Raw genomic sequence first — 72,089 nt, 5'->3', positions numbered from 1 at the left:
TTCCTTCTTTTCTGCGTCCCTTGTTCCCTCACACTCGCGAATTAACACAGAAATTGCGTCGCCATCAAATACTATGTCTTCTATGACATCTCCTTTTAAATCGAGTAACGTTGCTATGGAAACGACAGGATTTTCTTTTGGGATACGAGTATCTCCTTTCCGATGCACTATTCCTTCTTTTCGGCGTCCCTTGTTCCCTCACACTCGCGAATTAACACATAAATTGCGTCGCCATGAAATACTATGTCTTCTACGACATCTCCTTTTAAATCGAGTAACGTTTCTATGGAAACGGCAGTATCTTCTTTTGGGATACGAGTATCTCCTTTCCGTTCCACTATTCCTTCTTTAATGCATCCCCTGATCTTTCACACTGGCGAATTAACACAGAAATTGCGTCGCCATGAAATACTATGTCTTCAATGACATCTCCTTTTAAATCGTGTAACGTTTCTATGGAAACGACAGGATTTTCTTTTGGGATACGAGTATCTCCTTTCCGATGCACTATTCCTTCTTTTCTGCGTCCCTTGTTCCCTCACACTCGCGAATTAACACAGAAATTGCGTCGCCATCAAATACTATGTCTTCTATGACATCTCCTTCTACACCGAGTAACGTTTCTATGGAAACAACTGGATTTTCTTTTGGGATACGAATATCTCCTTTCCGATGCACTATTCCTTCTGTAATGCATCCCCTGATCCCTCACAGTGGCGAATTAACACAGAAATTGCGTCGCTATGAAATACTATGTCTTCTATGACATCTCCTTTTCAATCGAGTAACGTTTCTATGGAAACGACAGAATTTTCTTTTGGGATACGAGTATCTCCTTTCCGATGCACTATTCCTTCTGTAATGCATCCCCTGATCCCTCACACTGGCGAATTAACACAGAAAATGCGTCGCTATGAAATACTATGTCTTCTATGACATCTCCCTTTAAATCGAGTAACGTTTCTATGGAAACGACAGGATTTTCTTTTGGGATACGAGTATCTCCTTTCCGATGCACTATTCCTTCTTTATTGCAACCTGTGATCCCTCAGACTGGCGAATTAACACAGAAATTGCGTCGCCATGAAATACTATGTCTTCTATGACATCTCCTTTTAAATCGAGTAACGTTTCTATGGAAACGACAGGATTTTCTTTTGGGATACGAGTATCTCCTTTCCGATGCACTATTTCTTCTTTAATGCATCCCCTGATCCCTCACACTGGCGAATTAACACAGAAATTGCGTCGCCATGAAATACTATGTCTTCTATGACATCTCCTTTTAAATCGAGTGACGTTTCTATGGAAACGACAGGATTTTCTTTTGGGATACGAGTATTTCCTTTCCGATGCACTATTCCTTCTTTACTGCGTCCCTTGTTCCCTCACACTCGCGAATTAACACAGAAATTCCGTCGCCATGAATTACTATGTCTTCTATGACATCTCCTTTTAAATCGAGTAACGTTTCTATGTAAACGACAGGATTTTCTTTTCGGATACGAATATCTCCTTTCCGATGCACTATTCCTTCTTTAATGCATCCCCTGATCCCTCACACTGGCGAATTAACAAAGAAATTGCGTCGCCATGAAATACTACGTCTTCTATGACATCTCCTTTTAAATCGAGTAACGTTTCTCTGGAAACGACAGGATTTTCTTTTGGGATACGAGTATCTCCTTTCCGATGCACTATTCCTTCTGTAATGCATCTCTGATCCCTCACACTGGCGAATTAACAGAGAAATTGCGTCGCTATTAAATACTATGTCTTCTATGACATCTCCTTTTAAATCGAGTAACGTTTCTATGGAAACGACAGGATTTTCTTTTGTGTTACGAATATCTCCTTTTCGATGCACTATTCCTTCTGTAATGCATCCCCTGATCCATCACACTGGCGAATTAACACAGAAATTGCCTCGCTATGAAATACTATGCCTTCTATGACATCTCCTTCTACATCGAGTAACGTTTCTATGGAAACAACTGGATTTTCTTTTGGGATACGAGTATCTCCTTTCCGATCCACTATTCCTTCTTTAATGCATCCCCTGATCCCTCACACTGGCGAATTAACACAGAAATTCCGTCGCCATGAAATACTATGTCTTCTATGACATCTCCTTTTAAATCGAGTAACGTTTCTATGGAAACAACTGGATTTTCTTTTGGGATACGAGTATCTCTTTTCTGATGCACTATTCTTCTGTAATGCTTCCCCTGATCCCTCACACTGGCGAATTAACACAGAAATTGCGTCGCCATGAAATACTATGTCTTCTATGACATCTCCTTCTACATCGAGTAACGTTTCTATGGAAACAACTGGATTTTCTTTTGGGATACGAGTATCTCCTTTCCGATGCACTATTCCTTCTGTAATGCATCTCTGATCCCTCACACTGGCGAATTAACAGAGAAATTGCGTCGCTATTAAATACTATGTCTTCTATGACATCTCCTTTTAAATCGAGTAACGTTTCTATGGAAACAACTGGATTTTCTTTTGGGATACGAGTATCTCCTTTCCGATGCACTATTCCTTCTTTAATGCATCCCCTGATCCCTCACACTGGCGAATTAACACAGAAATTGCGTCGCCATTAAATACTATGTCTTATATGACATCTCCTTTTAAATCGAGCAACGTTTCTATGGAAACAACTGGATTTTCTTTTGGGATACGAGTATCTCCTTTCCGATGCACTATTCCTCCTTTTCTGCGTCCCTTGTTCCCTCACACTCGCGAATTAACACAGAAATTGCGTCGCCATGAAATGCTATGTCTTCTATGACATCTCCTTTTAAACCGAGTAACGTTTCTATGGAAACGACAGGATTTTCTTTTGGGATATGAGTATCTCCTTTCCGATGCACTATTCCTTCTTTTCTGCGTCCCTTGTTCGCTCACACTGGCGAATTAACACAGAAATTGCGTCGCCATGAATTACTATGTCTTCTATGACATCTCCTTTTAAATCGAGAAACGTTTCTATGGAAACGAAAGGATTTTCTTTTGGGATACGAGTACCTCCTTTCCGATGCACTATTCCTTCTTTAATGCATCCCCTGATCCCTCACACTGCCGAATTAACACAGAAATTGCGTTGCCATGAAATACTATGTCTTCTATGACATCTCCTTTTAAATCGAGTAACGTTTCTATGGAAACGACAGGATTTTCTTTTGGGACACGAGTATCTCCTTTCCGATGCTCTATTCCTTCTTTAATGCATCCCTTGATCCCTCACACTGGCGAATTAACACAGAAATTCCGTCACCATGAAATACTATGTCTTCTATGACATCTCCTTTTAAATCGAGTAACGTTTCTATGGAAACAACTGGATTTTCTTTTGGGATACGAGTATCTCCTTTCCGATGCACTATTCCTTCTTTAATGCATCCCCTGATCCCTCACACTGGCGAATTAACACAGAAATTGCGTCGCCATGAAATACTATGTCTTCTATGACATCTCCTTTTAAATCGAGTAACGTTTCTATGGAAACGACAGGATTTTCTTTTGGGATACGAGTATTTCCTTTCCGATGCACTATTCCTTCTTTACTGCGTCCCTTGTTCCCTCACACTCGCGAATTAACACAGAAATTCCGTCGCCATGAATTACTATGTCTTCTATGACATCTCCTTTTAAATCGAGTAACGTTTCTATGTAAACGACAGGATTTTCTTTTCGGATACGAGTATCTCCTTTCCGATGCACTATTCCTTCTTTAATGCATCCCCTGATCCCTCACACTGGCGAATTAACAAAGAAATTGCGTCGCCATGAAATACTACGTCTTCTATGACATCTCCTTTTAAATCGACTAACGTTTCTATGCAAACGACAGGATTTTCTTTTGGGATACGAGTATCTCCTTTCCGATGCACTATTCCTTCTGTAATGCATCTCTGATCCCTCACACTGGCGAATTAACAGAGAAATTGCGTCGCTATTAAATACTATGTCTTCTATGACATCTCCTTTTAAATCGAGTAACGTTTCTATGGAAACGACAGGATTTTCTTTTGTGTTACGAATATCTCCTTTTCGATGCACTATTCCTTCTGTAATGCATCCCCTGATCCATCACACTGGCGAATTAACACAGAAATTGCCTCGCTATGAAATACTATGCCTTCTATGACATCTCCTTCTACATCGAGTAACGTTTCTATGGAAACAACTGGATTTTCTTTTGGGATACGAGTATCTCCTTTCCGATGCACTATTCCTTCTTTAATGCATCCCCTGATCCCTCACACTGGCGAATTAACACAGAAATTCCGTCGCCATGAAATACTATGTCTTCTATGACATCTCCTTTTAAATCGAGTAACGTTTCTATGGAAACAACTGGATTTTCTTTTGGGATACGAGTATCTCTTTTCTGATGCACTATTCTTCTGTAATGCTTCCCCTGATCCCTCACACTGGCGAATTAACACAGAAATTGCGTCGCCATGAAATACTATGTCTTCTATGACATCTCCTTCTACATCGAGTAACGTTTCTATGGAAACAACTGGATTTTCTTTCGGGATACGAGTATCTCCTTTCCGATGCACTATTCCTTCTGTAATGCATCTCTGATCCCTCACACTGGCGAATTAACAGAGAAATTGCGTCGCTATTAAATACTATGTCTTCTATGACATCTCCTTTTAAATCGAGTAACGTTTCTATGGAAATAACTGGATTTTCTTTTGGGATACGAGTATCTCCTTTCCGATGCACTATTCCTTCTTTAATGCATCCCCTGATCCCTCACACTGGCGAATTAACACAGAAATTGCGTCGCCATTAAATACTATGTCTTATATGACATCTCCTTTTAAATCGAGCAACGTTTCTATGGAAACAACTGGATTTTCTTTTGGGATACGAGTATCTCCTTTCCGATGCACTATTCCTCCTTTTCTGCGTCCCTTGTTCCCTCACACTCGCGAATTAACACAGAAATTGCGTCGCCATGAAATGCTATGTCTTCTATGACATCTCCTTTTAAACCGAGTAACGTTTCTATGGAAACGACAGGATTTTCTTTTGGGATATGAGTATCTCCTTTCCGATGCACTATTCCTTCTTTTCTGCGTCCCTTGTTCGCTCACACTGGCGAATTAACACAGAAATTGCGGCGCCATGAATTACTATGTCTTCTATGACATCTCCTTTTAAATCGAGAATCGTTTCTATGGAAACGAAAGGATTTTCTTTTGGGATACGAGTACCTCCTTTCCGATGCACTATTCCTTCTTTAATGCATCCCCTGATCCCTCACACTGCCGAATTAACACAGAAATTGCGTTGCCATGAAATACTATGTCTTCTATGACATCTCCTTTTAAATCGAGTAACGTTTCTATGGAAACGACAGGATTTTCTTTTGGGACACGAGTATCTCCTTTCCGATGCTCTATTCCTTCTTTAATGCATCCCTTGATCCCTCACACTGGCGAATTAACACAGAAATTCCGTCACCATGAAATACTATGTCTTCTATGACATCTCCTTTTAAATCGAGTAACGTTTCTATGGAAACAACTGGATTTTCTTTTGGGATACGAGTATCTCCTTTCCGATGCACTATTCCTTCTGTAATGTATCCCCTGATCCCTCACACTGGCGAATTAACACAGAAATTGCGTCGCTATGAAATACTATGTCTTCTATGACATCCCCTTTTAAATCGAGTAACGTTTCTATGGAAACGACAGGATTTTCTTTTGGGATACGAGTATCTCCTTTCCGATGCCCTATTCCTTCTTTTCTGCGTCCTTGTTCCCTCACACTCGCGAATTAACACAGAAATTGCGTCGCTATGAAATACTATGTGTTCTATGACATCTCCTTCTTCTTCGAGTAACGTTTCTGTGGAAACGACAGGATTTTCTTTTGGGATACGAGTATCTCCTTTCTGATGCACTATTCCTTCTTTAATGCATCCCTTGATCCCTCACACTGGCGAATTAACACAGAAATTCCGTCACCATGAAATACTATGTCTTCTATGACATCTCCTTTTAAATCGAGTAACGTTTCTATGGAAACAACTGGATTTTCTTTTGGGATACGAGTATCTCCTTTCCGATGCACTATTCCTTCTGTAATGTATCCCCTGATCCCTCACACTGGCGAATTAACACAGAAATTGCGTCGCTATGAAATACTATGTCTTCTATGACATCCCCTTTTAAATCGAGTAACGTTTCTATGGAAACGACAGGATTTTCTTTTGGGATACGAGTATCTCCTTTCCGATGCACTATTCCTTCTTTTCTGCGTCCTTGTTCCCTCACACTCGCGAATTAACACAGAAATTGCGTCGCTATGAAATACTATGTGTTCTATGACATCTCCTTCTTCTTCGAGTAACGTTTCTGTGGAAACGACAGGATTTTCTTTTGGGATACGAGTATCTCCTTTCTGATGCACTATTCCTTCTTTAATGCATCCGTTGCTCCCTCACACTGGCGAATTAACACAGAAATTACGTCGCCATGAATTACTATGTCTTCTATGACATCTCCTTTTAAATCGAGTAACGTTTCTATGGAAACGACAGGATCTTCTTTTGGGATACGAGTATCTCCTTTCCGATGCAGTATTCCTTATTTAATGCGTCCCTCGATCCCTCACACTGGCGAATTAACACAGAAAATGCGTCGCCATGAATTACTATGTCTTCTATGACATCTCCTTTTAAATCGAGTAACGTTTCTATGGAAACGACAGGATCTTCTTTTGGGATACGAGTATCTCGTTTCCGATGCACTATTCCTTCTTTATTGCATCCCTTGCTCCCTCACACTGGCGAATTAACACAGAAATTACGTCGCCATTAATTACTATATCTTCTATGACATCTCCTTTTAAATCGAGTAAAGTTTCTATGGAAACGACAGGATTTTCTTTTGGGATACGAGTATCTCCTTTCCGATGCACTATTCCTTCTTTAATGCATCCCCTGATCCCTCACACTGGCGAATTAACACAGAAATTGCGTCGCCATGAATTACTATGTCTTCTGTGACATCTCCTTTTAAATCGAGTAACGTTTCTATGGAAACGACAGGATTTTCTTTTGGGATACGAGTATTCCATTCCGATGCACTATTCCTTCTTTAATGCATCCCCTGATCCCTCACACTGGCCAATTAACACAGAAATTACGTCGCCATGAAATACTATGTCTTCTATGACATCTCCTTTTAAATCGAGTGACGTTTCTATGGAAACGACAGGATTTTCTTTTGGGATACGAGTATCTCCTTTCCGATGCACTATTCCTTCTTTACTGCGTCCCTTGTTCCCTCACACTCGCGAATTAACACAGAAATTCCGTCGCCATGAATTACTATGTCTTCTATGACATCTCCTTTTAAATCGAGTAACGTTTCTATGTAAACGACAGGATTTTCTTTTCGGATACGAGTATCTCCTTTCCGATGCACTATTCCTTCTTTAATGCATCCCCTGATCCCTCACAGTGGCGAATTAACAAAGAAATTGCGTCGCCATGAAATACTACGTCTTCTATGACATCTCCTTTTAAATCGACTAACGTTTCTATGCAAACGACATTATTTTCTTTTGGGATACGAGTATCTCCTTTCCGATGCACTATTCCTTCTGTAATGCATCTCTGATCCCTCACACTGGCGAATTGACAGAGAAATTGCGTCGCTATTAAATACTATGTCTTCTATGACATCTCCTTTTAAATCGAGTAACGTTTCTATGGAAACGACAGGATTTTCTTTTGTGTTACGAATATCTCCTTTCCGATGCACTATTCCTTCTGTAATGCATCCCCTGATCCATCACACTGGCGAATTAACACAGAAATTGCGTCGCTATGAAATACTATGTCTTCTATGACATCTCCTTCTACATCGAGTAACGTTTCTATGGAAACAACTGGATTTTCTTTTGGGATACGAGTATCTCCTTTCCGATGCACTATTCCTTCTTTAATGCATCCCCTGATCCCTCACACTGGCGAATTAACACAGAAATTCCGTCGCCATGAAATACTATGTCTTCTATGACATCTCCTTTTAAATCGAGTAACGTTTCTATGGAAACAACTGGATTTTCTTTTGGGATATGAGTATCTCTTTTCTGATGCATTATTCTTCTGTAATGCTTCCACTGATCCCTCACACTGGCGAATTAACACAGAAATTGCGTCGCCATGAAATACTATGTCTTCTATGACATCTCCTTCTACATCGTGTAACGTTTCTATGGAAACAACTGGATTTTCTTTTGGGATACGAGTATCTCCTTTCCGATGCACTATTCCTTCTGTAATGCATCTCTGATCCCTCACACTGGCGAATTAACAGAGAAATTGCGTCGCTATTAAATACTATGTCTTCTATGACATCTCCTTTTAAATCGAGTAACGTTTCTATGGAAACAATTGGATTTTCTTTTGGGATACGAGTATCTCCTTTCCGATGCACTATTCCTTCTTTAATGCATCCCCTGATCCCTCACTCTGGCGAATTAACACAGAAATTGCGTCGCCATGAAATACTATGTCTTATATGACATCTCCTTTTAAATCGAGCAACGTTTCTATGGAAACAACTGGATTTTCTTTTGGGATACGAGTATCTCCTTTCCGATGCACTATTCCTTCTTTTCTGCGTCCCTTGTTCCATCACACTCGCGAATTAACACAGAAATTGCGTCGCCATGAAATGCTATGTCTTCTATGACATCTCCTTTTAAACCGAGTAACGTTTCTATGGAAACGACAGGATTTTCTTTTGGGGTACGAGTATCTCCTTTCCGATGCACTATTCCTTCTTTAATGCATCCCCTGATCCCTCACACTGGCGAATTAACACAGAAATTGCGTCGCCATGAAATACTACGTCTTCTATGACATCTCCTTTTAAATCGAGTAACGTTTCTATGGAAACGACAGGATTTTCTTTTGGGACACGAGTATCTCCTTTCCGATGCACTATTCCTTCTTTAATGCATCCCTTGCTCCCTCACACTAACGAATTAACACAGAAATTACGTCGCTATGAAATACTATGTCTTCTATGACATTTCCTTTTAATTCGAGTAACGTTTCTATGGAAACGACTGGATTTGCTTTTGGGATACGAGTATCTCCTTTCCGATGCACTATTCCTTCTTTAATGCATCCCCTGATCCCTCACACTGGCGAATTAACACAGAAATTGCGACGCCATGAAATACTATGTCTTCCATGACATCTCCTTTTAAATCGAGTAACGTTTCTATGGAAACGACAGGATCTTCTTTTGGGATACGAGTATCTCCTTTCCGATGCAGTATTCCTTATTTAATGCGTCCCTCGATCCCTCACACTGGCGAATTAACACAGAAAATGCGTCGCCATGAATTACTATGTCTTCTATGACATCTCCTTTTAAATCGAGTAACGTTTCTATGGAAACGGCAGGATCTTCTTTTGGGATACGAGTATCTCGTTTCCGATGCACTATTCCTTCTTTATTGCATCCCTTGCTCCCTCACACTGGCGAATTAACACAGAAATTACGTCGCCATTAATTACTATATCTTCTATGACATCTCCTTTTAAATCGAGTAAAGTTTCTATGGAAACGACAGGATTTTCTTTTGGGATACGAGTATCTCCTTTCCGATGCACTATTCCTTCTTTAATGCATCCCCTGATCCCTCACACTGGCGAATTAACACAGAAATTGCGTCGCCATGAAATACTATGTCTTCTATGACATCTCCTTTTAAATCGAGTAACGTTTCTATGGAAACAATTGGATTTCCTTTCCGATGCACTATTCCTTCTGTAATGCATCCCCTGATCCCTCACACTGGCGAATTAACACAGAAATTGCGTCGCTATGAAATACTATGTCTTCTATGACATCTCCTTTTAAATCGAGTGACGTTTCTATGGCAACGACAGGATTTTCTTTTGGGATACGAGTATCTCCTTTCCGATGCACTATTCCTTCTTTTCTGCGTCCCTTGTTCCCTCACACTCCCGAATTAACACAGAAATTGCGTCGCCATGAATTACTATGTCTTCTGTGACATCTCCTTTTAAATCGAGTAACGTTTCTATGGAAACGACAGGATTTTCTTTTGGGATACGGGTATTCCTTTCCGATGCACTATTCCTTCTTTGATGCATCCCCTGATCCCTCACACTGGCGAATTAACACAGAAATTACGTCGCCATGAAATACTATGTCTTCTATGACATCTCCTTTTAAATCGAGTAACGTTTCTATGGAAACTACAGGATTTTCTTTTGGGATACGAGTATCTCCTTTCCGATGCACTATTCCTTCTTTTCTGCGTTCTTGTTCCCTCACACTCGCGAATTAACACAGAAATTGCGTCGCTATGAAATACTATGTGTTCTATGACATCTCCTTCTTCATCGAGTAACGTTTCTGTGGAAACGAAAGGATTTTCTTTTGGGATACGAGTATCTCCTTTCCGATGCACTATTCCTTCTTTAATGCATCCCCTGATCCCTCACACTGGCGAATTAACAAAGAAATTGCGTCGCCATGAAATACTACGTCTTCTGTGACATCTCCTTTTAAATCGACTAACGTTTCTATGCAAACGACAGGATTTTCTTTTGGGATACGAGTATCTCCTTTCCGATGCACTATTCCTTCTGTAATGCATCTCTGATCCCTCACACTGGCGAATGAAAAGAGAAATTGCGTCGCTATTAAATACTATGTCTTCTATGACATCTCCTTTTAAATCGAGTAACGTTTCTATGGAAACGACAGGATTTTCTTTTGTGTTACGAATATCTCCTATCCGATGCACTATTCCTTCTGTAATGCATCCCCTGACCCATCACACTGGCGAATTAACACAAAAATTGCGTCGCTATGAAATACTATGTCTTCTATGACATCTCCTTCTACATCGCGTAACGTTTCTATGGAAACAACTGGATTTTCTTTTGGGATACGAGTATCTCCTTTCCGATGCACTATTCCTTCTTTAATGCATCCCCTGATCCCTCACACTGGCGAATTAACAAAGAAATTGCGTCGCCATGAAATACTACGTCTTCTGTGACATCTCCTTTTAAATCGACTAACGTTTCTATGCAAACGACAGGATTTTCTTTTGGGATACGAGTATCTCCTTTCCGATGCACTATTCCTTCTGTAATGCATCTCTGATCCCTCACACTGGCGAATGAAAAGAGAAATTGCGTCGCTATTAAATACTATGTCTTCTATGACATCTCCTTTTAAATCGAGTAACGTTTCTATGGAAACGACAGGATTTTCTTTTGTGTTACGAATATCTCCTATCCGATGCACTATTCCTTCTGTAATGCATCCCCTGATCCCTCACACTGGCGAATTAACACAGAAATTGCGTCGCCATGAAATACTATGTCTTCTATGACATCTCCTTCTACATCGTGTAACGTTTCTATGGAAACAACTGGATTTTCTTTTGGGATACGAGTATCTCCTTTCCGATGCACTATTCCTTCTGTAATGCATCTCTGATCCCTCACACTGGCGAATTAACAGAGAAATTGCGTCGCTATTAAATACTATGTCTTCTATGACATCTCCTTTTAAATCGAGTAACGTTTCTATGGAAACAACTGGATTTTCTTTTGGGATACGAGTATCTCCTTTCCGATGCACTATTCCTTCTTTAATGCATCCCCTGATCCCTCACTCTGGCGAATTAACACAGAAATTGCGTCGCCATGAAATACTATGTCTTATATGACATCTCCTTTTAAATCGAGCAACGTTTCTATGGAAACAACTGGATTTTCTTTTGGGATACGAGTATCTCCTTTCCGATGCACTATTCCTTCTTTTCTGCGTCCCTTGTTCCCTCACACTCGCGAATTAACACAGAAATTGCGTCGCCATGAAATGCTATGTCTTCTATGACATCTCCTTTTAAACCGAGTAACGTTTCTATGGAAACGACAGGATTTTCTTTTGGGGTACGAGTATCTCCTTTCCGATGCACTATTCCTTCTTTAATGCATCCCCTGATCCCTCACACTGGCGAATTAACACAGAAATTGCGTCGCCATGAAATACTACGTCTTCTATGACATCTCCTTTTAAATCGAGTAACGTTTCTATGGAAACGACAGGATTTTCTTTTGGGACACGAGTATCTCCTTTCCGATGCACTATTCCTTCTTTAATGCATCCCTTGCTCCCTCACACTAACGAATTAACACAGAAATTACGTCGCTATGAAATACTATGTCTTCTATGACATTTCCTTTTAATTCGAGTAACGTTTCTATGGAAACGACTGGATTTGCTTTTGGGATACGAGTATCTCCTTTCCGATGCACTATTCCTTCTTTAATGCATCCCCTGATCCCTCACACTGGCGAATTAACACAGAAATTGCGACGCCATGAAATACTATGTCTTCCATGACATCTCCTTTTAAATCGAGTAACGTTTCTATGGAAACGACAGGATCTTCTTTTGGGATACGAGTATCTCCTTTCCGATGCAGTATTCCTTATTTAATGCGTCCCTCGATCCCTCACACTGGCGAATTAACACAGAAAATGCGTCGCCATGAATTACTATGTCTTCTATGACATCTCCTTTTAAATCGAGTAACGTTTCTATGGAAACGGCAGGATCTTCTTTTGGGATACGAGTATCTCGTTTCCGATGCACTATTCCTTCTTTATTGCATCCCTTGCTCCCTCACACTGGCGAATTAACACAGAAATTACGTCGCCATTAATTACTATATCTTCTATGACATCTCCTTTTAAATCGAGTAAAGTTTCTATGGAAACGACAGGATTTTCTTTTGGGATACGAGTATCTCCTTTCCGATGCACTATTCCTTCTTTAATGCATCCCCTGATCCCTCACACTGGCGAATTAACACAGAAATTGCGTCGCCATGAAATACTATGTCTTCTATGACATCTCCTTTTAAATCGAGTAACGTTTCTATGGAAACAATTGGATTTCCTTTCCGATGCACTATTCCTTCTGTAATGCATCCCCTGATCCCTCACACTGGCGAATTAACACAGAAATTGCGTCGCTATGAAATACTATGTCTTCTATGACATCTCCTTTTAAATCGAGTGACGTTTCTATGGCAACGACAGGATTTTCTTTTGGGATACGAGTATCTCCTTTCCGATGCACTATTCCTTCTTTTCTGCGTCCCTTGTTCCCTCACACTCCCGAATTAACACAGAAATTGCGTCGCCATGAATTACTATGTCTTCTGTGACATCTCCTTTTAAATCGAGTAACGTTTCTATGGAAACGACAGGATTTTCTTTTGGGATACGGGTATTCCTTTCCGATGCACTATTCCTTCTTTGATGCATCCCCTGATCCCTCACACTGGCGAATTAACACAGAAATTACGTCGCCATGAAATACTATGTCTTCTATGACATCTCCTTTTAAATCGAGTAACGTTTCTATGGAAACTACAGGATTTTCTTTTGGGATACGAGTATCTCCTTTCCGATGCACTATTCCTTCTTTTCTGCGTTCTTGTTCCCTCACACTCGCGAATTAACACAGAAATTGCGTCGCTATGAAATACTATGTGTTCTATGACATCTCCTTCTTCATCGAGTAACGTTTCTGTGGAAACGAAAGGATTTTCTTTTGGGATACGAGTATCTCCTTTCCGATGCACTATTCCTTCTTTAATGCATCCCCTGATCCCTCACACTGGCGAATTAACAAAGAAATTGCGTCGCCATGAAATACTACGTCTTCTGTGACATCTCCTTTTAAATCGACTAACGTTTCTATGCAAACGACAGGATTTTCTTTTGGGATACGAGTATCTCCTTTCCGATGCACTATTCCTTCTGTAATGCATCTCTGATCCCTCACACTGGCGAATGAAAAGAGAAATTGCGTCGCTATTAAATACTATGTCTTCTATGACATCTCCTTTTAAATCGAGTAACGTTTCTATGGAAACGACAGGATTTTCTTTTGTGTTACGAATATCTCCTATCCGATGCACTATTCCTTCTGTAATGCATCCCCTGATCCATCACACTGGCGAATTAACACAAAAATTGCGTCGCTATGAAATACTATGTCTTCTATGACATCTCCTTCTACATCGCGTAACGTTTCTATGGAAACAACTGGATTTTCTTTTGGGATACGAGTATCTCCTTTCCGATGCACTATTCCTTCTTTAATGCATCCCCTGATCCCTCACACTGGCGAATTAACTCAGAAATTCCGTCGCCATGAAATACTATGTCTTCTATGACATCTCCTTTTAAATCGAGTAACGTTTCTATGGAAACAACTGGATTTTCTTTTGGGATACAAGTATCTCTTTTCTGATGCACTATTCTTCTGTAATGCTTCCCCTGATCCCTCACACTGGCGAATTAACACACAAATTGCGTCGCCATGAAATACTATGTCTTCTATGACATCTCCTTCTACATCGAGTAACGTTTCTATGGAAACAACTGGATTTTCTTTTGGGATACGAGTATCTCCTTTCCGATGCACTATTCCTTCTGTAATGCATCTCTGATCCCTCACACTGGCGAATTAACAGAGAAATTGCGTCGCTATGAAATACTATGTCTTCTATGACATCTCCTTTTACATCGAGTAACGTTTCTATGGAAACAACTGGATTTTCTTTTGGGATACGAGTATCTCCTTTCCGATGCACTATTCCTTCTTTAATGCATCCCCTGATCCCTCACACTGGCGAATTAGCACAGAAATTGCGTCGCCATGAAATACTATGTCTTATATGACATCTCCTTTTAAATCAAGCAACATTTCTATGGAAACAACTGGATTTTCTTTTGGGATACGAGTATCTCCTTTCCGATGCACTATTTTTTCTTTTCTGCGTCTGTTGTTCCCTCACACTCGCGAATTAACACAGAAATTGCGTCGCCATGAAATGCTATGTCTTCTATGACATCTCCTTTTAAACCGAGAAACGTTTCTATGGAAACGACAGGATTTTCTTTTGGGATACGAGTATCTCCTTTCCGATGCACTATTCCTTCTTTTCTGCGTCCCTTGTTCGCTCACACTGGCGAATTAACACAGAAATTGCGTCGCCATGAATTACTATGTCTTCTATGACATCTCCTTTTAAATCGAGAAACGTTTCTATGGAAACGAAAGGATTTTCTTTTGGGATACGAGTACCTCCTTTCCGATGCACTATTCCTTCTTTAATGCATCCCCTGATCCCTCACACTGGCGAATTAACACAGAAATTGCGTCGCCATGAAATACTATGTCTTCTATGACATCTCCTTTTAAATCGAGTAACGTTTCTATGGAAACGACAGGATTTTCTTTTGGGACACGAGTATCTCCTTTCCGATGCACTATTCCTTCTTTAATGCATCCCTTGATCCCTCACACTGGCGAATTAACACAGAAATTGCGTCACCATAAAATACTATGTCTTCTATGACATCTCCTTTTAAATCGAGTAACGTTTCTATGGAAACAACTGGATTTTCTTTTGGGATACGAGTATCTCCTTTCCGATGCACTATTCCTTCTGTAATGTATCCCCTGATCCCTCACACTGGCGAATTAACACAGAAATTGCGTCGCTATGAAATACTATGTCTTCTATGACATCTTATTTTAAATCGAGTAACGTTTCTATGGAAACGACAGGATTTTCTTTTGGGATACGAGTATCTCCTTTCCGATGCACTATTCCTTCTTTTCTGCGTCCTTGTTCCCTCACACTCGCGAATTAACACAGAAATTGCGTCGCTATGAAATACTATGTGTTCTATGACATCTCCTTCTCCATCGAGTAACGTTTCTGTGGAAACGACAGGATTTTCTTTTGGGATACGAGTATCTCCTTTCCGATGCACTATTCCTTCTTTAATGCATCCCTTGCTCCCTCACACTAACGAATTAACACAGAAATTACGTCGCTATGAAATACTATGTCTTGTATGACATTTCCTTTTAAATCGAGTAACGTTTCTATGGAAACGACTGGATTTTCTTTTGGGATACGAGTATCTCCTTTCCGATGCACTATTCCTTCTTTAATGCATCCCCTGATCCCTCACACTGGCGAATTAACACAGAAATTGCGTCGCCATGAAATACTATGTCTTCTATGACATCTCCTTTTAAATCGAGTAACGTTTCTATGGAAACGACAGGATTTTCTTTTGGGATACGGGTATCTCCTTTCCCATGCACTATTCCTTCTTTTCTGCGTCCTTGCTCCCTCACACTCGCGAATTAACACAGAAATTGCGTCGCTATGAAATACTATCTGTTCTATGACATCTCCTTCTTCTTCGAGTAACGTTTCTGTTTAAACGACAGGATTTTCTTTTGGGATACAAGTATCTCCTTTCTGATGCACTATTCCTTCTTTAATGCATCCGTTGCTCCCTCACACTGGCTAATTAACACAGAAATTACGTCACCATGAATTACTATGTCTTCTATGACATCTCCTTTTAAATCGAGTAACGTTTCTATGGAAACGACAGGATCTTCTTTTGGGATACGTGTATCTCCTTTCCGATGCAGTATTCCTTATTTAATGCGTCCCTCGATCACTCACACTGGCGAATTAACACAGAAAATGCGTCGCCATGAATTACTATGTCTTCTATGACATCTCCTTTTAAATCGAGTAACGTTTCTATGGAAACGACAGGATCTTCTTTTGGGATACGAGTATCTCGTTTCCGATGCACTATTCCTTCTTTATTGCATCCCTTGCTCCCTCACACTGGCGAATTAACACAGAAATTACGTCGCCATTAATTACTATATCTTCTATGACATCTCCTTTTAAATCGAGTAAAGTTTCTATGGAAACGACAGGATTTTCTTTTGGGATACGAGTATCTCCTTTCCGATGCACTATTCCTTCTTTAATGCATCCCCTGATCCCTCACACTGGCGAATTAACACAGAAATTGCGTCGCCATGAAATACTATGTCTTCTATGACATCTCCTTTTAAATCGAGTAACGTTTCTATGGAAACAATTGGATTTTCTTTTGGGATACGAGTATCTCCTTTCCGATGCACTATTCCTTCTGTAATGCATCCCCTGATCCCTCACACTGGCGAATTAACACAGAAATTGCGTCGCTATGAAATACTATGTCTTCTGTGACATCTCCTTTTAAATCGAGTAACGTTTCTATGGCAACGACAGGATTTTCTTTTGGGATACGAGTATCTCCTTTCCGATGCACTGTTCCTTCTTTTCTGCGTCCCTTGTTCCCTCACACTCCCGAATTAACACAGAAATTGCGTCGCCATGAATTACTATGTCCTCTGTGACATCTCCCTTTAAATCGAGTAACGTTTCTATGGAAACGACAGGATTTTCTTTTGGGATACGAGTATTCCTTTCCGATGCACTATTCCTTCTTTAATGCATCCCCTGATCCCTCACACTGGCGAATTAACACAGAAATTACTTCGCCATGAAATACTATGTCTTCTATGACATCTCCTTTTAAATCGAGTAACGTTTCTATGGAAACTACAAGATTTTCTTTTGGGATACGAGTATCTCCTTTCCGATGCACTATTCCTTCTTTTCTGCGTTCTTGTTCCCTCACACTCGCGAATTAACACAGAAATTGCGTCGCTATGAAATACTATGTGTTCTATGACATCTCCTTCTTCATCGAGTAACGTTTCTGTGGAAACGACAGGATTTTCCTTTGGGATACGAGTATCTCCTTTCCGATAAACTATTCCTTCTTTAATGCATCCGTTGCTCCCTCACATTGGCGATTTAACACAGAAAATACGTCGCCATGAATTACTATGTCTTCTATGACATCTCCTTTTAAATCGAGTAACGTTTCTATGGAAACCACAGGATTTTCTTTTGGGATACGAGTATCTCCTTTCCGATGCACTATTCCTTCTTTAATGCATCCCTCGATCCCTCACACTGGCGAATTAACACAGAAATTGCGTCGCAATGAAATACTACGTGTTGTATGACATCTCCTTCTACATTGAGTAACGTTTCTATGGAAACGACAGGATTTTCTTTTGGGATACGAGTATCTCCTTTCCGATGCACTATTCCTTCTTTAATGTATCCCTTGCTCCCTCACACTGGCGAATTAACACAGAAATTACGTCGCTATGAAATACTATGTCTTCTATGACATCTCCTTTTAAATCGAGTAACGTTTGTATGGAAACGACAGGATTTTGTTTTGGGATACGAGTATCTCCTTTCCGATGCACTATTCCTTCTTTAATGCATCCCCTGATCCCTTACACTGGCGAATTAACACAGAAAATGCGTCGCCATGAAATACTATGTCTTGTATGACATCTCCTTTTAAATCGAGTAACGTTTCTATGGAAACGACAGGATTCTCTTTTGGGATACGAGTATCTCCTTTCCGATGCACTATTCCTTCTTTTCTGCGTCCCTTGTTCCTTCACACTAGCGAATTAACACAGAAATTGCGTCGCCATGAATTACTATGTCTTCTATGACATCTCCTTTTAAATTGAGTAACGTTTCTATGGAAACGACAGGATTTTCTTTTGGGACACGAGTATCTCCTTTCCGATGCACTATTCCTTCTTTAATGCATCCCCTGATCCCTCACACTGGCGAATTAACACAGAAATTGCGCCGCTATGAAATACTATGTCTTCTATGACATCTCCTTCTACATCGAGTAACGTTTCTATGGAAACAACTGGATTTTCTTTTGGGATACGAGTATCTCCTTTCCGATGCACTATTCCTTCTGTAATGCATCCCCTGATCCCTCACACTGGCGAATTAACACAGAAATTGCGTCGCTATGAAATACTATGTCTTCTATGACATCTCCATCTACATCGAGTAACGTTTCTATGGAAATAACTGGATTTTCTTTTGGGATACGAGTATCTCCTTTCCGATGCACTATTCCTTCTGTAATGCATCCCCTGATCCCTCACACTGGCGAATTAACACAGAAAATGCGTCGCTATGAAATACTATGTCTTCTATGACATCTCCCTTTAAATCGAGTAACGTTTCTATGGAAACGACAGGATTTTCTTTTGGGATACGAGTATCTCCTTTCCGATGCACTATTCCTTCTTTAATGCATCCCCTGATCCCTCACACTGGCGAATTTACACAGTAATTGCGTCGCCATGAAATACTATGTCTTCTATGACATCTCCTTTTAAATCGAGTAACGTTTCTATGGAAACGACAGGATTTTCTTTTGGGATACGAGTATCTCCTTTCCGATACACTATTCCTTCTTTAATGCATCCCCTGATCCCTCACACTGGCGAATTAACACAGAAATTGCGTCGCCATGAAATACTATGTCTTCTATGACATCTCCTTTTAAATCGAGTAACGCTTATATGGAAACGACAGGATTTTCTTTTGGGATACGAGTATCTCCTTTCCGATGCACTATTCCTTCTTTTCTGCGCTCCTGTTCCCTCACACTCGCGAATTAACACAGAAATTCCGTCGCCATGAATTACTATGTCTTCTATGACATCTCGTTTTAAACCGAGTAACGTTTCTATGTAAACGACAGGATTTTCTTTTGGGATACGAGTATCTCCTTTCCGATGCACTATTCCTTCTTTAATGCATCCCCTGATCCCTCACACTGGCGAATTAACACAGAAATTGCGTCGCCATGAAATACTATGTCTTCTATGACATCTCCTTTCAAATCTAGTAACGTTTCTATGGAGACGACAGGATTTTCTTTTGGGATACGAGTATCTCCTTTCCGATGCACTATTCCTTCTTTTCTGCGTCCCTTGTTCCATCACACTCGCGAATTAACACAGAAATTCCGTCGCCATGAATTACTATGTCTTCTATGACATCTCCTTTTAAATCGAGTAACGTTTCTATGTAAACGACAGGATCTCCTTTTGGGATACGAGTATCTCCATTCCGATGCACTATTCCTTCTTTTCTGCGTCCCTTGTTCCCTCACAGTCGCGAATTAACACAGAAATTGCGTCGCCATGAAATACTATGTCTTCTATGACATCTCTTTTTAAATCGAGTAACGTTTCTATGGAAACGACAGGATTTCCTTTTGTGATACGAATATCTCCTTTCCGATGCACTATTCCTTCTGTAATGCATCCCCTGATCCCTCACACTGGCGAATTAACACAGAAATTTCGTCGCTATGAAATACTATGTCTTCTATGACATCTCCTTCTACATCGAGTAACGTTTCTATGGAAACAACTGGATTTTCTTTTGGGATACGAGTATCTCCTTTCCGATGCACTATTCCTTCTTTAATGCATCCCCTGATCCCTCACACTGGCGAATTAACACAGAAATTCCGTCGCCATGAAATACTATGTCTTTTATGACATCTCCTTTTAAATCGAGTAACGTTTCTATGGAAACAACTGGATTTTCTTTTGGGATACGAGTATCTCTCTTCTGATGCACTATTCCTTCTGTAATGCTTCCCCTGATCCCTCACACTGGCGAATTAACACAGAAATTGCGTCGCTATGAAATACTATGTCTTCTATGACATCTCCGTTCAAATCGAGTAACGTTTCTATGGAAACGAAAGGATTTTCTTTTGGGATACGAGTATCTCCTTTCCGATGAACTATTCCTTCTTTTCTGCGTCCCTTGTTCGTTCAAACTGGCGAATTAACACAGAAATTGCGTCGCCATGAATTACTATGTCTTCTATGACATCTCCTTTTAAATCGAGAAACGTTTCTATGGAAACGAAAGGATTTTCTTTTGGAATACGAGTACCTCCTTTCCGATGCACTATTCCTTCTTTAATGCATCCCCTGATCCCTCACACTGGCGAATTAACACAGAAATTGCGTCGCCATGAAATACTATGTCTTCTATGACATCTCCCTTTAAATCGAGTAACGTTTCTATGGAAACTACAGGATTTTCTTTTGGGATACGAGTATCTCCTTTCCGATGCACTATTCCTTCTTTTCTGCGTTCTTGTTCCCTCACACTCGCGAATTAACACAAAAATTGCGTCGCTATGAAATACTATGTGTTCTATGACATCTCCTTCTTCATCGAGTAACGTTTCTGTGGAAACGACAGGATTTTCTTTTGGGATACGAGTATCTCCTTTCCGATGCACTATTCCTTCTTTAATGCATCCGTTGCTCCCTCACATTGGCGAATTAACACAGAAATTACGTCGCCATTAATTACCATGTCTTCTATGACATCTCCTTTTAAATCGAGTAACGTTTCTATGGAAGCGACAGGATCTTCTTTTGGGATACGAGTATCTCGTTTCCGATGCACTATTCCTTCTTTAATGTATCCCTCGATCCCTCACACTGGCGAATTAACACAGAAATTGCGTCGCTATGAAATACTATATGTTCTATGACATCCTTTGCTACATCGAGTAACGTTTCTATAGAAACGACAGGATTTTCTTTTGGGATACGAGTATCTCCTTTCCGATGCACTATTCCTTCTTTAATGCATCCCTTGCTCCCTCACACTGGCGATTTAACACAGAAAATACGTCGCCATGAATTACTATGTCTTCTATGACATCTCCTTTTAAATCGAGTAACGTTTCTATGGAAACCACAGGATTTTCTTTTGGGATACGAGTATCTCCTTTCCGATGCACTATTCCTTCTTTAATGCATCCCTCGATCCCTCACACTGGCGAATTAACACAGAAATTGCGTCGCAATGAAATACTACGTGTTGTATGACATCTCCTTCTACATTGAATAACGTTTCTATGGAAACGACAGGATTTTCTTTTGGGATACGAGTATCTCCCTTCCGATGCACTATTCCTTCTTTAATGTATCCCTTACTCCCTCACACTGGCGAATTAACACAGAAATTACGTCGCTATGAAATACTATGTCTTCTATGACATCTCCATCTACATCGAGTAACGTTTCTATGGAAATAACTGGATTTTCTTTTGGGATACGAGTATCTCCTTTCCGATGCACTATTCCTTCTGTAATGCATCCCCTGATCCCTCACACTGGCGAATTAACACAGAAAATGCGTCGCTATGAAATACTATGTCTTCTATGACATCTCCCTTTAAATCGAGTAACGTTTCTATGGAAACGACAGGATTTTCTTTTGGGATACGAGTATCTCCTTTCCGATGCACTATTCCTTCTTTAATGCATCCCCTGATCCCTCACACTGGCGAATTTACACAGTAATTGCGTCGCCATGAAATACTATGTCTTCTATGACATCTCCTTTTAAATCGAGTAACGTTTCTATGGAAACGACAGGATTTTCTTTTGGGATACGAGTATCTCCTTTCCGATACACTATTCCTTCTTTAATGCATCCCCTGATCCCTCACACTGGCGAATTAACACAGAAATTGCGTCGCCATGAAATACTATGTCTTCTATGACATCTCCTTTTAAATCGAGTAACGCTTATATGGAAACGACAGGATTTTCTTTTGGGATACGAGTATCTCCTTTCCGATGCACTATTCCTTCTTTTCTGCGCTCCTGTTCCCTCACACTCGCGAATTAACACAGAAATTCCGTCGCCATGAATTACTATGTCTTCTATGACATCTCGTTTTAAACCGAGTAACGTTTCTATGTAAACGACAGGATTTTCTTTTGGGATACGAGTATCTCCTTTCCGATGCACTATTCCTTCTTTAATGCATCCCCTGATCCCTCACACTGGCGAATTAACACAGAAATTGCGTCGCCATGAAATACTATGTCTTCTATGACATCTCCTTTCAAATCTAGTAACGTTTCTATGGAGACGACAGGATTTTCTTTTGGGCTACGAGTATCTCCTTTCCGATGCACTATTCCTTCTTTTCTGCGTCCCTTGTTCCATCACACTCGCGAATTAACACAGAAATTCCGTCGCCATGAATTACTATGTCTTCTATGACATCTCCTTTTAAATCGAGTAACGTTTCTATGTAAACGACAGGATCTCCTTTTGGGATACGAGTATCTCCATTCCGATGCACTATTCCTTCTTTTCTGCGTCCCTTGTTCCCTCACAGTCGCGAATTAACACAGAAATTGCGTCGCCATGAAATACTATGTCTTCTATGACATCTCTTTTTAAATCGAGTAACGTTTCTATGGAAACGACAGGATTTCCTTTTGTGATACGAATATCTCCTTTCCGATGCACTATTCCTTCTGTAATGCATCCCCTGATCCCTCACACTGGCGAATTAACACAGAAATTGCGTCGCTATGAAATACTATGTCTTCTATGACATCTCCTTCTACATCGAGTAACGTTTCTATGGAAACAACTGGATTTTCTTTTGGGATACGAGTATCCCCTTTCCGATGCACTATTCCTTCTTTAATGCATCCCCTGATCCCTCACACTGGCGAATTAACACAGAAATTCCGTCGCCATGAAATACTATGTCTTTTATGACATCTCCTTTTAAATCGAGTAACGTTTCTATGGAAACAACTGGATTTTCTTTTGGGATACGAGTATCTCTCTTCTGATGCACTATTCCTTCTGTAATGCTTCCCCTGATCCCTCACACTGGCGAATTAACACAGAAATTGCGTCGCTATGAAATACTATGTCTTCTATGACATCTCCGTTCAAATCGAGTAACGTTTCTATGGAAACGAAAGGATTTTCTTTTGGGATACGAGTATCTCCTTTCCGATGCACTATTCCTTCTTTTCTGCATCCCTTGTTCGTTCAAACTGGCGAATTAACACAGAAATTGCGTCGCCATGAATTACTATGTCTTCTATGACATCTCCTTTTAAATCGAGAAACGTTTCTATGGAAACGAAAGGATTTTCTTTTGGAATACGAGTACCTCCTTTCCGATGCACTATTCCTTCTTTAATGCATCCCCTGATCCCTCACACTGGCGAATTAACACAGAAATTGCGTCGCCATGAAATACTATGTCTTCTATGACATCTCCCTTTAAATCGAGTAACGTTTCTATGGAAACTACAGGATTTTCTTTTGGGATACGAGTATCTCCTTTCCGATGCACTATTCCTTCTTTTCTGCGTTCTTGTTCCCTCACACTCTCGAATTAACACAAAAATTGCGTCGCTATGAAATACTATGTGTTCTATGACATCTCCTTCTTCATCGAGTAACGTTTCTGTGGAAACGACAGGATTTTCTTTTGGGATACGAGTATCTCCTTTCCGATGCACTATTCCTTCTTTAATGCATCCGTTGCTCCCTCACATTGGCGAATTAACACAGAAATTACGTCGCCATTAATTACTATGTCTTCTATGACATCTCCTTTTAAATCGAGTAACGTTTCTATGGAAGCGACAGGATCTTCTTTTGGGATACGAGTATCTCGTTTCCGATGCACTATTCCTTCTTTAATGTATCCCTCGATCCCTCACACTGGCGAATTAACACAGAAATTGCGTCGCTATGAAATACTATATGTTCTATGACATCCTTTGCTACATCGAGTAACGTTTCTATAGAAACGACAGGATTTTCTTTTGGGATACGAGTATCTCCTTTCCGATGCACTATTCCTTCTTTAATGCATCCCTTGCTCCCTCACACTGGCGATTTAACACAGAAAATGCGTCGCCATGAATTACTATGTCTTCTATGACATCTCCTTTTAAATCGAGTAACGTTTCTATGGAAACCACAGGATTTTCTTTTGGGATACGAGTATCTCCTTTCCGATGCACTATTCCTTCTTTAATGCATCCCTCGATCCCTCACACTGGCGAATTAACACAGAAATTGCGTCGCAATGAAATACTACGTGTTGTATGACATCTCCTTCTACATTGAATAACGTTTCTATGGAAACGACAGGATTTTCTTTTGGGATACGAGTATCTCCCTTCCGATGCACTATTCCTTCTTTAATGTATCCCTTGCTCCCTCACACTGGCGAATTAACACAGAAATTACGTCGCTATGAAATACTATGTCTTCTATGACATCTCCTTTTAAATCGAGTAACGTTTGTATGGAAACGACAGGATTTTGTTTTGGGATACGAGTATCTCCTTTCCGGTGCACTATTCCTTCTTTAATGCATCCCCTGATCCCTTACACTGGCGAATTAACACAGAAAATGCGTCGCCATGAAAAACTATGTCTTGTATGACATCTCCTTTTAAATCGAGTAACGTTTCTATGGAAACAACTGGATTTTCTTTTGGGATACGAGTATCTCCTTTCCGATGCACTATTCCTTCTGTAATGCATCCCCTGATCCCTCACACTGGCAAATTAACACAGAAATTGCGTCGCTATGAAATACTATGTCTTCTATGACATGTCCATCTACATCGAGTAACGTTTCTATGGAAATAACTGGATTTTCTTTTGGGATACGAGTATCTCCTTTCCGATGCACTATTCCTTCTGTAATGCATCCCCTGATCCCTCACACTGGCGAATTAACACAGAAAATGCGTCGCTATGAAATACTATGTCTTCTATGACATCTCCCTTTAAATCGAGTAACGTTTCTATGGAAACAACTGGATTTTCTTTTGGGATACGAGTATCTCCTTTCCGATGCACTATTCCTTCTGTAATGCATCCCCTGATCCCTCACACTGGCGAATTAACACAGATATTGCGTCGCTATGAAATACTATGTCTTCTATGCCATCTCCATCTACATCGAGTAACGTTTCTATGGAAATAACTGGATTTTCTTTTGGGATACGAGTATCTCTCTTCTGATGCACTATTCCTTCTGTAATGCTTCCCCTGATCCCTCACACTGGCGATTAACACAGAAATTGCGTCGCTATGAAATACTATGTCTTCTATGACATCTCCGTTCAAATCGAGTAACGTTTCTATGGAAACGAAAGGATTTTTTTTGGGATACGAGTATCTCCTTTCCGATGCACTATTCCTTCTTTTCTGCGTCCCTTGTTCGTTCAAACTGGCGAATTAACACAAAAATTGCGTCGCCATGAATTACTATGTCTTCTATGACATCTCCTTTTAAATCGAGAAACGTTGCTATGGAAACGAAAGGATTTTCTTTTGGAATACGAGTACCTCCTTTCCGATGCACTATTCCTTCTTTAATGCATCCCCTGATCCCTCACAGTGGCGAATTAACACAGAAATTGCGTCGCCATGAAATACTATGTCTTCTATGACATCTCCTTTTAAATCGAGTAACGTTTCTATGGCAACGACAGGATTTTCTTTTGGGGTACGAGTATCTCCTTTCCGATGCACTATTCCTTCTTTTCTGCGTCCCTTGTTCCCTCACACTCCCGAATTAACACAGAAATTGCGTCGCCATGAATTACTATGTCTTCTGTGACATCTCCTTTTAAATCGAGTAACGTTTCTATGGAAACGACAGGATTTTCTTTTGGGATACGAGTATTCCTTTCCGATGCACTATTCCTTCTTTAATGCATCCCCTGATCCCTCACACTGGCGAATTAACACAGAAATTACGTCGCCATGAAATACTATGTCTTCTATGACATCTCCTTTTAAATCGAGTAACGTTTCTATGGAAACTACAGGATTTTCTTTTGGGATACGAGTATCTCCTTTCCGATGCACTATTCCTTCTTTTCTGCGTTCTTGTTCCCTCACACTCGCGAATTAACACAAAAATTGCGTCGCTATGAAATACTATGTGTTCTATGACATCTCCTTCTTCATCGAGTAACGTTTCTGTGGAAACGACAGGATTTTCTTTTGGGATACGAGTATCTCCTTTCCGATGCACTATTCCTTCTTTAATGCATCCGTTGCTCCCTCACATTGGCGAATTAACACAGAAATTACGTCGCCATTAATTACTATGTCTTCTATGACATCTCCTTTTAAATCGAGTAACGTTTCTATGGAAACGACAGGATCTTCTTTTGGGATACGAGTATCTCGTTTCCAATGCACTATTCCTTCTTTAATGTATCCCTCGATCCCTCACACTGGCGAATTAACACAGAAATTGCGTCGCTATGAAATACTATGTGTTCTACGACATCCCCTGCTACATCGAGTAACGTTTCTATAGAAACGACAGGATTTTCTTTTGGGATACGAGTATCTCCTTTCCGATGCACTATTCCTTCTTTAATGCATCCCTTGCTCCCTCACACTGGCGATTTAACACAGAAAATACGTCGCCATGAATTACTATGTCTTCTATGACATCTCCTTTTAAATCGAGTAACGTTTCTATGGAAACCACAGGATTTTCTTTTGGGATACGAGTATCTCCTTTCCGATGCACTATTCCTTCTTTAATGCATCCCTCGATCCCTCACACTGGCGAATTAACACAGAAATTGCGTCGCAATGAAATACTATGTCTTCTATGACATCTCCTTCTACATTGAGTAACGTTTCTATGGAAACGACAGGATTTTCTTTTGGGATACGAGTATCTCCTTTCCGATGCACTATTCCTTCTTTAATGTATCCCTTCCTCCCTCACACTGGCGAATTAACACAGAAATTACGTCGCCATGAATTACTATTTCTTCGATGTCATTTCCTTTTAAATCGAGTAATGTTTCTATGGAAACGACAGGATTTTCTTTTGGGATACGAGTATCTCCTTTCCGATGCGCTATTCCTTCTTTAATGCATCCCTCGATCCCTCACACTGGCGAATTAACACAGAAATTGCGTCGCCATGAATTACTATGCCTTCTATGACATCTCCTTTTAAATCGAGTAACGTTTCTATGGAAATAACTGGATTTTCTTTTGGGATACGAGTATCTCCTTTCCGATGCACTATTCCTTCTGTAATGCATCCCCTGATCCCTCACACTGGCGAATTAACACAGAAAATGCGTCGCTATGAAATACTATGTCTTCTATGACATCTCCCTTTAAATCGAGTAACGTTTCTATGGAAACGACAGGATTTTCTTTTGGGATACGAGTATCTCCTTTCCGATGCACTATTCCTTCTTTAATGCATCCCCTGATCCCTCACACTGGCGAATTAACACAGTAATTGCGTCGCCATGAAATACTATGTCTCCTCTGACATCTCCTTTTAAATCGAGTAACGTTTCTATGGAAACGACAGGATTTTCTTTTGGGATACGAGTATCTCCTTTCCGATGCACTATTCCTTCTGTAATGCATCCCCTGATCCCTCACACTGGCGAATTAACACAGAAATTACGTCGCCATGAATTACTATTTCTTCGATGTCATTTCCTTTTAAATCGAGTAATGTTTCTATGTAAACGACAGGATCTCCTTTTGGGATACGAGTATCTCCATTCCGATGCACTATTCCTTCTTTTCTGCGTCCCTTGTTCCCTCACAGTCGCGAATTAACACAGAAATTGCGTCGCCATGAAATACTATGTCTTCTATGACATCTCCTTTTAAATCGAGTAACGTTTCTATGGAAACGACAGGATTTCCTTTTGTGATACGAATATCTCCTTTCCGATGCACTATTCCTTCTGTAATGCATCCCCTGATCCCTCACACTGGCGAATTAACACAGAAATTGCGTCGCTATGAAATACTATGTATTCTATGACATCTCCTTCTACATCGAGTAACGTTTCTATGGAAACAACTGGATTTTCTTTTGGGATACGAGTATCTCCTTTCCGATGCACTATTCCTTCTTTAATGCATCCCCTGATCCCTCACACTGGCGAATTAACACTGAAATTCCGTCGCCATGAAATACTATGTCTTTTATGACATCTCCTTTTAAATCGAGTAACGTTTCTATGGAAACAACTGGATTTTCTTTTGGGATACGAGTATCTCTCTTCTGATGCACTATTCCTTCTGTAATGCTTCCCCTGATCCCTCACACTGGCGAATTAACACAGAAATTGCGTCGCTATGAAATACTATGTCTTCTATGACATCTCCGTTCAAATCGAGTAACGTTTCTATGGAAACGAAAGGATTTTCTTTTGGGATACGAGTATCTCCTTTCCATTGCACTATTCCTTCTTTTCTGCGTCCCTTGTTCGTTCAAACTGGCGAATTAACACAGAAATTGCGTCGCCATGAATTACTATGTCTTCTATGACATCTCCTTTTAAATCGAGAAACGTTTCTATGGAAACGAAAGGATTTTCTTTTGGAATACGAGTACCTCCTTTCCGATGCACTATTCCTTCCTTAATGCATCCCCTGATCCCTCACACTGGCGAATTAACACAGAAATTGCGTCGCCATGAAATACTATGTCTTCTATGACATCTCCTTTTAAATCGAGTAACGTTTCTATGGAAACTACAGGATTTTCTTTTGGGATACGAGTATCTCCTTTCCGATGCACTATTCCTTCTTTTCTGCGTTCTTGTTCCCTAACACTCGCGAATTAACACAAAAATTGCGTCGCTATGAAATACTATGTGTTCTATGACATCTCCTTCTTCATCGAGTAACGTTTCTGTGGAAACGACAGGATTTTCTTTTGGGATACGAGTATCTCCTTTCCGATGCACTATTCCTTCTTTAATGCATCCGTTGCTCCCTCACATTGGCGAATTAACACAGAAATTACGTCGCCATTAATTACTATGTCTTCTATGACATCTCCTTTTAAATCGAGTAACGTTTCTATGGAAGCGACAGGATCTTCTTTTGGGATACGAGTATCTCGTTTCCGATGCACTATTCCTTCTTTAATGTATCCCTCGATCCCTCACACTGGCGAATTAACACAGAAATTGTGTCGCTATGAAATACTATATGTTCTATGACATCCTTTGCTACATCGAGTAACGTTTCTATAGAAACGACAGGATTTTCTTTTGGGATACGAGTATCTCCTTTCCGATGCACTATTCCTTCTTTAATGCATCCCTTGCTCCCTCACACTGGCGATTTAACACAGAAAATACGTCGCCATGAATTACTATGTCTTCTATGACATCTCCTTTTAAATCGAGTAACGTTTCTATGGAAACCACAGGATTTTCTTTTGGGATACGAGTATCTCCTTTCCGATGCACTATTCCTTCTTTAATGCATCCCTCGATCCCTCACACTGGCGAATTAACACAGAAATTGCGTCGCAATGAAATATTACGTGTTGTATGACATCTCCTTCTACATTGAGTAACGTTTCTATGGAAACGACAGGATTTTCTTTTGGGATACGAGTATCTCCTTTCCGATGCACTATTCCTTCTTTAATGTATCCCTTGCTCCCTCACACTGGCGAATTAACACAGAAATTACGTCGCTATGAAATACTATGTCTTCTATGACATCTCCTTTTAAATCGAGTAACGTTTGTATGGAAACGACAGGATTTTGTTTTGGGATACGAGTATCTCCTTTCCGATGCACTATTCCTTCTTTAGTGCATCCCCTGATCCCTTACACTGGCGAATTAACACAGAAAATGCGTCGCCATGAAATACTATGTCTTGTATGACATCTCCTTTTAAATCGAGTAACGTTTCTCTGGAAACGACAGGATTTTCTTTTGGGATACGAGTATCTCCTTTCCGATGCACTATTCCTTCTTTAATGCATCCCCTGATCCCTCACATTGCCGAATTAACACAGAAATTGCGTCGCCATGGAATACTATGTCTTCTATGACATCTCCTTTTAAGTCGAGTAACGTTTCTATGGAAACGACAGGATTCTCTTTTGGGATACGAGTATCTCCTTTCCGATGCACTATTCCTTCTTTTCTGCGTCCCTTGTTCCTTCACACTAGCGAATTAACACAGAAATTGCGTCGCCATGAATTACTATGTCTTCTATGACATCTCCTTTTAAATTGAGTAACGTTTCTATGGAAACGACAGGATTTTCTTTTGGGACACGAGTATCTCCTTTCCGATGCACTATTCCTTCTTTAATGCATCCCCTGATCCCTCACACTGGCGAATTAACACAGAAATTGCGCCGCTATGAAATACTATGTCTTCTATGACATCTCCTTCTACATCGAGTAACGTTTCTATGGAAACAACTGGATTTTCTTTTGGGATACGAGTATCTCCTTTCCGATGCACTATTCCTTCTGTAATGCATCCCCTGATCCCTCACACTGGCGAATTAACACAGAAATTGCGTCGCTATGAAATACTATGTCTTCTATGACATGTCCATCTACATCGAGTAACGTTTCTATGGAAATAACTGGATTTTCTTTTGGGATACGAGTATCTCCTTTCCGATGCACTATTCCTTCTGTAATGCATCCCCTGATCCCTCACACTGGCGAATTAACACAGAAAATGCGTCGCTATGAAATACTATGTCTTCTATGACATCTCCCTTTAAATCGAGTAACGTTTCTATGGAAACAACTGGATTTTCTTTTGGGATACGAGTATCTCTCTTCTGATGCACTATTCCTTCTGTAATGCTTCCCCTGATCCCTCACACTGGCGAATTAACACAGAAATTGCGTCGCTATGAAATACTATGTCTTCTATGACATCTCCGTTCAAATCGAGTAACGTTTCTATGGAAACGAAAGGATTTTTTTTGGGATACGAGTATCTCCTTTCCGATGCACTATTCCTTCTTTTCTGCGTCCCTTGTTCGTTCAAACTGGCGAATTAACACAGAAATTGCGTCGCCATGAATTACTATGTCTTCTATGACATCTCCTTTTAAATCGAGAAACGTTTCTATGGAAACGAAAGGATTTTCTTTTGGAATACGAGTACCTCCTTTCCGATGCACTATTCCTTCTTTAATGCATCCCCTGATCCCTCACACTGGCGAATTAACACAGAAATTGCGTCGCCATGAAATACTATGTCTTCTATGACATCTCCTTTTAAATCGAGTAACGTTTCTATGGCAACGACAGGATTTTCTTTTGGGGTACGAGTATCTCCTTTCCGATGCACTATTCCTTCTTTTCTGCGTCCCTTGTTCCCTCACACTCCCGAATTAACACAGAAATTGCGTCGCCTTGAATTACTATGTCTTCTGTGACATCTCCTTTTAAATCGAGTAACGTTTCTATGGAAACGACAGGATTTTCTTTTGGGATACGAGTATTCCTTTCCGATGCACTATTCCTTCTTTAATGCATCCCCTGATCCCTCACACTGGCGAATTAACACAGAAATTACGTCGCCATGAAATACTATGTCTTCTATGACATCTCCTTTTAAATCGAGTAACGTTTCTATGGAAACTACAGGTCTTTCTTTTGGGATACGAGTATCTCCTTTCCGATGCACTATTCCTTCTTTTCTGCGTTCTTGTTCCCTCACACTCGCGAATTAACACAAAAATTGCGTCGCTATGAAATACTATGTGTTCTATGACATCTCCTTCTTCATCGAGTAACGTTTCTGTGGAAACGACAGGATTTTCTTTTGGGATACGAGTATCTCCTTTCCGATGCACTATTCCTTCTTTAATGCATCCGTTGCTCCCTCACATTGGCGAATTAACACAGAAATTACGTCGCCATTAATTACTATGTCTTCTATGACATCTCCTTTTAAATCGAGTAACGTTTCTATGGAAACGACAGGATCTTCTTTTGGGATACGAGTATCTCGTTTCCAATGCACTATTCCTTCTTTAATGTATCCCTCGATCCCTCACACTGGCGAATTAACACAGAAATTGCGTCGCTATGAAATACTATGTGTTCTACGACATCCCCTGCTACATCGAGTAACGTTTCTATAGAAACGACAGGATTTTCTTTTGGGATACGAGTATCTCCTTTCCGATGCACTATTCCTTCTTTAATGCATCCCTTGCTCCCTCACACTGGCGATTTAACACAGAAAATACGTCGCCATGAATTACTATGTCTTCTATGACATCTCCTTTTAAATCGAGTAACGTTTCTATGGAAACCACAGGATTTTCTTTTGGGATACGAGTATCTCCTTTCCGATGCACTATTCCTTCTTTAATGCATCCCTCGATCCCTCACACTGGCGAATTAACACAGAAATTGCGTCGCAATGAAATACTATGTCTTCTATGACATCTCCTTCTACATTGAGTAACGTTTCTATGGAAACGACAGGATTTTCTTTTGGGATACGAGTATCTCCTTTCCGATGCACTATTCCTTCTTTAATGTATCCCTTCCTCCCTCACACTGGCGAATTAACACAGAAATTACGTCGCCATGAATTACTATTTCTTCGATGTCATTTCCTTTTAAATCGAGTAATGTTTCTATGGAAACGACAGGATTTTCTTTTGGGATACGAGTATCTCCTTTCCGATGCGCTATTCCTTCTTTAATGCATCCCTCGATCCCTCACACTGGCGAATTAACACAGAAATTGCGTCGCCATGAATTACTATGCCTTCTATGACATCTCCTTTTAAATCGAGTAACGTTTCTATGGAAATAACTGGATTTTCTTTTGGGATACGAGTATCTCCTTTCCGATGCACTATTCCTTCTGTAATGCATCCCCTGATCCCTCACACTGGCGAATTAACACAGAAAATGCGTCGCTATGAAATACTATGTCTTCTATGACATCTCCCTTTAAATCGAGTAACGTTTCTATGGAAACGACAGGATTTTCTTTTGGGATACGAGTATCTCCTTTCCGATGCACTATTCCTTCTTTTCTGCGTCCCTTGTTCCCTCACACTCGCGAATTAACACAGAAATTCCGTCGCCATGAATTACTATGTCTTCTATGACATCTCCTTTTAAATCGAGTAACGTTTCTATGTAAACGACAGGATCTTCTTTTGGGATACGAGTATCTCCATTCCGATGCACTATTCCTTCTTTTCTGCGTCCCTTGTTCCCTCACAGTCGCGAATTAACACAGAAATTGCGTCGCCATGAAATACTATGTCTTCTATGACATCTCCTTTTAAATCGAGTAACGTTTCTATGGAAACGACAGGATTTCCTTTTGTGATACGAATATCTCCTTTCCGATGCACTATTCCTTCTGTAATGCATCCCCTGATCCCTCACACTGGCGAATTAACACAGAAATTGCGTCGCTATGAAATACTATGTCTTCTATGACATCTCCTTCTACATCGAGTAACGTTTCTATGGAAACAACTGGATTTTCCTTTGGGATACGAGTATCTCCTTTCCGATGCACTATTCCTTCTTTAATGCATCCCCTGATCCCTCACACTGGCGAATTAACGCAGAAATTCCGTCGCCATGAAATACTATGTCTTCTATGACATCTCCTTTTAAATCGAGTAACGTTTCTATGGAAACAACTGGATTTTCTTTTGGGATACGAGTATCTCTCTTCTGATGAACTATTCCTTCTGTAATGCTTCCCCTGATCCCTCACACTGGCGAATTAACACAGAAATTGCGTCGCTATGAATTACTATGTCTTCTATGACATCTCCTTTTAAATCGAGTAACGTTTCTATGGAAACGAAAGGATTTTCTTTTGGGATACGAGTATCTCCTTTCCGATGCACTATTCCTTCTTTTCTGCGTCCCTTGTTCGTTCAAACTGGCGAATTAACACAGAAATTGCGTCGCCATGAATTACTATGTCTTCTATGACATCTCCTTTTAAATCGAGAAACGTTTCTTTGGAAACGAAAGGATTTTCTTTTGGAATACGAGTACCTCCTTTCCGATGCACTATTCCTTCTTTAATGCATCCCCTGATCCCTCACACTGGCGAATTAACACAGAAATTGCGTCGCCATGAAATACTATGTCTTCTATGACATCTCCTTTTAAATCGAGTAACGTTTCTATGGATACGACAGGATATTCTTTAGGGACACGAGTATCTCCTTTCCGATGCACTATTCCTTCTTTAATGCATCCCCTGATCGCTCACACTGGCGAATTAACACAGGAATTGCGTCGCTATGAAATACTATGTCCTCTATGACATCTCCTTTTAAATCGAGTAACGTTTCTATGGAAACAACTGGATTTTCTTTTGGGATACGAGTATCTCCTTTCCGATGCCCTATTCCTTCTGTAATGTATCCCCTGATCCCTCACACTGGCGAATTAACACAGAAATTGCGTCGCTATGAAATACTATGTCTTCTATGACATCTCCTTTTAAATCGAGTAACGTTTCTATGGCAACGACGGGATTTTCTTTTGGGATACGAGTATCTCCTTTCCGATGCACTATTCCTTCTTTACAGCGTCCCTTGTTCCCTCACACTCGCGAATTAACACAGAAATTGCGTCGACATGAATTACTATGTCTTCTATGACATCTCCTTTTAAATCGAGTAACGTTTGTATGGAAACGACAGATTTTTCTTTTGGGATACGAGTATTTCCTTTCCGATGCACTATTCCTTCTGTAATGCATCCCCTGATCCCTCACACTGGCGATTTAACACAGAAACTGCGTCGCCATGAAATACTATGTCTTCTATGACATCTCCTTTTAAATCGAGTAATGTTTCTATGGAAACGACAGGATTTTCTTTTGGGATACTAGTATATCCTTTCCGATGCACTATTCCTTCTTTTCTGCGTCCTTGTTCCCTCACACTCGCGAATTAACACAGAAATTGCGTCGCTATGAAATACTACGTGTTCTATGACATCTCCTTCTTCATCGAGTAACGTTTCTGTGGAAACGACAGGATTTTCTTTTGGGATACGAGTATCTCCTTTCCGATGCACTATTGCTTGTTTAATGCATCCCTTGCTCCCTCACACTGGCGAATTAACACAGAAATTACCTCGCCATGAATTACTATGTCTTCTATGACATCTCCTTCTACATCAAGTAACGTTTCTATGGAAACAACTGGATATTCTTTTGGCATACGAGTATCTCCTTTCTGATGCACTATTCCTTCTGTAATGCATCCCCTGATCCCTCACACTGGCGAATTAACACAGAAATTGCGTCGCTATGAAATACTATGTCTTCTATGACATCTCCTTTTAAATCGAGTAACGTTTGTATGGAAACGACAGGATTCTGTTTTGGGATACGAGTATCTCCTTTCCGATGCACTATTCCTTCTTTAATGCATCCCCTGATCCCTCACACTGGCGAATTAACACAGAAATTGCGTCGCCATGAAATACTATGTCTTCTATGACATCTCCTTTTAAATCGAGTAACGTTTCTATGAAAACGACAGGATTTTCTTTTGGGATACGAGTATCTCCTTTCCGATGCACTATTCCTTCTTTAATGCATCCCCTGATCCCTCACACTGGCGAATTAACACAGAAATTGCGTCGCCATGGAATACTATGTCTTCTATGACATCTCCTTTTAAATCGAGTAACGTTTCTATGGAAACGACAGGATTCTCTTTTGGGATACGAGTATCTCCTTTCCGATGCACTATTCCTTCTTTTCTGCGTCCCTTGTTCCTTCACACTAGCGAATTAACACAGAAATTGCGTCGCCATGATTTACTATGTCTTCTATGACATCTCCTTTTAAATCGAGTAACGTTTCTATGGAAACGACAGGATTTTCTTTTGGGATACGAGTATCTCCTTTCCGATGCACTATTCCTTCTTTTCTGCGTCCCATGTTCCCTCACACTCGCGAATTAAAACAGAAATTGCGTCGCCATGAATTACTATGTCTTCTATGACATCTCCTTTTAAATCGAGTAACGTTTCCATGGAAACGACAGGATTTTCTTTTGGGATACGAGTATCTCCTTTCCGATGCACTATTCCTTCTTTAATGCATCCCCTGATCCCTCACACTGGCGAATTAACACAGAAATTGCGACGCCATGAAATACTATGTCTTCTATGAGATCTCCTTTTAAATCGAGTAACGTTTCTATGGAAACGACAGGATTTTTATTTGGGATACGAGTATCTCCTTTCCGATGCACTATTCCTTCTGTAATGCATCCCCTGATCCCTCTCACTGGCGAATTAACACAGAAATTGCGTCGCTATGAAATACTATGTGTTCTATGACATCTCCTTTTAAATCGACTAACGTTTCTATGGAAACGGCAGGATTTTCTTTTGGGATACGAATATCTCCTTTCCGATGCACTATTCCTTTTTTTCTGCGTCCCTTGTTCCCTCACACTCGCGAATTAACACAGAAATTGCGTCGCCATGAAATACTATGTCTTCTATGACATCTGCTTTTAAATCGAGTAACGTTTCTATGGAAACGAAAGGATCTTCTTTTGAGATACGAGTATCTCCTTTCCGACACACTGTTCCTTCTGTAATGCATCCCCTGATCCCTCACACTGGCGAATTAACACAGAAATTGCGTCGCCATGAAATACTATGTGTTCTATGACATCTCCTTCTACATCGAGTAACGTTTCTATGGAAACAACTGGATTTTCTTTTGGGATACGAGTATCTCCTTTCCGATGCACTATTCCTTCTGTAATGCATCCCCTGATCCCTCACACTGGCGAAATAACACAGAAATTGCGTCGCTATGAAATACTATGTCTTCTATGACATCTCCTTTTAAATCGAGTAACGTTTCTATGGAAACGACAGGATTACCTTTTGGGATACGAGTATCTCCTTTCCGATGCACTATTCCTTCTTTTCGGCGTCCCTTGTTCCCTCACACTCGCGAATTAACACAGAAATTGCGTCGCCATGAAATACTATGTCTTCTACGACATCTCCTTTTAAATCGAGTAACGTTTCTATGGAAACGACAGGATCTTCTTTTGGGATACGAGTATCTCCTTTCCGATCCACTATTCCTTCTTTAATGCATCCCCTGATCTTTCACACTGGCGAATTAACACAGAAATTGCGTCGCCATGAAATACTATGTCTTCAATGACATCTCCTTTTAAATCGAGTAACGTTTCTATGGAAACGACAGGATTTTCTTTTGGGATACGAGTATCTCCTTTCCGATGCACTATTCCTTCCTTTCTGCGTCCCTTGTTCCCTCACACTGGCGAATTAACACAGAAATTGCGTCGCCATGAAATACTATGTCTTCTACGACATCTCCTTCTACACCGAGTAACGTTTCTATGGAAACAACTGGATTTTCTTTTGGGATGCGAGTATCTCCTTTCCGATGCACTATTCCTTCTGTAATGCATCCCCCGATCCCTCACAGTGGCGAATTAACACAGAAATTGCGTCGCTATGAAATACTATGTCTTCTATGACATCTCCTTTTCAATCGTGTAACGTTTCTATGGAAACGACAGAATTTTCTTTTGGGATACGAGTATCTCCTTTCCGATGCACTATTCCTTCTGTAATGCATCCCCTGATCCCTCACACTGGCGAATTAACACAGAAATTGCGTCTCTATGAAATACTATGTCTTCTATGACATCTCCTTCTACATCGAGTAACGTTTCTATGGAAACAACTGGATTTTCTTTTGCGATACGAGTATCTCCTTTCCGATGCACTATTCCTTCTGTAATGCATCCCCTGATCCCTCACACTGGCGAATTAACACAGAAATTGCGTCGCTATGAAATACTATGTCTTCTATGACATCTCCTTCTACATCGAGTAACGTTTCTATGGAAATAACTGGAATATCTTTTGGGATACGAGTATCTCCTTTCCGATGCACTATTCCTTCTGTAATGCATCCCCTGATCCCTCACACTGGCGAATTAACACAGAAATTGCGTCGCTATGAAATACTATGTCTTCTATGACATCTCCTTCTACATCGAGTAACGTTTCTATGGAAACAACTGGATTTTCTTTTGGGATACGAGTATCTCCTTTCCGATGCACTATTCCTTCTATAATGCATCCCCTGATCCCTCACACTGGCGAATTAACTCAGAAATTCCGTCGCCATGAAATACTATGTCTTCTATGACATCTCCTTTTAAATTGAGTAACGTTTCTATGGAAACAACTGGATTTTCTTTTGGGATACGAGTATCTGTTTTCTGATGCACTATTCTTCTGTAATGCTTCCCCTGATCCCTCTCACTGGCGAATTAACACAGAAATTGCGTCGCTATGAAATACTACGTCTTCTATGACATCTCCGTTTAAATCGAGTAACGTTTCTATGGGAACGACAGGATTTTCTTTTGGGATACGAGTATCTCCTTTCCGATGCACTATTCCTTCTTTAATGCATCCTATGATACCTCACACTGGCGAATTAACACAGAAATTGCGTCGCCATGAAATACTATGTCTTCTATGACATCTCCTTTTAAATCGAGAAACGTTTCTATGGAATAGAAAGGATTTTCTTTTGGGATACGAGTACCTCCTTTCCGATGCACTATTCCTTCTTTAATGCATCCCCTGATCCCTCACACTGGCGAATTAACACAGAAATTGCGTCGCCATAAAATACTATGTCTTCTATGACATCTCCTTTTAAATCGAGTAACGTTTCTATGGAAACGACAGGATCTTCTTTTGGGATACGAGTATCTCATTTCCGATGCACTATTCCATCTTTAATGCATCCCTCGATCCCTCACACTGGCGAATTAACACAGAAAATGCGTCGCTATGAAATACTATGTCTTCTATGACATCTCCTTTTAAATCGAGTAATGTTTCTATGGAAACGACAGGATTTTCTTTTGGGATACGAGTATCTCCTTTCCGATGCACTATTCCTTCTTTAATGCATCCCTCGATCCCTCACACTGGCGAATTAACACAGAAAATGCGTCGCCATGAATTACTATGTCTTCTATGACATCTACTTTTAAATCGAGTAACGTTTCTATGGAAACGACAGGATCTTCTTTTGGGGTACGAGTATCTCGTTGCCGATGCACTATTCCTTCTTTATTGCATCCCTTGCTCCCTCACACTGGCGAATTAACACAGAAATTACGTCGCCATTAATTACTATATCTTCTATGACATCTCCTTTTAAATCGAGTAAAGTTTCTATGGAAACGACAGGATTTTCTTTTGGGGTACGAGTATCTCCTTTCCGATGCACTATTCCTTCTTTTCTGCGTCCCTTGTTCGCTCACACTGGCGAATTAACACAGAAATTGCGTCGCTATGAATTACTATGTCTTCTATGACATCTCTTTTTAAATCGAGAAACGTTTCTATTGAATAGAAAGGATTTTCTTTTGGGATACGAGTACCTCCTTTCCGATGCACTATTCCTTCTTTAATGCATCCCCTGATCCCTCACACTGGCGAATTAACACAGAAATTGCGTCGCCATAAAATACTATGTCTTCTATGACATCTCCTTTTAAATCGAGTAACGTTTCTATGGAAACGACAGGATCTTCTTTTGGGATACGAGTATCTCATTTCCGATGCACTATTCCTTCTTTAATGCATCCCCTGATCCCTCACACTGGCGAATTAACACAGAAATTGCGTCGCCATGAAATACTATGTCTTCTATGACATCTCCTTTTAAATCGAGTAACGTTTCTATGGAAACGACAGGATCTTCTTTTGGGATACGAGTATCTCCTTTCCGATGCACTATTCCTTCTTTTCTGCGTTCTTGTTCCCTCACACTCGCGAATTAACACAGAAATTGCGTCGCTATGAATTACTATGTCTTCTATGACATCTCCTCTTAAATCGAGTAAAGTTTCTATGGAAACGACAGGATTTTCTTTTGGGATACGAGTATCTCCTTTCCGATGCACTATTCCTTCTTTTCTGCGTCCCTTGTTCGCTCACACTGGCGAATTAACACAGAAATTGCGTCGCTATGAATTACTATGTCTTCTATGACATCTCCTTTTAAATCGAGAAACGTTTCTATTGAATAGAAAGGATTTTCTTTTGGGATACGAGTACCTCCTTTCCGATGCACTATTCCTTCTTTAATGCATCCCCTGATCCCTCACACTGGCGAATTAACACAGAAATTGCGTCGCCATAAAATACTATGTCTTCTATGACATCTCCTTTTAAATCGAGTAACGTTTCTATGGAAACGACAGGATCTTCTTTTGGGATACGAGTATCTCATTTCCGATGCACTATTCCTTCTTTAATGCATCCCCTGATCCCTCACACTGGCGAATTAACACAGAAATTGCGTCGCCATGAAATACTATGTCTTCTATGACATCTCCTTTTAAATCGAGTAACGTTTCTATGGAAACGACAGGATCTTCTTTTGGGATACGAGTATCTCCTTTCCGATGCACTATTCCTTCTTTTCTGCGTTCTTGTTCCCTCACACTCGCGAATTAACACAGAAATTGCGTCGCTATGAATTACTATGTCTTCTATGACATCTCCTTTTAAATCGAGTAAAGTTTCTATGGAAACGACAGGATTTTCTTTTGGGATACGAGTATCTCCTTTCCGATGCACTATTCCTTCTTTTCTGCGTCCCTTGTTCGCTCACACTGGCGAATTAACACAGAAATTGCGACGCTATGAATTACTATGTCTTCTATGACATCTCCTTTTAAATCGAGAAACGTTTCTATGGAATAGAAAGGATTTTCTTTTGGGATACGAGTACCTCCTTTCCGATGCACTATTCCTTCTTTAATGCATCCCCTGGTCCCTCACACTGGCGAATTAACACAGAAATTGCGTCGCCATAAAATACTATGTCTTCTATGACATCTCCTTTTAAATCGAGTAACGTTTCTATGGAAACGACAGGATCTTCTTTTGGGATACGAGTATCTCATTTCCGATGCACTATTCCTTCTTTAATGCATCCCCTGATCCCTCACACTGGCGAATTAACACAGAAATTGCGTCGCCATGAAATACTATGTCTTCTATGACATCTCCTTTTAAATCGAGTAACGTTTCTATGGAAACAATTGGATTTTCTTTTGGGATACGAGTATCTCCTATCCGATGCACTATTCCTTCTGTAATGCATCCCCTGATCCCTCACACTGGCGAATTAACACAGAAATTGCGTCGCTATGAAATACTATGTCTTCTATGACATCTCCTTTTAAATCGAGTAACGTTTCTATGGCAACGACAGGATTTTCTTTTGGGATACGAGTATCTCCTTTCCGATGCACTATTCCTTCTTTTCTGCGTCCCTTGTTCCCTCACACTCGCGAATTAGCACAGAAATTGCGTCGCCATGAATTACTATGTCTTCTGTGACATCTCCTTTTAAATCGAGTAACGTTTTTATGGAAACGACAGGATCTTCTTTTGGGGTACGAGTATCTCCTTTCCGATGCACTATTCCTTCTTTAATGCATCCGTTGCTCCCTCACATTGGCGAATTAACCCAGAAATTACGTCGCCATGAATTACTATGTCTTCTATGACATCTCCTTTTAAATCGAGTAACGTTTCTATGGCAACGACAGGATTTTCTTTTGGGATACGAGTATCTCCTTTCCGATGCACTATTCCTTCTTTTCTGCGTCCCTTGTTCCCTCACACTCGCGAATTAGCACAGAAATTGCGTCGCCATGAATTACTATGTCTTCTGTGACATCTCCTTTTAAATCGAGTAACGTTTTTATGGAAACGACAGGATCTTCTTTTGGGGTACGAGTATCTCCTTTCCGATGCACTATTCCTTCTTTAATGCATCCGTTGCTCCCTCACATTGGCGAATTAACCCAGAAATTACGTCGCCATGAATTACTATGTCTTCTATGACATCTCCTTTTAAATCGAGTAACGTTTCTATGGCAACGACAGGATTTTCTTTTGGGATACGAGTATCTCCTTTCCGATGCACTATTCCTTCTTTTCTGCGTCCCTTGTTCCCTCACACTCGCGAATTAGCACAGAAATTGCGTCGCCATGAATTACTATGTCTTCTGTGACATCTCCTTTTAAATCGAGTAACGTTTTTATGGAAACGACAGGATCTTCTTTTGGGGTACGAGTATCTCCTTTCCGATGCACTATTCCTTCTTTAATGCATCCGTTGCTCCCTCACATTGGCGAATTAACCCAGAAATTACGTCGCCATGAATTACTATGTCTTCTATGACATCTCCTTTTAAATCGAGTAACGTTTCTATGGAAACCACAGGATTTTTTTTGGGATACGAGTATCTCCTTTCCGATGCACTATTCCTTCTTTAATGCATCCGTTGCTCCCTCACACTGGCGAATTAACACAGAAATTGCGTCGCAATGAAATACTACGTGTTGTATGACATCTCCTTCTACATTGAGTAACGTTTCTATGGTAACGACAGGATTTTCTTTTGGGATACGAGTATCTCCTTTCCGATGCACTATTCCTTCTTTAATGTATCCCTTGCTCCCTCACACTGGCCAATTAACACAGAAATTACGTCGCCATGAATTACTATGTCTTCTATGACATCTCCTTTTAAATCGAGTAACGTTTCTATGGAAACCACAGGATTTTTTTTGGGATACGAGTATCTCCTTTCCGATGCACTATTCCTTCTTTAATGCATCCGTTGCTCCCTCACACTGGCGAATTAACACAGAAATTGCGTCGCAATGAAATACTACGTGTTGTATGACATCTCCTTCTACATTGAGTAACGTTTCTATGGTAACGACAGGATTTTCTTTTGGGATACGAGTATCTCCTTTCCGATGCACTATTCCTTCTTTTCTGCGTTCTTGTTCCCTCACACTCGCGAATTAACACAGAAATTGCGTCGCTATGAAATACTATGTGTTCTATGACATCTCCTTCTTCATCGAGTAACGTTTCTGTGGAAACGACAGGATTTTCTTTTGGGATACGAGTATCTCCTGTCCGATGCACTATTCCTTCTTTAATGCATCCGTTGCTCCCTCACATTGGCGAATTAACCCAGAAATTACGTCGCCATGAATTACTATGTCTTCTATGACATCTCCTTTTAAATCGAGTAACGTTTCTATGGAAACCACAGGATTTTTTTTGGGATACGAGTATCTCCTTTCCGATGCACTATTCCTTCTTTAATGCATCCGTTGCTCCCTCACACTGGCGAATTAACACAGAATTGCGTCGCAATGAAATACTACGTGTTGTATGACATCTCCTTCTACATTGAGTAACGTTTCTATGGTAACGACAGGATTTTCTTTTGGGATACGAGTATCTCCTTTCCGATGCACTATTCCTTCTTTAATGTATCCCTTGCTCCCTCACACTGGCCAATTAACACAGAAATTACGTCGCCATGAATTACTATTTCTTCTATGACATATCCTTTTAAATCGAGTAATGTTTCTATGGAAACGACAGGATTTTCTTTTGGGATACGAGTATCTCCTTTCCGATGCGCTATTCCTTCTTTAATGCATCCCTCGATCCCTCACACTGGCGAATTAACACAGAAATTGCGTCGCCATCAATTACTATGCCTTCTATGACATCTCCTTTTAAATCGAGTAACGTTTCTATGGAAACAACTGGAAATTCTTTTGGGATACGAGTATCTCCTTTCCGATGCACTATTCCTTCTGTAATGCATCCCCTGATCCCTCACACTGGCGAATTAACACAGAAATTGCGTCGCTATGAAATACTATGTGTTCTATGACATCTCCTTTTAAATCGAGTAAAGTTTGTATGGAAACGACAGGATTTTGTTTTGCGATACGAGTATCTCCTTTCCGATGCACTATTCCTTCTTTAATGCATCCCCTGATCCCTCACACTGGCGAATTAACACAGAATTTGCGTCGCCATGAAATACTATGTCTTCTATGACATCTCCTTTTAAATCGAGTAACGTTTCTCTGGAAACGACAGGATTTTCTTTTGGGATACGAGTATCTCCTTTCCGATGCACTATTCCTTCTTTAATGCATCCCCTGATCCCTCACACTGCCGAATTAACACAGAAATTGCGTCGCCATGGAATACTATGTCTTCTATGACATCTCCTTTTAAATCGAGTAACGTTTCTATGGAAACGACAGGATTCTCTTTTGGGATACGAGTATCTCCTTTCCGATGCACTATTCCTTCTTTTCTGCGTCCCTTGTTCCTTCACACTAGCGAATTAACACAGAAATTGCGTCACCATGAATTACTATGTCTTCTATGACATCTCCTTTTAAATCGAGTAACGTTTCTATGGAAACGACAGGATTTTCTTTTGGGATACGAGTATCTCCTTTCCGATGCACTATTCCTTCTTTTCTGCGTCCCTTGTTCCTTCACACTCGCGAATTAAAACAGAAATTGCGTCGCCATGAATTACTATGTCTTCTATGACATCTCCTTTTAAATAGAGTAACGTTTCTATGGAAACGACAGGACTTTCTTTTGGGATACGAGTATCTCCTTTCCGATGCACTATTCCTTCTTTAATGCATCCCCTGATCCCTCACACTGGCGAATTAACACAGAAATTGCGACGCCATGAAATACTATGTCTTCTATGAGATCTGCTTTTAAATCGAGTAACGTTTCTATGGAAACGACAGGATTTTCTTTTGGGATACGAGTATCTCCTTTCCGATGCACTATTCCTTCTGTAATGCATCCCCTGATCCCTCACACTGGCGAATTAACACAGAAATTGCGTCTCTATGAAATACTATGTCTTCTATGACATCTCCTTCTACATCGAGTAACGTTTCTATGGAAACAACTGGATTTTCTTTTGGGATACGAGTATCTCCTTTCCGATGCACTATTCCTTCTGTAATGCATCCCCTGATCCCTCACACTGGCGAATTAACACAGAAATTGCGTCGCTATGAAATACTATGTCTTCTATGACATCTCCTTCTACATCGAGTAACGTTTCTATGGAAATAACTGGAATTTCTTTTGGGATACGAGTATCTCCTTTCCGATGCACTATTCCTTCTGTAATGCATCCCCTGATCCCTCACACTGGCGAATTAACACAGAAATTGCGTCGCTATGAAATACTATGTCTTCTATGACATCTCCTTCTACATCGAGTAACGTTTCTATGGAAACAACTGATTTTCTTTTGGGATACGAGTATCTCCTTTCCGATGCACTATTCCTTCTATAATGCATCCCCTGATCCCTCACACTGGCGAATTAACACAGAAATTCCGTCGCCATGAAATACTATGTCTTCTATGACATCTCCTTTTAAATCGAGTAACGTTTCTATGGAAACAACTGGATTTTCTTTTGGGATACGAGCATCTGTTTTCTGATGCACTATTCTTCTGTAATGCTTCCCCTGATCCCTCACACTGGCGAATTAACACAGAAATTGCGTCGCTATGAAATACTATGTCTTCTATGACATCTCCGTTTAAATCGAGTAACGTTTCTATGGAAACGACAGGATTTTCTTTTGGGATACGAGTATCTCCTTTCCGATGCACTATTCCTTCTTTAATGCATCCCCTGATACCTCACACTGGCGAATTAACACAGAAATTGTGTCGCCATGAAATACTATGTCTTCTATGACATCTCCTTTTAAATCGAGCAACGTTTCTATGGAAACGGCAGGATTTTCATTTGGGATACGAGTATCTCCTTTCCGATGCACTATTCCTTCTTTTCTGCGTCCCTTGTTCCCTCACACTCGCGAATTAACACAGAAATTGCGTCGCCATGAAATGCTATGTCTTCTATGACATCTCATTTTAAACCGAGTAACGTTTCTATGGAAAGGACAGGATTTTCTTTTGGGATACGAGTATCTCCTTTCCGATGCACTATTCCTTCTTTTCTGCGTCCCTTGTTCGCTCACACTGGCGAATTAACACAGAAATTGCGTCGCCATGAATTACTATGTCTTCTATGACATCTCCTTTTAAATCGAGAAACGTTTCTATGGAATAGAAAGGATTTTCTTTTGGGATACGAGTACCTCCTTTCCGATGCACTATTCCTTCTTTAATGCATCCCCTGATCCCTCACACTGGCGAATAAACACAGAAATTGCGTCGCCATGAAATACTATGTCTTCTATGACATCTCCTTTTAAATCGAGTAACGTTTCTATGGAAACGACAGGATTTTCTTTTGGGACACGAGTATCTCCTTTCCGATGCACTATTCCTTCTTTAATGCATCCCTTGATCCCTCACACTGGCGAATTAACACAGAAATTGCGTCACCATGAAATGCTATGTCTTCTATGTCATCTCCTTTTAAATCGAGTAACGATTCTATGGAAACAACTGGATTTTCTTTTGGGATTCGAGTATCTCCTTTCCGATGCACTATTCCTTCTGTAATGTATCCCCTGATCCCTCACACTGGCGAATTAACACAGAAATTGCGTCGCTATGAAATACTATGTCTTCTATGACATCTCCTTTTTAATCGAGTAACGTTTCTATGGAAACGACAGGATTTTCTTTTGGGATACGAGTATCTCCTTTCCGATGCACTATTCCTTCTTTTCTGCGTCCTTGTTCCCTCACACTCGCGAATTAACACAGAAATTGCGTCGCTATGAAATATTATGTGTTCTATGACATCTCCTTCTTCATCGAGTAACGTTTCTGTGGAAACGACAGGATTTTCTTTTGGGATACGAGTATCTCCTTTCCGATGCACAATTCCTTCTTTTTGCATCCCTTGCTCCCTCACACTAACGAATTAACACAGAAATTACGTCGCTATGAAATACTATGTCTTCTATGACATTTCCTTTTAAATCGAGTAACGTTTCTATGGAAACGACTGGATTTTCTTTTGGGATACGAGTATCTCCTTTCCGATGCACTATTCCTTCTTTAATGCATCCCCTGATCCCTCACACTGGCGAATTAACACAGAAATTGCGTCGCAATGAAATACTATGTCTTCTATGGCATCTCCTTTTAAATCGAGTAACGTTTCTATGGAAACGACAGGATTTTCTTTTGGGATACGAGTATCTCCTTTCCCATGCACTATTCCTTCTTTTCTGCGTCCTTGTTCCCTCACACTCGCGAATTAACACAGAAATTGCGTCGCTATGAAATACTATGTGTTCTATGACATCTCCTTCTTCTTCGAGTAACGTTTCTGTGGAAACGACAGGATTTTCTTTTGGGATACGAGTATCTCCTTTTTGATGCACTATTCCTTCTTTAATGCATCCCTTGCTCCCTCACACTGGCGAATTAACACAGAAATTACGTCGCCATGAATTACTATGTCTTCTATGACATCTCCTTTTAAATCGAGTAACGTTTCTATGGAAACGACAGGATCTTCTTTTGGGATACGAGTATCTCGTTTCCGATGCACTATTCCTTCTTTAATGCATCCCTCGATCCCTCACACTGGCGAATTAACACAGAAAATGCGTCGCTATGAAATACTATGTCTTCTATGACATCTCCTTTTAAATCGAGTAATGTTTCTATGGAAACGACAAGATTTTCTTTTGGGATACGAGTATCTCCTTTCCGATGCACTATTCCTTCTTTAATGCATCCCTCGATCCCTCACACTGGCGAATTAACACAGAAAATGCGTCGCCATGAATTACTATGTCTTCTATGACATCTACTTTTAAATCGAGTAACGTTTCTATGGAAACGACAGGATCTTCTTTTGGGGTACGAGTATCTCGTTTCCGATGCACTATTCCTTCTTTAATGCATCCCCTGATCCCTCACACTGGCGAATTAACACAGAAATTACGTCGCCATTAATTACTATATCTTCTATGACATCTCCTTTTAAATCGAGTAAAGTTTCTATGGAAACGACAGGATTTTCTTTTGGGATACGAGTATCTCCTTTCCGATGCACTACTCCTTCTTTAATGCATCCCCTGATCCCTCACACTGGCGAATTAACACAGAAATTGCGTCGCCATGAAATACTATGTCTTCTATGGCATCTCCTTTTAAATCTAGTAACGTTTCTATGGAAACAATTGGATTTTCTTTTGGGATACGAGTATCTCCTTTCCGATGCACTATTCCTTCTGTAATGCATCCCCTGATTCCTCACACTGGCGAATTAACACAGAAATTGCGTCGCCATGAAATACTATGTCTTCTATGACATCTCCTTTTAAATCGAGTAACGTTTCTATGGAAACGACAGGATCTTCTTTTGGGATACGAGTATCTCCTTTCCGATGCACTATTCCTTCTTTAATGCATCCCTCGATCCCTCACACTGGCGAATTAACACAGAAAATGCGTCGCCATTAATTACTATATCTTCTATGACATCTCCTTTTAAATCGAGTAAAGTTTCTATGGAAACGACAGGATTTTCTTTTGGGATACGAGTATCTCCTTTCCGATGCACTACTCCTTCTTTAATGCATCCCCTGATCCCTCACACTGGCGAATTAACACAGAAATTGCGTCGCCATGAAATACTATGTCTTCTATGACATCTCCTTTTAAATCTAGTAACGTTTCTATGGAAACAATTGGATTTTCTTTTGGGATACGAGTATCTCCTTTCCGATGCACTATTCCCTCTGTAATGCATCCCCTGATTCCTCACACTGGCGAATTAACACAGAAATTGCGTCGCCATGAAATACTATGTCTTCTATGACATCTCCTTTTAAATCGAGTAACGTTTCTATGGAAACGACAGGATCTTCTTTTGGGATACGAGTATCTCCTTTCCGATGCACTATTCCTTCTTTAATGCATCCCTCGATCCCTCACACTGGCGAATTAACACAGAAAATGCGTCGCCATGAATTACTATGTCTTCTATGACACCTACTTTTAAATCGAGTAACGTTTCTATGGAAACGACAGGATCTTCTTTTGGGGTACGAGTATCTCGTTGCCGATGCACTATTCCTTCTTTAATGCATCCCTTGCTCCCTCACACTGGCGAATTAACACAGAAATTACGTCGCCATTAATTACTATATCTTCTATGACATCTCCTTTTAAATCGAGTAAAGTTTCTATGGAAACGACAAGATTTTCTTTTGGGATACGAGTATCTCCTTTCCGATGCACTACTCCTTCTTTAATGCATCCCCTGATCCCTCACACTGGCGAATTAACACAGAAATTGCGTCGCCATGAAATACTATGTCTTCTATGACATCTCCTTTTAAATCGAGTAACGTTTCTATGGAAACAATTGGATTTTCTTTTGGGATACGAGTATCTCCTTTCCGATGCACTACTCCTTCTTTAATGCATCCCTTGATCCCTCACACTGGCGAATTAACACAGAAATTGCGTCGCTATGAAATACTATGTCTTCTATGACATCTCCTTTTAAATCGAGTAACGTTTCTATGGCAACGACAGGATTTTCTTTTGGGATACGAGTATCTCCTTTCCGATGCACTATTCCTTCTTTAATGCATCCCTCGATCCCTCACACTGGCGAATTAACACAGAAAATGCGTCGCCATGAATTACTATGTCTTCTATGACATCTACTTTTAAATCGAGTAACGTTTCTATGGAAACGACAGGATCTTCTTTTGGGGTACGAGTATCTCGTTGCCGATGCACTATTCCTTCTTTAATGCATCCCTTGCTCCCTCACACTGGCGAATTAACACAGAAATTACGTCGCCATTAATTACTATATCTTCTATGACATCTCCTTTTAAATCGAGTAAAGTTTCTATGGAAACGACAAGATTTTCTTTTGGGATACGAGTATCTCCTTTCCGATGCACTACTCCTTCTTTAATGCATCCCCTGATCCCTCACACTGGCGAATTAACACAGAAATTGCGTCGCCATGAAATACTATGTCTTCTATAACATCTCCTTTTAAATCGAGTAACGTTTCTATGGAAACAATTGGATTTTCTTTTGGGATACGAGTATCTCCTTTCCGATGCACTATTCCTTCTTTAATGCATCCGTTGCTCCCTCACACTGGCGAATTAACACAGAAATTGCGTCGCAATGAAATACTACGTGTTGTATGACATCTCCTTCTACATTGAGTAACGTTTCTATGGTAACGACAGGATTTTCTTTTGGGATACGAGTATCTCCTTTCCGATGCACTATTCCTTCTTTAATGTATCCCTTGCTCCCTCACACTGGCCAATTAACACAGAAATTACGTCGCCATGAATTACTATGTCTTCTATGACATCTCCTTTTAAATCGAGTAACGTTTCTATGGAAACAATTGGATTTTCTTTTGGGATACGAGTATCTCCTTTCCGATGCACTACTCCTTCTTTAATGCATCCCTTGATCCCTCACACTGGCGAATTAACACAGAAATTGCGTCGCCATGAAATACTATGTCTTCTATGACATCTCCTTTTAAATCGAGTAACGTTTCTATGGAAACAATTGGATTTTCTTTTGGGATACGAGTATCTCCTTTCCGATGCACTATTCCTTCTTTAATGCATCCGTTGCTCCCTCACATTGGCGAATTAACCCAGAAATTACGTCGCCATGAATTACTATGTCTTCTATGACATCTCCTTTTAAATCGAGTAACGTTTCTATGGAAACCACAGGATTTTTTTTGGGATACGAGTATCTCCTTTCCGATGCACTATTCCTTCTTTAATGCATCCGTTGCTCCCTCACACTGGCGAATTAACACAGAAATTGCGTCGCAATGAAATACTACGTGTTGTATGACATCTCCTTCTACATTGAGTAACGTTTCTATGGTAACGACAGGATTTTCTTTTGGGATACGAGTATCTCCTTTCCGATGCACTATTCCTTCTTTAATGTATCCCTTGCTCCCTCACACTGGCCAATTAACACAGAAATTACGTCGCCATGAATTACTATGTCTTCTATGACATCTCCTTTTAAATCGAGTAACGTTTCTATGGAAACGACAGGATTTTCTTTTGGGATACGAGTATCTCCTTTCCGATGCGCTATTCCTTCTTTAATGTATCCGTTGCTCCCTCACACTGGCGAATTAACACAGAAATTGCGTCGCAATGAAATACTACGTGTTGTATGACATCTCCTTCTACATTGAGTAACGTTTCTATGGTAACGACAGGATTTTCTTTTGGGATACGAGTATCTCCTTTCCGATGCACTATTCCTTCTTTTCTGCGTTCTTGTTCCCTCACACTCGCGAATTAACACAGAAATTGCGTCGCTATGAAATACTATGTGTTCTATGACATCTCCTTCTTCATCGAGTAACGTTTCTGTGGAAACGACAGGATTTTCTTTTGGGATACGAGTATCTCCTTTCCGATGCACTATTCCTCCTTTAATGCATCCGTTGCTCCCTCACATTGGCGAATTAACCCAGAAATTACGTCGCCATGAATTACTATGTCTTCTATGACATCTCCTTTTAAATCGAGTAACGTTTCTATGGAAACCACAGGATTTTTTTTGGGATACGAGTATCTCCTTTCCGATGCACTATTCCTTCTTTAATGCATCCGTTGCTCCCTCACACTGGCGAATTAACACAGAAATTGCGTCGCAATGAAATACTACGTGTTGTATGACATCTCCTTCTACATTGAGTAACGTTTCTATGGTAACGACAGGATTTTCTTTTGGGATACGAGTATCTCCTTTCCGATGCACTATTCCTTCTTTAATGTATCCCTTGCTCCCTCACACTGGCCAATTAACACAGAAATTACGTCGCCATGAATTACTATTTCTTCTATGACATTTCCTTTTAAATCGAGTAATGTTTCTATGGAAACGACAGGATTTTCTTTTGGGATACGAGTATCTCCTTTCCGATGCGCTATTCCTTCTTTAATGCATCCCTCGATCCCTCACACTGGCGAATTAACACAGAAATTGCGTCGCCATGAATTACTATGCCTTCTATGACATCTCCTTTTAAATCGAGTAACGTTTCTATGGAAACAACTGGAAATTCTTTTGGGATACGAGTATCTCCTTTCCGATGCACTATTCCTACTGTAATGCATCCCCTGATCCCTCACACTGGCGAATTAACACAGAAATTGCGTCGCTATGAAATACTATGTGTTCTATGACATCTCCTTTTAAATCGAGTAAAGTTTGTATGGAAACGACAGGATTTTGTTTTGCGATACGAGTATCTCCTTTCCGATGCACTATTCCTTCTTTAATGCATCCCCTGATCCCTCACACTGGCGAATTAACACAGAAATTGCGTCGCCATGAAATACTATGTCTTCTATGACATCTCCTTTTAAATCGAGTAACGTTTCTCTGGAAACGACAGGATTTTCTTTTGGGATACGAGTATCTCGTTTCCGATGCACTATTCCTTCTTTAATGCATCCCCTGATCCCTCACACTGCCGAATTAACACAGAAATTGCGTCGCCATGGAATACTATGTCTTCTATGACATCTCCTTTTAAATCGAGTAACGTTTCTATGGAAACGACAGGATTCTCTTTTGGGATACGAGTATCTCCTTTCCGATGCACTATTCCTTCTTTTCTGCGTCCCTTGTTCCTTCACACTAGCGAATTAACACAGAAATTGCGTCACCATGAATTACTATGTCTTCTATGACATCTCCTTTTAAATCGAGTAACGTTTCTATGGAAACGACAGGATTTTCTTTTGGGATACGAGTATCTCCTTTCCGATGCACTATTCCTTCTTTTCTGCGTCCCTTGTTCCTTCACACTCGCGAATTAAAACAGAAATTGCGTCGCCATGAATTACTATGTCTTCTATGACATCTCCTTTTAAATAGAGTAACGTTTCTATGGAAACGACAGGACTTTCTTTTGGGATACGAGTATCTCCTTTCCGATGCACTATTCCTTCTTTAATGCATCCCCTGATCCCTCACACTGGCGAATTAACACAGAAATTGCGACGCCATGAAATACTATGTCTTCTATGAGATCTGCTTTTAAATCGAGTAACGTTTCTATGGAAACGACAGGATTTTCTTTTGGGATACGAGTATCTCCTTTCCGATGCACTATTCCTTCTGTAATGCATCCCCTGATCCCTCACACTGGCGAATTAACACAGAAATTGCGTCTCTATGAAATACTATGTCTTCTATGACATCTCCTTCTACATCGAGTAACGTTTCTATGGAAACAACTGGATTTTCTTTTGGGATACGAGTATCTCCTTTCCGATGCACTATTCCTTCTGTAATGCATCCCCTGATCCCTCACACTGGCGAATTAACACAGAAATTGCGTCGCTATGAAATACTATGTCTTCTATGACATCTCCTTCTACATCGAGTAACGTTTCTATGGAAATAACTGGAATTTCTTTTGGGATACGAGTATCTCCTTTCCGATGCACTATTCCTTCTGTAATGCATCCCCTGATCCCTCACACTGGCGAATTAACACAGAAATTGCGTCGCTATGAAATACTATGTCTTCTATGACATCTCCTTCTACATCGAGTAACGTTTCTATGGAAACAACTGATTTTCTTTTGGGATACGAGTATCTCCTTTCCGATGCACTATTCCTTCTATAATGCATCCCCTGATCCCTCACACTGGCGAATTAACACAGAAATTCCGTCGCCATGAAATACTATGTCTTCTATGACATCTCCTTTTAAATCGAGTAACGTTTCTATGGAAACAACTGGATTTTCTTTTGGGATACGAGCATCTGTTTTCTGATGCACTATTCTTCTGTAATGCTTCCCCTGATCCCTCACACTGGCGAATTAACACAGAAATTGCGTCGCTATGAAATACTATGTCTTCTATGACATCTCCGTTTAAATCAAGTAACGTTTCTATGGAAACGACAGGATTTTCTTTTGGGATACGAGTATCTCCTTTCCGATGCACTATTCCTTCTTTAATGCATCCCCTGATACCTCACACTGGCGAATTAACACAGAAATTGTGTCGCCATGAAATACTATGTCTTCTATGACATCTCCTTTTAAATCGAGCAACGTTTCTATGGAAACGGCAGGATTTTCATTTGGGATACGAGTATCTCCTTTCCGATGCACTATTCCTTCTTTTCTGCGTCCCTTGTTCCCTCACACTCGCGAATTAACACAGAAATTGCGTCGCCATGAAATGCTATGTCTTCTATGACATCTCATTTTAAACCGAGTAACGTTTCTATGGAAAGGACAGGATTTTCTTTTGGGATACGAGTATCTCCTTTCCGATGCACTATTCCTTCTTTTCTGCGTCCCTTGTTCGCTCACAATGGCGAATTAACACAGAAATTGCGTCGCCGTGAATTACTATGTCTTCTATGACATCTCCTTTTAAATCGAGAAACGTTTCTATTGAATAGAAAGGATTTTCTTTTGGGATACGAGTACCTCCTTTCCGATGCACTATTCCTTCTTTAATGCATCCCCTGATCCCTCACACTGGCGAATTAACACAGAAATTGCGTCGCGATGAAATACTATGTCTTCTATGACATCTCCTTTTAAATCGAGTAACGTTTCTATGGAAACGACAGGATTTTCTTTTGGGACACGAGTATCTCCTTTCCGATGCACTATTCCTTCTTTAATGCATCCCTTGATCCCTCACACTGGCGAATTAACACAGAAATTGCGTCACCATGAAATACTATGTATTCTATGTCATCTCCTTTTAAATCGAGTAACGATTCTATGGAAACAACTGGATTTTCTTTTGGGATTCGAGTATCTCCTTTCCGATGCACTATTCCTTCTGTAATGTATCCCCTGATCCCTCACACTGGCGAATTAACACAGAAATTGCGTCGCTATGAAATACTATGTCTTCTATGAGATCTGCTTTTAAATCGAGTAACGTTTCTATGGAAACGACAGGATTTTCTTTTGGGATACGAGTATCTCCTTTCCGATGCACTATTCCTTCTTTTCTGCGTCCTTGTTCCCTCACACTCGCGAATTAACACAGAAATTGCGTCGCTATGAAATATTATGTGTTCTATGACATCTCCTTCTTCATCGAGTAACGTTTCTGTGGAAACGACAGGATTTTCTTTTGGGATACGATTATCTCCTTTCCGATGCACAATTCCTTCTTTTTGCATCCGTTGCTCCCTCACACTAACGAATTAACACAGAAATTACGTCGCTATGAAATACTATGTCTTCTATGACATTTCCTTTTAAATCGAGTAACGTTTCTATGGAAACGACTGGATTTTCTTTTGGGATACGAGTATCTCCTTTCCGATGCACTATTCCTTCTTTAATGCATCCCCTGATCCCTCACACTGGCGAATTAACACAGAAATTGCGTCGCCATGAAATACTATGTCTTCTATGACATCTCCTTTTAAATCGAGTAACGTTTCTATGGAAACGACAGGATTTTCTTTTGGGATACGAGTATCTCCTTTCCCATGCACTATTCCTTCTTTTCTGCGTCCTTGTTCCCTCACACTCGCGAATTAACACAGAAATTGCGTCGCTATGAAATACTATGTGTTCTATGACATCTCCTTCTTCTTCGAGTAACGTTTCTGTGGAAACGACAGGATTTTCTTTTGGGATACGAGTATCTCCTTTTTGATGCACTATTCCTTCTTTAATGCATCCCTTGCTCCCTCACACTGGCGAATTAACACAGAAATTACGTCGCCATGAATTACTATGTCTTCTATGACATCTCCTTTTAAATCGAGTAACGTTTCTATGGAAACGACAGGATCTTCTTTTGGGATACGAGTATCTCGTTTCCGATGCACTATTCCTTCTTTAATGCATCCCTCGATCCCTCACACTGGCGAATTAACACAGAAAATGCGTCGCTATGAAATACTATGTCTTCTATGACATCTCCTTTTAAATCGAGTAATGTTTCTATGGAAACGACAAGATTTTCTTTTGGGATACGAGTATCTCCTTTCCGATGCACTATTCCTTCTTTAATGCATCCCTCGATCCCTCACACTGGCGAATTAACACAGAAAATGCGTCGCCATGAATTACTATGTCTTCTATGACATCTACTTTTAAATCGAGTAACGTTTCTATGGAAACGACAGGATCTTCTTTTGGGGTACGAGTATCTCGTTTCCGATGCACTATTCCTTCTTTAATGCATCCCCTGATCCCTCACACTGGCGAATTAACACAGAAATTACGTCGCCATTAATTACTATATCTTCTATGACATCTCCTTTTAAATCGAGTAAAGTTTCTATGGAAACGACAGGATTTTCTTTTGGGATACGAGTATCTCCTTTCCGATGCACTACTCCTTCTTTAATGCATCCCCTGATCCCTCACACTGGCGAATTAACACAGAAATTGCGTCGCCATGAAATACTATGTCTTCTATGACATCTCCTTTTAAATCTAGTAACGTTTCTATGGAAACAATTGGATTTTCTTTTGGGATACGAGTATCTCCTTTCCGATGCACTATTCCTTCTGTAATGCATCCCCTGATTCCTCACACTGGCGAATTAACACAGAAATTGCGTCGCCATGAAATACTATGTCTTCTATGACATCTCCTTTTAAATCGAGTAACGTTTCTATGGAAACGACAGGATCTTCTTTTGGGATACGAGTATCTCCTTTCCGATGCACTATTCCTTCTTTAATGCATCCCTCGATCCCTCACACTGGCGAATTAACACAGAAAATGCGTCGCCATGAATTACTATGTCTTCTATGACATCTACTTTTAAATCGAGTAACGTTTCTATGGAAACGACAGGATCTTCTTTTGGGGTACGAGTATCTCGTTTCCGATGCACTATTCCTTCTTTAATGCATCCCCTGATCCCTCACACTGGCGAATTAACACAGAAATTGCGTCGCCATGAAATACTATGTCTTCTATGACATCTCCTTTAAATCTAGTAACGTTTCTATGGAAACAATTGGATTTTCTTTTGGGATACGAGTATCTCCTTTCCGATGCACTATTCCTTCTGTAATGCATCCCCTGATTCCTCACACTGGCGAATTAACACAGAAATTACGTCGCCATTAATTACTATATCTTCTATGACATCTCCTTTTAAATCGAGTAAAGTTTCTATGGAAACGACAGGATTTTCTTTTGGGATACGAGTATCTCCTTTCCGATGCACTACTCCTTCTTTAATGCATCCCCTGATCCCTCACACTGGCGAATTAACACAGAAATTGCGTCGCCATGAAATACTATGTCTTCTATGACATCTCCTTTAAATCTAGTAACGTTTCTATGGAAACAATTGGATTTTCTTTTGGGATACGAGTATCTCCTTTCCGATGCACTATTCCTTCTGTAATGCATCCCCTGATCCCTCACACTGGCGAATTAACACAGAAATTGCGTCGCCATGAAATACTATGTCTTCTATGACATCTCCTTTAAATCTAGTAACGTTTCTATGGAAACAATTGGATTTTCTTTTGGGATACGAGTATCTCCTTTCCGATGCACTATTCCTTCTGTAATGCATCCCCTGATTCCTCACACTGGCGAATTAACACAGAAATTACGTCGCCATTAATTACTATATCTTCTATGACATCTCCTTTTAAATCGAGTAAAGTTTCTATGGAAACGACACGATTTTCTTTTGGGATACGAGTATCTCCTTTCCGATGCACTACTCCTTCTTTAATGCATCCCCTGATCCCTCACACTGGCGAATTAACACAGAAATTGCGTCGCCATGAAATACTATGTCTTCTATGACATCTCCTTTAAATCTAGTAACGTTTCTATGGAAACAATTGGATTTTCTTTTGGGATACGAGTATCTCCTTTCCGATGCACTATTCCTTCTGTAATGCATCCCCTGATTCCTCACACTGGCGAATTAACACAGAAATTGCGTCGCTATGAAATACTATGTCTTCTATGACATCTCCTTTTAAATCGAGTAACGTTTCTATGGCAACGACAGGATTTTCTTTTGGGATACGAGTATCTCCTTTCCGATGCACTATTCCTTCTTTTCTGCGTCCCTTGTTCCCTCACACTCGCGAATTAACACAGAAATTGCGTCGCCATGAATTACTATGTCTTCTGTGACATCTCCTTTTAAATCGAGTAACGTTTTTATGGAAACGACAGGATTTTCTTTTGGTGTACGAGTATCTCGTTTCCGATGCACTATTCCTTCTTTAATGCATCCCCTGATCCCTCACACTGGCGAATTAACCCAGAAATTACGTCGCCATGAATTACTATTTCTTCTATGACATTTCCTTTTAAATCGAGTAACGTTTCTATGGAAACGACAGGATTTTCTTTTGGGATACGAGTATCTCCTTTCCGATGCGCTATTCCTTCTTTAATGCGTCCCTCGATCCCTCACACTGGCGAATTAACACAGAAATTGCGTCGCCATGAATTACTATGCCTTCTATGATATCTCCTTTTAAATCGACTAACGTTTCTATGGCAACGACAGGATTTTCTTTTGGGATACGAGTATCTCCTTTCCGATGCACTATTCCTTCTTTTCTGCGTTCTTGTTCCCTCACACTCGCGAATTAACACAGAAATTGCGTCGCCATGAATTACTATGTCTTCTGTGACATCTCCTTTTAAATCGAGTAACGTTTCTATGGCAACGACAGGATTTTCTTTTGGGATACGAGTATCTCCTTTCCGATGCACTATTCCTTCTTTTCTGCGTTCTTGTTCTCTCACACTCGCGAATTAACACAGAAATTGCGTCGCTATGAAATACTATGTCTTCTATGACATCTCCTTTTAAATCGAGTAACGTTTCTATGGAAACTACAGGATTTTCTTTTGGGATACGAGTATCTCCTTTCCGATGCACTATTCCTTCTTTTCTGCGTTCTTGTTCCCTCACACTCGCGAATTAACACAGAAATTGCGTCGCTATGAAATACTATGTGTTCTATGACATCTCCTTATTCATCGAGTAACGTTTCTGTGGAAACGACAGGATTTTCTTTTGGGATACGAGTATCTCCTTTCCGATGCACTATTCCTTCTTTAATGCATCCGTTGCTCCCTCACATTGGCGAATTAACCCAGAAATTACGTCGCCATGAATTACTATTTCTTCTATGACATTTCCTTTTAAATCGAGTAATGTTTCTATGGAAACGACAGGATTTTCTTTTGGGATACGAGTATCTCCTTTCCGATGCGCTATTCCTTCTTTAATGCGTCCCTCGATCCCTCACACTGGCGAATTAACACAGAAATTGCGTCGCCATGAATTACTATGCCTTCTATGACATCTCCTTTTAAATCGAGTAACGTTTCTATGGAAACAACTGGATATTCTTCTGGGATACGAGTATCTCCTTTCCGATGCACTATTCCTTCTGTAATGCATCCCCTGATCCCTCACACTGGCGAATTAACACAGAAATTGCGTCGCTATGAAATACTATGTGTTCTATGACATCTCCTTTTAAATCGAGTAACGTTTCTCTGGAAACGACAGGATTTTCTTTTGGGATACGAGTATCTCCTTTCCGATGCACTATTCCTTCTTTTCTGCGTCCCTTGTTCCTTCACACTAGCGAATTAACACAGAAATTGCGTCGCCATGAATTACTATGTCTTCTATGACATCTCCTTTTAAATCGAGTAACGTTTCTATGGAAACGACAGGATTTTCTTTTGGGATACGAGTATCTCCTTTCCGATGCACTATTCCTTCTTTTCTGCGTCCCTTGTTCCTTCACACTCGCGAATTAAAACAGAAATTGCGTCGCCATGAATTACTATGTCTTCTATGACATCTCCTTTTAAATCGAGTAACGTTTCTATGGAAACGACAGGATTTTCTTTTGGGATACGAGTATCTCCTTTCCGATGCACTATTCCTTCTTTAATGCATCCCCTGATCCCTCACACTGGCGAATTAACACAGAAATTGCGACGCCATGAAATACTATGTCTTCTATGAGATCTGCTTTTAAATCGAGTAACGTTTCTATGGAAACGACAGGATTTTCTTTTGGGATACGAGTATCTCCTTTCCGATGCACTATTCCTTCTGTAATGCATCCCCTGATCCCTCTCACTGGCGAATTAACACAGAAATTGCGTCGCTATGAAATACTATGTCTTCTATGATATCTCCTTTTAAATCGACTAACGTTTCTATGGAAACGACAGGATTTTCTTTTGGGATACGAGTATCTCCTTTCCGATGCACTATTCCTTCTTTTCTGCGTCCCTTGTTCCCTCACACTCGCGAATTAACACAGAAATTGCGTCGCCACGAAATACTATGTCTTCTATGACATCTGCTTTTAAATCGAGTAACGTTTCTATGGAAACGACAGGATCTTCTTTTGAGATACGAGTATCTCCTTTCCGATGCACTGTTCCTTCTTTAATGCATCCCCTGATCCCTCACACTGGCGAATTAACACAGATATTGCGTCGCCATGAAATACTATGTGTTCTATGACATCTCCTTCTACATCGAGTAACGTTTCTATGGAAACAACTGGATTTTCTTTTGGGATACGAGTATCTCCTTTCCGATGCACTATTCCTTCTGTAATGCATCCCCTGATCCCTCACACTGGCCAATTAACACAGAAATTGCGTCGCTATGAAATACTATGTCTTCTATGACATCTCCTTTTAAATCGAGTAACGTTTCTATGGAAACGACAGGATTTTCTTTTGGGATACGAGTATCTCCTTTCCGATGCACTATTCCTTCTTTTCTGCGTCCCTTGTTCCCTCACACTCGCGAATTAACACAGAAATTGCGTCGCCATGAAATACTATGTCTTCTATGACATCTCCTTTTAAATCGAGTAACATTTCTATGGAAACGAGAGGATTTTCTTTTGGGATACGAGTATCTCCTTTCCGATGCACTATTCCTTCTTTTCGGGGTTCCTTGTTCCCTCACACTCGCGAATTAACACATAAATTGTGTCGCCATGAAATACTATGTCTTCTATGACGTCTCCTTTTAAATCGAGTAACGTTTCTATGTAAACGACAGGATCTTCTTTTGGGATACGAGTATCTCCTTTCCGATCCACTATTCCTTCTTTAATGCATCCCCTGATCATTCACACTGGCGAATTAACACAGAAATTGCGTCGCTATGAAATACTATGTCTTCTATGACATCTCCTTTTCAATCGAGTAACGTTTCTATGGAACCGACAGAATTTTCTTTTGGGATACGAGTATCTCCTTTCCGATGCACTATTCCTTCCGTAATGCATCCCCTGATCCCTCACACTGGCGAATTAACACAGAAATTGCGTCTCTATGAAATACTATGTCTTCTATGACATCTCCTTCTACATCGAGTAACGTTTCTATGGTAACAACTGGATTTTCTTTTGGGATACGAGTATCTCCTTTCCGATGCACTATTCCTTCCGTAATGCATCCCCTGATCCCTCACACTGGCGAATTAACACAGAAATTGCGTCTCTATGAAATACTATGTCTTCTATGACATCTCCTTCTACATCGAGTAACGTTTCTATGGAAACGACAGGATTTTCTTTTGGGATACGAGTATCTCCTTTCCGATGCACTATTCCTTCTTTTCTGCGTCCCTTGTTCCATCACAGTCGCGAATTAACACAGAAATTGCGTCGCTATGAAATACTATGTCTTCTATGACATCTCCTTTTAAATCGAGTAACGTTTCTATGGAAACGACAGGATTTTCTTTTGGGATACGAGTATCTCTTTTCCGATGCACTATTCCTTCTTTTCTGCGTCCTTGTTCCCTCACACTCGCGAATTAACACAAAAATTGCGTCGCTATGAAATACTATGTGTTCTATGACATCTCCTTCTTCATCGAGTAACGTTTCTGTGGAAACGACAGGATTTTCTTTTGGGATACGAGTATCTCCTTTCCGATGCACTATTCCTTCTTTAATGCATCCCTTGCTCCCTCACACTGGCGAATTAACACAGAAATTACGTCGCCATGAATTACTATGTCTTCTATGACATCTCCTTTTAAATCGAGTAACGTTTCTATGGAAACGACAGGATCTTCTTTTGGGATACGAGTATCTCGTTTCCGATGCACTATTCCTTCTTTAATGCATCCCTCGATCCCTCACACTGGCGAATTAACACAGAAAATGCGTCGCTATGAAATACTATGTCTTCTATGACATCTCCTTTTAAATCGAGTAAAGTTTCTATGGAAACGACAGGATTTTCTTTTGGGATACGAGTATCTCCTTTCCGATGCACTATTCCTTCTTTAATGCATCCCTCGATCCCTCACACTGGCGAATTAACACAGAAAATGCGTCGCCATGAATTACTATGTCTTCTATGACATCTCCTTTTAAATCGAGTAACGTTTCTATGGAAACGACAGGATCTTCTTTTGGGATACGAGTATCTCGTTTCCGATGCACTATTCCTTCTTTATTGCATCCCTTGCTCCCTCACACTGGCGAATTAACACAGAAATTACGTCGCCATTAATTACTATATCTTCTATGACATCTCCTTTTAAATCGAGTAAAGTTTCTATGGAAACGACAGGATTTTCTTTTGGGATACGAGTATCTCCTTTCCGATGCACTATTCCTTCTTTAATGCATCCCCTGATCCCTCACACTGGCGAATTAACACAGAAATTGCGTCGCCATGAAATACTATGTCTTCTATGACATCTCCTTTTAAACCGAGTAACGTTTCCATGGAAACAATTGCATTTTGTTTTGGGATACGAGTATCTCCTTTCCGATGCACTATTCCTTCTGTAATGCATCCCCTGATCCCTCACACTGGCGAATTAACACAGAAATTGCGTCGCTATGAAATACTATGTCTTCTATGACATCTCGTTTTAAATCAAGTAACGTTTCTATGGCAACGACAGGATTTTCTTTTGGGATACGAGTATCTCCTTTCCGATGCACTATTCCTTCTTTTCTGCGTCCCTTGTTCCCTAACACTCGCGAATTAACACAGAAATTGCGTCGCCATGAATTACTATGTCTTCTATGACATCCCCTTTTAAATCGAGTAACGTTTATATGGAAACGACAGGATTTTCTTTTGGGATACGAGTATCTCCTTTCCGATGCACTATTCCTTCTTTAATGCATCCCCTGATCCCTCACACTGGCGAATTAACACAGAAATTACGTCGCCATGAAATACTATGTCTTCTATGACATCTCCTTTTAAATCGAGTAACGTTTCTATGGAAACTACAGGATTTTCTTTTGGGATACGAGTATCTCCTATCCGATGCACTATTCCTTCTTTTCTGCAAATTTGTCCCTCACACTCGCGAATTAACACAGAAATTGCGTCGCTATGAATTACTATGTGTTCTATGACATCTCCTGCTACATCGAGTATCGTTTCTATAGAAACGACAGGATTTTCTTTTGGGATACGAGTATCTCCTTTCCGATGCACTATTCCTCCTTTAATGCATCCCTTGCTCCCTCACACTGGCGATTTAACACAGAAAATACGTCGCCATGAATTACTATGTCTTCTATGACATCTCCTTTTAAATCGAGTAACGTTTCTATGGAAACCACAGGATTTTCTTTTGGGATACGAGTATCTCCTTTCCGATGCACTATTCCTTCTTTAATGCATTCCTCGACCCCTCACACTGGCGAATTAACACAGAAATTGCGTCGCAATGAAATACTACGTGTTGTATGACATCTCCTTCTACATTGAGTAACGTATCTATGGAAACGACAGGATTTTCTTTTGGGATACGAGTATCTCCTTTCCGATGCACTATTCCTTCTTTAATGTATCCCTTGCTCCCTCACACTGGCGAATTAACACAGAAATTACGTCGCCATGAATTACTATTTCTTCTATGACATCTCCTTTTAAATCGAGTAATGTTTCTATGGAAACGACAGGATTTTCTTTTGGGATACGAGTATCTCCTTTCCGATGCGCTATTCCTTCTTTAATGCATCCCTCGATCCCTCACACTGGCGAATTAACACAGAAATTGCGTCGCCATGAATTACTATGCCTTCTATGACATCTCCTTTTAAATCGAGTAACGATTCTGTGGAAACGACAGGATTTTCTTTTGGGATACGAGTATCTCCTTTCCGATGCACTATTCCTTCTTTCCTGCATCCCTCGCTCCCTCACACGGGCGAATTAACACAGAAATTGCGTCGCCATGAATTACTATGTCTTCTATGACATCTCCTATTAAATCGAGTAACGTTTCTATGGAAACGACAGGATTTTCTTTTGGGATACGAGTATCTCCTTTCCGATGCACTATTCCTTCTTATCTGCATCCCTCGCTCCCTCACACTGGCGAATTAACACTGAAATTGCGTCGCTATGAAATACTATGTCTTCTATGACATCTCCTTTTAAATCGAGTAACGTTTCTATGGAAACGACAGGATTTTCTTTTGTGATACGAGTATCTCCTTTCCGATGCACTATTCCTTCTTTTCTGCATCCCTCGATCCCTCACACTGGCGAATTAACACAGAAATTGCGTCGCTATGAAAAACTATGGTTTCGATATCTTCTCCTTCTAAATCGAGTAACGTTTCTATGGAAACGACTGGATTTTCTTTGGGATTCGACTATCTTCTTTCCGATGCACTATTCCTTTTTTACTGCATCCCTCGCTCCCTCACACTGACGAATTAACACAGAAATTGCGTCGCTATGAAATACTACGAGCTCTATGACTTCTCCTTCTAAATCGAGTAACGTTTCTATGGATACGACAGGATTTTCTTACGGGACACGAGGATCTCCTTCCGAAGCACTATTCCTTCTTTACTGCATCTCTCGCTCCCTCACATAGACGAATTTACACAGAAATTGCGTCGCTATGAAATACTATGGATTCTATGACTTCACCTTCTAAATCAGGTAACGTTTCTATGGAAACGACAGGACTTTTTTCGGATACGAGTATCTCCTTTCTGATGCATATTGCTTCTTTTCTGCATCTCTCGCTCCCTCACATTGACGAATTAACACAGAAATTGCGTAGCTATGAAATACTATGGGTTCTATGACTTATCCTTCTATATCGAGTAACGTTTCTATGGAAACGAAAGGATTTTCTTTTGGGATACGAGTATCTCCTTTCCGACGCAGTATTCCTTCTTAACTGCATCCGTTGCTCCCTTACATTGTCGAATTAACACTGAATTTGCGTCGCTATGAAATACCTTGAGTTCTATGACCTCTCCTTGTAAATCGAGCAACGTTTCAATGGAAACGACAGGATTTTCTATTGGGATACGACTATCTCCTATCCGATGCACTATTCCTTCTTTTCTGCATCCCTCGGTCCCTCACATTGACGAATTAACACAGAAATTACGTCGCTATGAAATACTATGGGTTCTATGACATCTCCTTCTAAATCGAGTAACGTTTCTATGGAAACGACAGGTTTTTCGTTTGGGAGACGAGTATCTCCTTTCCGATGCAATGATCCTTCTTTAGTGCATCCCTCACTCCCTCACATTGACGAATTAACACGGAAATTGCGTCGCTTTGAAATACTATGTGTTCTATGACATCTCCTTCTAAATCAAGTAACGATTCTATGGAAACGACAGGATTTTCATTTGGGATACGAATATCTCTTTTCAGATGCTCCACTCCTTCTTTATTGCATCTCTTCCTCCCTCAAATTGACGAATTAACGCAGAAATTGCGTCGCTCTGAAATACTATCTGTTCTATGACTTCTCCGTCTAAATCAAGTGACGTTTCTATAGAACAGACAGGATTTTCTTTTGGGATGCGAGTATCTCCTTTCTGATGCTCTATTGCTTCTTTAATGCATCCCTCGCTCCCTCACATTGACGAATTAACACAGAAATTGCGTTGGTATGGAATACTATGTGTTCTATGACTTCTCATTTTAAATCGAGTAACGTTTCTATGGAAACGACAAGATTTTCTATTTGGATACGAGTATCTCCTTTCCGATGCACTATTCCTTGTTTACTGCATCCTTTGCTCACTCACATTGACGAATTAACACAGAAATTGCGTAGCTATGTAATACTATGGGTTCTATGACTTCTCCTTCTATATCGAGTAACGTTTCTATGGAAACGACAGAATTTTCATTTGGGATACGACATTCTCCTTTCCGATGCGCCATTCCTTCTTTACTGCATCCATCGCTCCCGCACATTGACGAATTAACACATAAATTGCGTCGCTATGAAATGGTATGGGTTCTATGATATTTCCTTCTAAATCGAGTAACGTTTCTATGGAAACGACAGGATTTTCTTGTGGGATGCGACTATCTCCTTTCCGATGCACTATTCCTTCTTTACAGCATCCCTCACTCCCTCACATTGACGAATTAAGACAGAAATTGCGTCGCTATGAAATACTATGTGTTCTATGACATCTCCTTCTATATCGAGTAACGTTACTATGGAATCGACAGGATTTTCTTTTGGGATACGAGTATCTCTTTTCCGATGCAATATTCCTTCTTTAATGCATCCCTCGATCCCTCACATTGACGAATTAACACAGAAATTGCGTCGCTATGAAATACCGTGGGTTCTATGACCTCTCTTTGTAAATCGAGTAACGTTTCAATGGAACCGACAGGATTTTCTTTTGGGATACGAGTATCTCCTTTCCGATGCACTATTTGTTCTTTACTGCATCCCTCGCTCCCCCACATTGACGAATTGACACAGAAATTGCATCGCTATGAAATACTATAAGTTCTATGACTTCTCCTACTAAATCTAGTAATGTTTCAATGGAAACGACAGGATTTTCTTTTGGGATACGACTTTCTCCTTTCCGATGCACTATTCCTTCTTTACTGCATCCATCGCTCCCTCACATAGACGAATTAACACAGAAATTTCGTCGCTTCGTAATACTATGGGTTCTATGATATCTCCTTCTAAATCGAGTAACGTTTCTATGGAAACGATAGGATTTTCTTTTGGGTTACGAGTATCTCCTTTCCGATGCAATATACCATCTTTAATGCATCCCTCGATCCCTCACATTGACGAATTAACACAGAAATTGCGTCGCTATGAAATACTACGTGTTCAATGATTTTTTCTTCTAAATCGAGTAACGTTTGTATGGAAACGGTAGGCTTTTCTTTTGGGATATGAGTATCTCCTCTCCGATGCAGTATTCCTTCTTTACTGCATCCCTCGCTCCCTCACATTGACGAATTAACACAGAAATTGCGTCGCTATGAAATACTATGGGTTCTATGACTTCTCCTTCTAAATCGAGTAACGTTTCTATGGAAACGACAGGATTTTCTTTAGGGATACGACTATCTCCTTTCCGATGCACTATTACTTCTTTACTGCATCCCTCGCTCCTTCACATTGACGAATTAACACAGAAATTGCGTCGCTATGAAATACTATGGGTTCTATGACTCCTCCTTCTATACCGAATAACGTTTCTATTGAACCGACAGCATTTTCTTATGGGACACGACTATCTCCTTTCTGATGCACTATTCATTCTTTATTGCGTCCCTCGCTACCTCACATTGACGAATTAACACATACATTGCGTCGCCATGAAATACTATGGGTTCTATGACATATCCTTCCAAATCGAGTATCGTTTCTATGGAAACGACAGGATTTTCATTTGGGATACGAGTATCTAGTTTCCGATGCAATATTCCTTCTTTAATGCATCCCTCGATCCCTCACATTGACGAATTAACATAGAAATAGCGTCGCCATGAAATACTATGGGTTTTATGACATCTCCTTCCAAATCGAGTATCGTTTCTATGGAAACGACAGGATTTTCTTTTGGGATACGAGCATATCCTTTCCGATGCAATATTCCTTCTTTAATGCATCCCCCGATCCTTCAGATTGACGAATTCACACAGAAATTGCGTCGTTATTAAATACTGTTGGGTCTATGACTTCTCCTTCTAAATCGAGTAACGTTTCTATGGAAACGACAGGGTTTTCTTATTTGGATACGAGTATCATCTTTCCGATGCACTATTGCTTCTTTACTGCATCCCTCGCTCCCTCACATTGACGAATTAACACAGAAATTGCGTAGCTATGAAATACTATGGATTCTATGACATCTCCTTCTGAATCGAGTAACCTTTCTATGGAAACGACAGGATTTTCTTTTGGGATACGACTATCTCCTTTCCGATGCACTACTCCTTCTTTTTTGCATCCCTCGCTCCCTCACATTGACGAATTAACAAAGAATTTGCGTCCCTATGAAACACTATGGGTTCTATGGATTCCCCTTCTAAATCGAGTAACGTTTCTATAGAAGCGGCAGGATTTTCATTTGGGATACGAGTATCTCGTTTCCGATGCACTATTGCTTGTTTACTGCATCCCTCGCCCCCTCACATTCACGAATTAACACAGAAATCGCGTGCTATGAGATTCTAAACGTCCTATGACTTCTCCCTCCAAATCGAGTAACGTTTTTATGGAAACGACAGGATTTCCTTTTTGGATACTAGTATCTCCTTTCCGATGCACTATTGCTTCTTTAATGCATCCTTCGCTCCCTCACATTGACGAATTTACACAGAAATTGCGTCGCTATGAAGTACTATGTGTTCTATGACTTCTCCTTTCAAATCGAGTAACGTTTCTGTGGAAACGACAGGATTTTCTATTGGGATACGAGTATCTCCTTTCCGATGCACTATTCCTTGTTTACTGCATGCCTCGCTCCCTCACATTGTCGAATTAACACAGAAATTGCGTAGCTATGAAATACTATGGGTTGTATGACTTCTCCATCTATATCGAGTAACGTTTCTATGGAAAATGCAGAATTTTCATTTGGGATACGACATTCTCGTTTCCGGTGCACTATTCCTTCTTTACTGCATCCATCGCTCACTCACATTGACGAGTTAACACAGAAATTGCGTAGCTATGAAATACTATGGATTCTATGACATCTCCTTCTGAATCGAGTAACCTTTCTATGGAAACGACAGGATTTTCTTTTGGGATACGACTATCTCCTTTCCGATGCACTATTCCTTGTTTTTTGCATCCCTCGCTCCCTCACATTGACGAATTAACACAGAAATTGCGTCGCTATGAAATACTGTGGGTTCTATGACTTCTCCTTCTAAATCGAGTAACGTTTCTATGGAAACGTCAGGATTTTCTTTTTGGATACGAGGATCTTCCTTCCGATGCACTATTCCTTGTTTACTGCATCCCTCGCTCCCTCACATTGACGAATTAACAAAGAAATTGCGTAGCTATGTAATACTATGGGTTCTATGACTTCTCCTTCTATATCGAGTAACGTTTCTATGGAACCGACAGATTTTTCATTTGGGATACGACTATCTCCTTTCCGATGCACTATTCCTTCTTTACTGCATACCTCGCTACCTCACATTGACGAATTAACTCAGAAATTGCGTCGCCATGAAATACTATGGGTTTTATGACATCTCTTTCTAAATCGAGTAACGTTTCTATGGAAACGAGAGGATTTTCTTTTGGGTTACGAGTATTTCCTTTTCGATGCAATATTCCTTCTTTAATGCATCCCTTGATCCCTCACATTGACGAACTAACACAGAAATTGCGTCGCTATGAAACACTGTGGGTTCTATGACTACTCCTTCTAAATCGAGTAACGTTTCTATGGAAACGACAGGATTTTCGTTTGGGATACGAGTATCTCCTTTCCGATGCACTCTTCCTTCTTTACTACATCCCTCGCTCTCTCACGTAGACGAATTTACACAGAAATTGCGTCGCTATGAAATACTATGGATTCTATGACTCCTCCTTTCAAATCGAATAACGTTTCTATGGAAACGACAGGATTTTCTTTTTGGATACGAGTATCTCCTTTCTGATGCACTTTTGCTTCTTTACTGCATCCCTCGCTCCCTCACATTGACGAATTAACACAGAAATTGCGTAGCTATGAAATACTATGGGTTCTATGACTTATTCCTCAGAATCGAGTAACGTTTCATTGGGAACGACAGTATTTTCTTTTTCGATGCGACTATCTCCTTTCCGATGCAGTATTACTTCTTTACTGCATCCCTCGCTTACTCACACTGACGAATTAACACAGAAATTGCGTCGCTATGAAATACTATGTGTTCTATGACATCTCCTTCTAAATCAAGTAACGTTTCTATGGAAACGACAGGATTTTCTTTTGGGATACGAGTATCTCCTTTCCGATGCACTATTCCTTCTTTAATGCATCTCTCGCTCCCTCACATTGACGAATTAACACAGAAATTGCGTCGCTATGAAATACTGTGTGTTCTATGACTTCTCCTTTTAAATCGAGTAACGTTTCTATGGAAACGACAGGATTTTCTTTTGGGATACGAGTATCTCCTTTCCGATGCACTATTCCTTGTTTACTGCATCCCTCGCTCCCTCACATTGACGAACTAACACAGAAATTGCGTAGCAATGAAAGACTATGGGTTCTGTGACTTCTCCTTCTAAATCGGGTAGCGTTTCTATGGAAACGACAGGATTTACTTTTGGGATACGGCTATCTCTTTTCCGATGCACTATTCCTCCGTTACTGCATCCCTTGCTCCGCACATTGGCGAATTAACACAGTAATTGCGTCGCTATGAAATACTATGTGTTCTATGTCTTCTCCTTCTAAATCGAGTAACGTTTCTATAGAAACGGCAGGATTTTCATTTGGGATACGACTATCTCCTTTCCGGCGCACTATTCCTTCTTTACTGCATCCCTCGCTCCATCACATTGACGAATTAACACAGATAGTGCGTCGCTATGAAATACTATGGGTTCTATGACATCTCTTTCTAAATCGAGTAACGTTTCTATGGATGCGACAGGATTTTCTTTTGGAATACGAGAATCTCTTTTCCGATGCATTATTCCTTCTTTACTGCATCCCTCTATAATGGATTATACTGTAAATGTTGAAAGTATGTGAATGCAGCTTGCCGCTAACTTGGTGTAATGTCTCGCACACATAAACCTGTGCAGTAAAGTAAGGGCCTCCTGTTTTATCATTAGGCTGATCTGTGATAAGACAGGCAAACAATTATACTAATGGAGGATTCTGCGTATTTTCTCTAATTTCATTCGCTCTCTCTCTCTCTCTCTCTGTCCTTTATCTATATACAGTTTTGCATATGATATTTCATTACGTGAACTCAGCCCAGTAGAATCTCTGGTGGAGCCCTTCGTCTTAATATTCAGCGGCTGGCTTGCTGTAAAAGATCTTTATATCTATTATTATTGTTAAGCGCTGCATTCAGTTGGGAAAATCGATCGTTCGAACAATTCGTTCATTTTACGACAGATTTAGAATTTCACATGTGTCCGAAGCCTTTTTGGACGATTTTTTATAAAATCTCGGTGATTGCAGTCTCTCTTCTTCACAACTGAAACTTCCCCACTAATTACAGGGCCAAGACAATCATCAATGATTCAGACAGAGAACTCATTCGTCATTCACTCTAGAATAAAAGGGTCACAAACCTTATTTCTGAGGAAAATTGTATATTC

The sequence above is a fragment of the Schistocerca americana genome, chromosome 4 (assembly GCF_021461395.2).
Source record: "Schistocerca americana isolate TAMUIC-IGC-003095 chromosome 4, iqSchAmer2.1, whole genome shotgun sequence".
Lineage (NCBI taxonomy): Eukaryota > Metazoa > Arthropoda > Insecta > Orthoptera > Acrididae > Schistocerca > Schistocerca americana.
The sequence above is the reverse complement of the archived record's forward strand: the minus strand, read 5'-3'. Positions refer to the sequence as shown.